The sequence below is a fragment of the Prosopis cineraria genome, unplaced genomic scaffold, assembly GCF_029017545.1.
Source record: "Prosopis cineraria cultivar Desert tree isolate PC_DT_omini unplaced genomic scaffold, ASM2901754v1 PC10, whole genome shotgun sequence".
NCBI classification, from domain to species: domain Eukaryota; kingdom Viridiplantae; phylum Streptophyta; class Magnoliopsida; order Fabales; family Fabaceae; genus Prosopis; species Prosopis cineraria.
Genome location: NW_026555341.1, coordinates 17,901,085 through 17,973,173, shown reverse-complemented (window position 1 = coordinate 17,973,173; position 72,089 = coordinate 17,901,085). Strand labels below are relative to the sequence as shown.

Here is a 72,089-nt window from a genome sequence, read left to right as displayed (position 1 = left end):
TGCCATCAACAAGATTCTCATACCAAAAATAGGATTTGATCCCACAATTTTATAGGTTATGAGCAAAATTCTTATTAATTAGATCAACTTTTATTAATACTATAGTATTATCTTTATCATCCCTTTTGCATGTTCTCATCTTATATAACATGAGCATAATTTGAAGATGCATGGATTAGGTTGTTAATTATATTATGAAGATGGACCTGATACACCATGTTATCTATACTTCATCCAATAAAAATATGATATTTAGATGAGATCAAATATAAGTTGATTATGCAATTAATAATAATAGAGAGAAATAGTGCAAGAAATTAAATAGATATTTTATTCTAAAAATAAAGTTATTAAAATAATAACTCATAAATTTTGTTTAATTGAATTGATGCAATTATATTCGATAGAGGCAAAGAGTATAGATGATGTAGTTTACTGAATCTATGAATTTTCTAAATAAACGTGATGATGATGGCATTGTAATGTAAGAAATCTCAAAAGGGGCACAGAAAAAAGAAGGAAAGAATAGGAATACAAGGCATAGGATTCCGAACTTTTTTTTAAAAAAAAAAACTTTTTCTTTGGAAAGTGAGCGCGTGTGTTGTAGAAAAAGAAGAGGAAAAAAGAAAGTGAAGTGCGAAAATTCAGTCCCTTAAAAAGGTTGCTGTAATCTCTGAAGGATATGGGAATCCCAAGTAGTCCACATAACAAAGCTTATGTAGCATGACAAGACATATATATATATATATATATTTATAATATTATCATGAGCACCAAATTCTGTAATTCCTAGATGTGGGGCCGTTTACTTCTCTCTCACTTTCATTTTTTTCTCACTACAATAAAATTGAAAATTAAGGGTTTTTTAAATATTAATCTTTTAATCATATATAGAAGATAATTTATGTCAATTATCAGTATAATGGATATATATATATATATATATAAAGATCAAATAAGTCTGGCTCTATAAATGAACTTTTAATTAATTTAGTATATCTTATCATTAATATTGTTTTGTTTAATTTCTTAAAAAGCCTCAGTTTGTCTTTTCATTATTCTATCTTCATTAATTCACATATAATAACTATTTTAATATCAAATTGGTTAAGTTGAAAATTTTATATGGTACCTATATTTTATTTTATATATATATATATATATGAAACTTTTTGAGCATAATAAATATATATATATATATATATATGTAGTAGTGAATATAGGTGTTTACTTTAATTTATGGATGAAAATTGAATGAAGCACTAGCATAAGAATTATTTTGATGAACAGAGAGGATTAAATTATAATGTTAACAATATATCTAAAAAAAGAAATTAAAGAACTGAAAAGTCGAAAACAAAGATAGCTAGGCTTAATTATTTTTTACATATGTTATAATTTAAGTATAATATCTAAAATTAATTACTTGAAGCATGCAAAAGTGTACACATTTTTACTCTGTACTTTATTGTGAATTTGTGATCATAAAATAATAAAGTTCATTTGTACTCTTAGTTTTTTAGTTGATGTGCACTTATTGTCATAAATTCAGACTTTACACGCAGAGTTTAAAATTAAAAAACACACTGTTTTCTAGTCTTCTTTTTATTTGGACCATCTTGTCGATCCCTTTATTCATTGATTTGGCAAAAAGGGAATTATGAGAGGGAGCGTTCAACAAAAAACACATAATCTCGTCCTTTTAGAAAGAGAAAAATTTTTTAAAAAAAAAAAAAAGTAAGTAACCATATGATTATTATCTTGTGGTGAATGCATGGCTATTTACATATCGAACTTCAAAAAGAACAAAGCACAAACAACAAGACAATAAAATATATGACATGTACTTAGCAAAAAAATTAAACACAGCTTGAAAAGTTAGTTCACCAAATGAACTTGTCCCCTCCTATCACATTACTTTTACTTGTTCGTCATATGATTTATGAAAATTACATATATGAATTTAATTTATCTAGTCTTATTTAGGATAGAAAGAGATAAAGTTTTTTGATCCTATTTATAAATTAAGTTCTTAAATTTTTATTATAAATTTTTTCTTTTACCTTCCATTGAATATTATGAAGAGAAATATGTTATTAAAATATGTTCATTTAATAGGTTAAAGTTAAAAACTTATTAAATTTTAAGATAGAGTTAATAAGTTTTAAAGTTTTTTTTGATATTAGAAAAATATGTTGGAAGTAACTTACATATAAGATCAGAAGAGTATGTTATACTATTCATAATTAAGATATTTATATAGAGGTAAATGAAAGTTAGCATGCATGCGTGCGTGTGATGTATTTTGTCTAAAGCAATTTTTTCTTAAATGTATTCTTCGTATATTTCCTAGCTTATCAAGCAATCTCCAAGCTAAATAACTTTCTCTAATAAATAAATTTTATTGAGGATAAACTTAAAATTTTAAAAGCATTAATTGATTTAATTTGAATTTCTTAATTTATTTAAAGTTTTAAACAAGTTTTTATTATAAAAAACTAGGCTAGAGTATATGTTTGATTCTCTAATTTTATATAAGATTTCAATTTAGTCTCTTAATTTTATAAAATATTTTTTTAGTCTTCTCATCCTAATAATGTTAGTTTAAAATATTTAATTTTTATACTAATCATCATTATTTTTTAAAAAATAAACTTAATAAGTTAATATTTGATAATATTTTGTCATATTTTGTCAGTATTTAAATATTTAATATGAAAAAATATTGTTAATAAAATTAATGATATTAGGGTTAAAGAATTAAAGTTATATTTTATAAAATTAAAAGACTAAAATAAAATCTTATGTAAAGTAAAAAGACTAAGTGCACACTTTAAATTTAAAAAAAAAAAACCTAAAGTAATTCATGTTCCAGAAGGATTGTTTATGTTCAACTTTTAATTTTGTAACTAATACATATATAAGACATTGTTAAGGGGCATTTTGCAACAAATATATCTGTGTGCACAATTTGAGTCATGAAAATTGCTGTAACCTTGGTGAGCCTTTAATATTTGGATTCAAACTCACCCTTTTTCCCCACAAAAATGCTTTTAGAATAAAGTTAAGATCAAATTTAAGTCTTTTTAGCTTCAACGCGCTTAATTTGTAGTCTTTCTCTGTCAAGCATGATATTGTTTTGATCTCACTCCCTTTTATATTTATCTTTTCCTACTTTATTTCCAATTGTCTTTTGATTTTGTTTTGCTATTAGAAGAGGAATACTAGAAATGATTGCTTAGCCTATTTTAGAGAAGAATATGCACAGATCGATATTCTGAATTATCAACCTCTATCACTTTTCACCTGTGAAAGGGATAATTAATAATGATTTGGTGATATGTATTTGGACATTATTAATGAAAACAAATTGAAGCCAAAGGGGGAAAAAAAAGCAAAGCTTTAATTCATGAGCTCCCGTAAATCAAATTAATTTCAATTTTATGTTTGAAAGGTCAAAAGTTCATCAAAGGGGCGATTCACTTTCACATTTTCAGCCTTGGCACTATTTCATATTAATATCCAAATACATATGCACACACACGTACGTGCTTGCTAAGATTGTGTTCGTATTTTTGTTAAGAGTCAGGTGATGAACACTGAAATCATTTCCATATACTCTCCTGTTAAAAAAATATAATATATTTTTTTAACATTTTAAGGTGTAATTAATATATTTTTTTAAAAAATTCCTTAATAAATAAATCACATTATATCTAGCTATGTTTAAGTGAAATACTCTATTAAATAAAGTTAAATATAAAAAATGGCATTAATTCGGAAACGGTAATTTAATTAAAAATGCCTTGTGTGCGTGCGTGTGTGTCCTTGTGAAATTATAAAAGCTAACCACAATTCAAACCTCTGATGACAGATTTTTGAGTAATTGTGATCATAATAACAAGTAGTGAAAATTCATTATTTTTTAAATAATTAAAAATTTGGATAAATTAAATTATGAGACATAAATCATACTAGAGCCAACAACTAGGACAAAATATGTTAGACTGTCACTGCTATATACTCCCTCTCTTTTATGTTATAAGAGAAACTGTTTTATACTTCCTCTATTTTAAATTATAAAATACTTTTAGACAAAATCTCACATATCAATAAAGCTCATTAAATAATTTACAACTTTAATTTTTCAAGACAAATATATAAATTTTTAAAAATGCCCTTCATTTAATACTATATTAATAAAAGAATATTAAAGAAAGAGAATATATGGTAAGGGTAATATTAAAAAAGTATAATTAATGAAACCTTATTTTTGTCAAAATATCTTATATTTTGAAATGTTAAATCTTTCCTAAAAGTGTTTTATAATTTAGGATGGAGGAAGTATTTCATTTTTTATAAGCAAAATTACAAACTTAAGAAGCATATACTTTGTTGGCCAAAAAAAAAAAGGAAAGCATTTATTATTATTTTTAAATTAACCCTCATAAATTCAAAGTTTATTTTCATAAGACATGTTTCATTAATTACTAGAATAGTTCAGGCTAATTTTTTTTTAAATTTTAGACATAATTATTATATTTAACTAATTTTATTAAAAATTTGCTTATGTTTTAATATAGAGGGAGTATGAAAGAATATTAGATTTAATAAATTGGTGTTAATTAGAGATCACCTGCTCATTGAATTTTTAGATTCTAATCAATGATTCTATTAATTTTCCCTTTTTGTTAAGAATAGAGTTTGGATTGGTTAAAGAAATTAAAAGCCCACACTAATTAAACTTGACGTAAACGATAGAGGCTCCCGTAAATTAATTAAATAAATGGTTGAAAATTTGAATCCCAATATTTATGTATTTTTCAATTTAGATTGGAAAAGATATATCCATTAATTGCTCTTAATACTGCAGGAAAGATATTCTTTAGTACCAGCGAAGTTTACTCATTATTCTTTACCCAAAAAAAAAAAAAGAGTAAAAACCCACGTTTTGTCTATGTTGTTAGTTTGTACGTATAATTGTGTTTTAAGGTTCTTCCCTAATTTATGGCAAAAGGGTTGGGGTCATATGACGCGCCGAAATTGATTCGGTGGCGGAGCGGGTTGACAGCGTAACATAATGACGAAATTTATTTTTCTTTTGTAATTTTTAAGTTATAATTAAAAATGGCCCCCCCAGCATATCTAATCTAACATCAATCAATTAATCTCTTTGGGAACTTGGACCTCCTCCTTCATCAATTAATCTTCTTTAACCTTCATAATTTTGTGTTTGAAATGTTCAGATCATAATTAGGGTCAATCACATTCACATTATAAATAATCTCTCTCTCCTATACACACACATATATACCCCATCCATCCTTATATATAAAATACTTTTAATCAAATCATGCAAACTAATTTAAATAAAATCTGAATATCTTTTTTAAAATAAATTAATGAGAGACTTATTTTTTTTATTTTTCTAATTTAATAAGGATATAATTGTTAATTTATTAAAAAATATACTAACATTCCCATATATTTAGAGACAAATTTTTTTTATAAGACTTCTTATATATAGAGACGAAGAGAATATATATATACAAATGTGTTTTTTTTTTGTAGATATATAAGTGTGATTTTATTATAAAAAAGTATGATTTTATTTTACCTATGATATTTTTCTAGGCTTAATTAAGTAATTACATATCAATTGAATTGCACTGCCTCATCACTCGTGCTTTGAAATTCAAACTTTGGACCTAATATTTATGTTATACTTTTATAAGATATATATATATATATATATATTTTACCTTCACTTTAAAATTTATACTTTAGCTAAAGTATATCTTGGACATCTAATTTCATATTAGGTCTCAATTTAATCTTTTTATTTTACAAAGTATCTTTTCAATCATCTAACTCTAATATTATTAATTTTATATGATTATCTTTTGTTCCATTCATTGTTATTTTTAAAAATAAAATTTAATATGTCAATATTTAAAAATATTTTGTAAATATTTAAAACTTACATATACTTTTTTTTTTGTTGATGAAACTAACCATCTTAAATCGTTATAGGATTGAAAAATATTTATAAAATAAAAAAATTAAAATGAAATATTGTATAAAAACTAAAAGATTAAAAGTGCACTTTAATCTTTATATTTTTATAGTATATAATTTTAACTGAATATCAATTGAATATTTGTGTTATACTTTGGACCAAATATTATATGACACTAAATTATAAAATTATTGATTGTATGTTATACTTTTTATAAGACAACTTGAATAAAAATTGTTAGAGAATAAAATTAGTTGTTAATATTGTAATTAGTTAGATATGGATAAGACTAAATCATCTCCTATAATATTTAGATATTTCTCATATATTCCTTATATGTGTAACATTTGTATTGGTTCTATTGTGCAATTTATAACAATGAAGGGAGCCAGACTCATTTATTTAGTTATTGAGCATTTACGTTTTCCTATGCATGTCTAATTTTCAATCTTGGTATCAGAGCATAGTAAATTCTTTTTGCTTACATTCACCATGTCATCTTCTTCATCTACTAGTGGTGTTAACTCCAATACCACTTCTACCATTATTGTGACCATTGTGTCTAAAACTAACCCCTGTGCAATAGCCAGATAACCTAGATCAAGTTGGAGTAAGGCAATTATCTTTTTTTAGGAATCCATTATACTACCTTTGATTGAAGGGAACAAGTTGGAATTGCACGTGAATGGTGCTGGTTACTCTCCATCTCCTATTATAATGGATGCCACTATTGTATTTACTAAAACTCATGATGATTGGAATGCGGTGGACAGAATGCTTGTCGGCTGGCTCAAAAATGTGATGAGCATGGATGTAGGCACTTAACTTCTTCATTGTCACACAATATAAGAACTCTAGGATGGAGCTAAAGCTCTTACATCTGCCTCTACAAGAAGCCTGTGTTATGGTTTTTAAAGCAGAACTATAGAGGACTTGTAAGAATGGCCTTCGTATAGAGGATTATTTAGCTACGCTACAAACTCTCTTAGACCAATGAGCTATGGCTAGTGACCTAATTTCTACCAATGATCTCATTACTCAAGCTTTAAATGGCTTAAATGCATATTCTAATGTTATTGTTGTGAAACTCATTGATATCCCTAACCTTACCTAGATTGATCTTTAGGCTTCTCTATTAACTTTTGAAAGTAGACTTGAAAAGTTGAACACATTTTCTAGCCTAATGATTTAGCCCTCCATTAATATGGCACAAGGTGATTCTTTGCAGAATTTATGGCATGGCAGCTGAGGCTATCATGGAAATTGTGGTCAAGGATGAAGTTCTTATGGCCGAGGAAGACCTATTTTCTTCTTATGTCAACAACCTGGTCATGTGGTAGCATAGTTCGATCATCGGCATGATAAAAATTTCTCACCATCATTTGATTATGGGTCTCCTCAGGCTTATTATGCTTCTCCTCATAGTGTTAATGACTCGGCATGGTATATGGATAGTAGTGCTAACTATCACATTACACTATTACTGAACACTTGAATAAGTCCTAATCTATGGGTAAGACTCATCTTCTTTCTTGTATAGGTGAGAAAATACCTATTCGTGCTATTGGTTCCTATACTTTTCCTTGTGCTTCTACAGTTAACATCTTAAAAATGTTATTGTTGTTCTAAATGCTACTAAGAATTTGATTAGTATTCATAAATTGATAGAGGACAATATGGTGGATGTTTTATTCATCAATTCTAGGTGTCTTGTGAAGGACGAGGTGATAGGGGGCAGTGCTAATGCACAAGAAACTACGCCAAGGAATGTACCTAATGCTTCATCATTCACCTAAAGTTGCTGTAGCAACACAAGTTGAAGCTCATTTTCCAATTCCTGAAGCTAATGCTAGTTCGATAAATTTTGATTTTCTTAGTTGGCATCATAAATTAGGAAATACAGGTGATCGGATCTTGAAACAATTTTTTACTAATTGTAATTTGAAAATTGCAATTAATGAAAAAAGTATTTGTGAAGCTTGCCAAATAGGAAAATCCAAGCATTTACCATTTATACATTCTTCTCATGTGTTGTCTCCTCTTGGTTTGATTCACACTAATTTATGGGGGCCATCTCCAGTTCAATCCATTCATGGACATAGATTTTATATTCATTTTGTGGATGATTTCAATAGGTATACATGGTTATATCCACTCAAACATAAAAGGGAAGCTGTTATTGCCTTTAAGCATTTTAAAGCACTTATTGAGAATCAATTTAGTTGCGAGATTAAGAATATCCAATGTGATATGGGAACTGAATATAAACCATTCATGTCAATTGCTCAAGAAAGTGGTATTAATATGAGATATCTTTGTCCATACACTTCATAACAAATTGGACGAGCAGAGAGGATGCATATGCATATTGTGAAAATAGGTCTCATGCTTCTTGCACAAGCTCATATGCCTCTTATTAGGTTGAGGCTTTTCACATTGTAGTATTTTAATTAATCAAATGCCAACTCCAGTTTTCTAGAACAAGGCACCTCTATTTAAGCTTTACAAAATAGAGCTTGATTATAAATCTCTTCAACCTTTTGGATGTGCTTGTTATCCATTTTTGAAGCCTTATAATGATCATAAGGTCTGATATCATAGCAAAAAATGTGTCTTTCTCAATTACACTTCACAACAAAAGGGCTATAAATACTTAAGTTCAATTGGGCAAATATATGTCTCTTGGCATGTTGTTTTTGACTCTTCTATTTTCTTTTTGCCATAGGATTCCTTAATAAAAAATATGATTGTTCTGTGGAGTTACTACCTTTTGTGATGTCAAAAAATGTGGAAGAATTGTCACTTGATATACCTTCTAAACATGTGGTCCTATCACCTTTGGGTATTCATCCTTTTGAGTTTTTGGACTTAATAGTCCCTACTATTGTGTCTTCCTAATTTTCCTCGCCATCCACTACTCCAGCCAATATCTCTGCACGTGAGGTCTATAACACTCACCAAATGGTTACTCGAGTTAAGCATGGGATTTTTAAGCCCAAATACCCATTTGTTAGGCTTTTATCTTTAGAAGACCTGATTTCACTTGAAATAGCAGCCGAGCCTCATTCAGTGTAAGAAGCCTTAACAGAATCTCACTGGCAGTGAGATATGGAAGAAGAATTTGAGGTGCTCACACAAAATTAAACCTGGTGCTTGGTTCTACCTTCCCCTTCTAAAAAAGTGATCAATCGCTAGTGGGTTTTCAAAACAAAGTTCAAACCTAACAATTCTGTTCTTAAACATAGGGCAAGATTAGTGGCTAAAGGGTTTCAACAACCCTTGGCTTCAATTATGGTGGAACGTTCAATCCTATCATGAAGACGACAACCATTCACATTGTTCTCATAATAGTTATGACTTTCATATGGGAGGTTGATTAATTAGATATCAATAATGCATATTTGAGCCGATTTATGCAAGAAGTATTTATGAGCCAACCTGATGGATTTATTGATTTAAAACAACCTAACCATATTTGCAAACTCTTTAAAGTGATCTATGGATTGAAATAAACGCCTTGTGCCTAGTATGAAAGATTACAACTCACTTTATTAAATGGGGTTTTTCTTAATTCTCAAAGTGATACCTCCCTATTTATGCTTAGAACTAGTGGTTTGACTATGTTTATTTTGATATATGTTGATTATATATTGGTGATTGGTAACAATTCTGAATACTTGAGATCCTTTGTTCAGAAATTAAACAATCTATTTTCTCTTAAGGATTTGGGTTCTGTTCATTATTTTCTAGGAATAGAAGTGGCTTGAACTAACTCTGAAATTTATTTAAGTCAAGCTAAATATGTTCTTGATCTTCTAAGATATTTTGGTATGCTTGACTTTGCACCAATTGCCACACCAATGGTTATTGGTAGACAATTCTCAATTTCTGATGGAACCCCCTTGAATGATGCCACCACTTATTGACAAGCTATAGATGCTTTGCAATATCTCACTACCATTAGACCAAACATTGCCTTTTCTATTAATAAGTTGAGTCAATTTATGTCAAAACTCACTGATGTTCATTTTCAAGGTGTTAAATGAATCCTAAGATATCTCAAACGTACTTATAGTCTTAGGTTATATATCAAACCTTTTCAAAGAATTGAACTTAATGCATTCACCGATTCTATAAATATAGATGATAGAAAGTCCTTAGCTGGCTTTTGTGTATACTTAGGTGACACTTAGGTCACTTGGGCATCTCGAAAACAAAGAGTAGTGTCTAGGTCCAGTACTAAGTCTAAGTATAGGGCTTTAGTTGATACTATTGCTAAAGTAAATTGGTTATGCTCAATGTTATATGAACTTGGTTGTGCTCCTCAATGTCCACCTACAGTGTGATGTGACAATCTCAGCATAAAAGCTTTAGCAGCTAATCCTGTACAACACACTCGAATGAAACATATTGAGATGGATCTATACTTTGTTAGAGATCAAGTTCTTGCAGGCACTCTTGATGTTTGATACATTCCATCACATAGTCAAGTGGCGGATTGTTTAACCAAAGCTCTTGCTCCTTCATAGTTTATTACTTGTCGTAATAGACTTGGACTTCTCATCACCCCCTCTCATTTGAGGGAGAATGTTAGAGAATAAAATTAGTTGTTAATATTGTAATTATTTAACTATGGATAAGATTGAATCACCTCCTATATTGTATAGATATTTCTCATATATTCCTTGTATATGTGTAACATTTGTATTGGTTCTATTATGCTATTTATATCAATGAAGGGAGCTAGACTCATTTATCTTGTTATTGAGCATTTGTGTTTTCCTGTGTCTGATTTTCAATCTAAAATTATTACATTATTTAAATTTAAATTATATTGTCAATATATTTAAATATAACTATATTTTTATCCCATGCATTTTCAATTTGAATGGAGAAATGTAAACATCATATTTTGTCCGGGCTTCCAGACGTAAATTAAAAATAAATTAAAATCCCAATAGAATTGAGTAAATTAAATAAATACAATAAAAAAGGAAAAATAGGATTTTATAAAAAAATTTAAATAAAATAATATCTTCATAATTTAAAAGGAGTTTCTTTCCTTTTTTGTGGCCTTCAAATCCCCACAATTATGGTCCTATCAAATTAAATGCGATAATTTGAATAAGAAATAATGAAGAAAAGTCAAACTAGGATTTGCCTTGATATGCTTGATTTTGTCTTTAAGAGGAAAAATACTAGTTGGTGTCTATAAAAAGGATAGCAAAAAAGGAGAGAGGAAAAGAAAAAAGTTTTTTGGGGGAGGAGGCACAGATTTGAGGCCATAAGGGAGAGAAAAATTGAAGAAAAAGGCAAATGAGAGATAGGAAAATTGAGTTAAGAAAAGACGCATGAATGAAAAAGTGTGAAGAGTGTGAGTGAAATAAAAAGAGCTACCGTAGGCTATAAAGGGAAGAATGATAAAATCTCACTATTGCTTGCCTCTCACCTAATGCAAAGCCACCCCAAAAATTGCCATTCGAGTCTAACAAATTGTGGGGTGATATTTTTTTATTTGTCTACTTTCATCTTGCGATGTAATGCTTGTGCTTATGTTTATTTTTTTATTTCTTTTTTCCCTTCTCTTTTGCATTTTTTCCTTTCTTCTTTTTTTTTTCTTTTAATGGTTCAATTACATGGCCAACGATTCAAGAAAAAAAATTTACGTAGCCAATGATGATAACATTCTTGCCACTTATTCTCCTTTTCTTTTTCTTTTTTTTCCCTTCCTTCTTTTCATGTTCTTCTTGGCATTTTTTTTATGACAGTAGAGGCATCCCTATATTTGACTGGCCAATAATTAATTATGCTCAAAACACACTGATGGATCTATGGTTGATCTTCCTCAATTTCCTTTATTTTATTCTATAAAACAAAAAATTATTGTTTGTTAGGTTTTCATGGGTGATACTAAATCACTATGGATCTATAAAAGCATTAAACAAAATACCGTGAATGATACTAAGTTATTGTAGGTAAAACATAATAGAATTGTTGGCATATTTTAGGTTATATCATAAGCGATATTAAATCACTGTGGATTTTTAAAAAAATACCAAATGAAATGCCGTAAATGATATTAAGTCATATCAAGTAAAAATAACAAATTTGTTGGTATATTTTAGGTTATGCCATGAGTGATACTAAGGAACCTTGGATCTTTAAAAATGTCTATCCAAATCTCCTTATTAAAATACTTTCTAGAAAATTATTCTTGAAAATTCCTTTTATTCCTTTAGGATTTGCCATGAGTGATACTAAATCACCGTGTGCACTTAGAGTGTCAATCAGGGAACTGTGAGTGATACTAAATCATTGCAAGTTCCAATACTGATTATTTTTCTCTTACCTAAAAGTACTTCCTTGGAACAAATTATTATTTAAAACAAATAAGTATAATAATATAACCCAAAATATTAGTCTTTTCAGTAAATAAACTAATTAAAAGAGTTAAAAATAACAATATTTTGAACTACATGGACTTTGATCCCCATCAAAGGGTACGTAGGCCTTAGGTTTTGATCCTAGGTCAAGTCCTCTCATGTAAATAAATAATTTATTTTCCTCTATTTTTTTATCTTTTTTTCATGTGGAATAAAAGGTAATTAAGATATTATTAAAATGTCAATTAATTTATGCAATCAACTTAGGGTAACCGTTCTTATGAACAAGTGTCGTGAGGTGCCTAACACTTTTTCCACATACAACATACTCCCAAGCCCTTTTCGCAGACTATCTTTTTTCATTATACAGTTTTTCAAGGTTTTCCTTTTTGGTGGTGACTCTCATTTTCCTACATTTATTGACCTTCCCTCATCAGGGAGATCACGATCCAGGTGCGACAAGGAAAATGAAAAAAAAAAACTTTTTAATGAATTTTTAATATGAATAAAATTCAAAGAAAAGAGAAAACAAAATTAATTAAAAATTTTAAACCACAATTCTTCTTATTTTTTTTTAAATTGAACTTATTAAAATCTCTCATGCCCTCCATTCCTCTAATCAATAAGGATAAAATTGATGAGTTAAATATTTAGTAATTATTTATTTGATAATTTTACAATAAATGATAGTGATTATACAATACAAAATAAGATTGTATACATCATTTAGCTAATATCAAGGTAGTATAAGAAGAGAACAAAAAATAAAATTTTATAAGTAACTACAAATCTAAGAGAGTACGTGTCAAATTCTTGGAGCTGAATAAAAAATCTTATAAAATTAAATGTTTAAATGTTGTGTTTTTGATAAAAAAAAATTATTCTTTAATTAAATTAGAAAACCAAATTGCAAATCAAAGTAGTGGTAGTTGTGAATTTTAGAACGTATGGTGTAAATTTGTAAGTTTATAATTTTGTTAAAAGATCAGTTAAAGATCCAAGGGGCTTCCTTTATATTTTGAAATTTGTTGAGACTTTAAGAAAGCACTCTATTTGGTCAGAACCTAGTTTGAAAACCTTCTCTCCCCCTTTACCTACTAGCAATTAGCTCTTATCCCTTGGGATAAATTGTCCCTTTGAGACATAAGTGTCATTCTCCCATACTTATTTTATTGAAAAACATAATATCCTATTACATATTTTAATAAAAATATGATATAAAAATTAAATATTATTGATTTTTTAAAAATAGATATTTTTAATTGCAACATTATTTATATTTGTTGGCTTGTTTTAGGATTCGGGTTTGGAGCATTGTGTCTCTTGAGAGTTTGCTAGGCATGCTGGAGAGCTGCTTAACAATTGTCTTTTACATAATTCTCATGACACTATTACAAAATTGAAGTATTTTGAGGATGAAGATTTCATGAAGCTCTTTGTTGATGATTATATAGGTATTGATGGAAGAAGTAGCTATGGTGGAATATTGCGAGATGCTTGAAACAGTTAGATTTATGGTTTTAGCTCTAAGCATATAGTTGTATTGCTTGTTGTTGTGGAGCTGATTAGCATCATGCAAGGAATGCATCTCTGATGGGAACGTGGCCTTTACATAATTGTTGTGTTCTTTAATTTTCTAGAAGCCATTAATTTAGTTATTGGAGGTTGTGATTGTAATTATCCTTTTACAGACATAGTTGAGGAAGTGAAAAGCTTCCTCCTTAGAGATGGTCATGTCATTTTTAACTATGTTTATCACAAACAAAATATGGATGCAAATTCTTTAGCTAGGTTTTATCACACCATGGAGACAAGTTTTTGCCTCTTTGATCATCATCCGTTTACAAGTTCAAAAGTGGAAGATGATGAAAGAGGATAGTTTTTTGTGTTTTGATGGGTCTTTTGTACCATCTATGTTTCTTTAATGGATTTTTTATTATTATTCAAAAAGTAGATCAAATGATTATGTAGGTTCCCAAAGTTCTTTATGGCAATTTCCTTAGAGTTCCAAAGCTAAACAACAAAATAAGGGTATGTTAAAGAATGTACGAGGATTGATTGCATTACTGAGGAGTAAGTACAATTGATGCTTCGTTAAATAGAGAGAGAAAGCGGTGTAAATAGCCTAGAAAGTCTAAGTTGTGATAAAAGAGAGGGTCGTGCTAGGTGTCTTGGGATGATGTTGAGTCAATTGTCTGAGTTTTTGCACTGGACAAGTTGATTTGAATACATTGAGTTTACAAAGTTGTCGAGAGAGCCTTAATCATATGCTCGTTGCCTTTTATAAAGAAAGGCAATGGCTGACTCTTTTAAATTAAAATTTCAATGCCAAGGCGAGTTGGTAACTATCCATGCTATTAAAGCATTGTGGGTGTGCATCATCGTGGGAGAGTGGTGAGACTTAGTGCTCTACTTTATTCGAGAAGTTAGGAGAGTATTAGGATTGAGTCGCTAAGCCTTTGAAACATAGAATTCCATTTAACTTTCATAAGGCAGATTAGCACAAGGCTTTATCCTATTTTAATCTAATTTAGGCCTTGCCATTTGTGACCTTCAAAGCTCAATGCGCTAAATCTGGTTTCAAACAATTCACCCCTAGTGCATGACGTTTCTGTGCTAAAAGAAGGCAATGTCTATGCATGCTTTTGAGTTATTCATATGTCACAGGCCATGTGCCACGTTTAGGTGTGGGTAATGGTTACTTTGCACACATTCTTGGACCATAATCATCACATCCTCATTGTGTTCCATTTGCTTAGGCTTGCAAGGCTTGATTTAAACCTTGATTACTCCCTTCACTTTACTCTTTACCCAATCCTTGAGCTCTTTACTTTTGAAAAATTTCTTCAACTTCCCCTATTGTCGACTACTATGGCTTCTGCTTCATTTGCCATCAACAAGGTAAGCCGACCCTTCTCTTGTTTACTTAGGGTTTAAGCATCACCTAGGGTTTGTATTGAGTTATGATCCTTCTTCCATTGTGTGATTTCTAGGGTTTGAATGCTCTTTCGCATGTCCACTCTTATGTCTAGTTTGAGTAAGTATCTGTACTCTTGAAAATTTTTGTTTCTCTTATCTTGTTGAGCAAGCCATTAATTCTAGCTATATAAGAGACTTTTGAATTGAATCCCTTAGTACTCTATTTTGTCTAGGTTTGAACCTTATTCTTTTGCCCCAACTAACTTGGGAGGTTTGTTGTACTTGTTCCTACACTCTTCTTCTAAGCTGCCATATCCTTTCCTTTGATTAGGCCAAGGGAGTGTATTTTTGCCAAGACTATAGAAGAGCCCCCTATGTTAGGGAAGATGAAATGCTAGCCTAAAAACAATATTGACAACCATTAGGTTCCCTAGGTGAACTGCCTCCATAAGTGACACTGGTGATTCTTGACTTGATCGAGCTAAGTTGTACCCTAACAATTGAAGATCCTTTACTTATGAAGACTTCAGATTATGGCCTAAGAAACACTCATGCTTTGTCTTTCCTTTTGATATAATGATGATTACCCTTTGGGACATATTTCTCTTAATCAGCTTACCAATCCTGACCCTTCCTACTGTTGGATATAAAATGTGACGACCCAACACTCCCTCACAAGCTTCTACTTAAAAATTAGACATTGGGTACTAGGTCCTTACTTGCACTACTTTAAATAGGACACTGCTCCCACCATCAAGGAACATGTGTATTTCTTATAGGTCTTTGTAAGTAAGTATATTTTTTTGTCCCCTTTGTGGGAGACCTACCACAAATTTATTCCCTTTGGCCTAATCATTATCCATAGGGCTCCCTTTTGCATTGGGCACCATGCTGCTAGGTTCTCTGTATTATGCAATACGGATCATCTCATGAGCCAAGAAGCCTTTTGTTAGGTTACCTAGAGGTTTACGGTTCCTGCAACTGTGGGGCCTAGCATATCTCCTTGAGCTTCTCCCAACACCACCTGCCTATTCGCATGGCTCCGTGGGAAGCATCCTTGCTAGGCTTCCCAGGGATGCCAAAAAGGATCCTTTGACCACAATTCTCTCCCTCATGCACAAAAGTTGCTTGCGGCATACCTTCTTGTTTGTTGAAGGCCGCTTCCTTCTAACACGGTTCTAAAAAGCTCTTGAAGAGCAAGATTTCAAGCAGCTTCGCGCTACTCTATTTCTGACATATACTAACCATTGATGCACAAGGGTCGAAACTTTAAAGCTGACCTCCTATGTAGAGAACTACTTGCCTCAATTTGAAGCTTGGCAGTTAGGGCTTGGAGTTTGCATCCCTAGTAAACATGTCATGGGATATTATAGAGACCATCAATATTGAGCCTTTAATTTGAGGAGGACTTATGACGACACTTGTTATGTGAAGGTGGACTCTCCGAGTGTGTTCTTCTCCGGTTGGTGGCACACAATATTCTGCCATCATCCACGGGTCTTTTAGTAAGTTCCCTCATTGTTTAATCTTCTATTAATGTTAAACTTGGCAGGATTTACTTGGACCGAATAGTATATGACACTGAATTATAAAATTATTGATTGTATGTTATACTTTTATTTGAAAACTTAAATAAAAATTCTTATTATTTTAAGTTTAATTTTGTTACTAACCTGTTTTAATATATTTTTTTTTTTTTGCGAGACTTTTTCCCTCCCTCCCTCCCTCTCTCTATTTTTTTAACCAATTTTTTTTTTACTCTCTTTTTTTCCCTTCTCTACCTGTACCCATCAAGATATACGGAATCATCATATCATAATCATTACATAAAGTACAAAAGAAAAAAAAAATCCCCACATAATAAACAGTGTAATCCACAGTATAATTAAGTTGTCAATCATATTCAAAAGTTAAAAAGATATCAATGCAGAAGTGTACAAGCATTAAACCACAGCGAAAGAAACAAAAACATCAAACAATCAAATTGCCAAAGATTATGATCTATATCAACGCGTCTAAGATCTACTTTTATCATTCCGTAAGCTCCTTATGCATCATAACAAATAGAAAATGGAAAAGAAGAGGACTTAGAGCTTTTAGGGTCAAGACAACTAAAGATGACCTAAATATTAAATCACAAATTCATGGCACCATGCAAGCAACGAATTAGCAAGCTACGATTACTTTTTTTTTAGCTTCTCCTTTTTTGAAATTTAACTGGATATAATATATAATTTTATATACTAAATTACATATAATGAAGAGGCGTGGCCATCATTAGCCATGATCATAAATAATATATACTTCCTTAGTCTCTCTTTATAGAGTGTTTTCTAAAAATTTATTGCATCCTTAAATATAAAAGGTGTCATGATATTTTTGAGTAATTAGATAATTTTGCTCTAATCTTGTCCTAAAAAGGAAGGATATATTAATTGTATGATTAATCCTTCACCAACCATGATATTAATTGCAATATTATTAGTGACAAACTTGGACTATTATTGTGATTTTATGTGATTCCAACAAAATAATAATTTTTTATTAATATGCAATATTCAGTTAAAAATACATTATATAGAGGGACAGAGAGAGTATATTTTTATGAGTCTCACATCATGACCCTCACAATTCACAAATAAAGTGAGGTTTAAAAAGCTAATGTTTTAGGATGATGGGCTTTCCTTTTGAACTTGTATCTTGTGCTCATAACATATATCTTCAAATTAAATATCTTGATATATATATATATATATATATTTATATATACTCCCTCCATTTTTATATAAAAAAAAAATTGTATCATACAGTTTGAAAAAGTTGGTTAACTATAATAATTATGTTTAAAAATAAAATAACTAGTGTTAATCAATATAAGCATACATTAATTATTTTTCATTAATGTAAATTATGAGAGGTAATTTTAAAAATTTATAATAAATTCTTATTAGAATTGGTGATTTTTATTATAAAAAATACAAGTCAAAAGTGATAATTTCTATAACAATAAAAAAATAGAGGGGGTATATGAATAATAGTTGCATTTTTTTATAAAATAAATTATGAAACACCAATTAGAGTGGCATCAAGTGAAGGAGTACTTTAAAATAACTTCAATCTCAATTGCTGGAGGTGTGTATGGAAAAATATTATTTGTAAAAGAACAACCTCTTAAATGAAACTTACATTGCTTGGGGGATTAGTCTCACGGCTACTAACTGTGGGAATATCTTGGACAATATATATATATATATATATATTTGAATATAAATTAGTCAATATAGTTCCACATGGATATCACTACAAATAATAATAATAATAATAATAATAATAATAATAATAATTTGGCCATGCACATTACACCAAAGCTTTTTCATAGGGTTCCACTCCACAGGGTCCGTCTTCTTCTGGGACATCTTCGTCTTTGATGGCTGCTTGAGGGACAAAATAACAACAACCATCCCTCTTTATAATTATGTGTGTGTGTGTGTCTCTCTCTCTCTATATATATATATATATTATATTGTTTTCCTTTAGCAGATTCTGTCTTCAAAAGCATCTCACCACTTCATATATAATACATACCTCATAGAGCTTCTTTGTTTATCATTTTTTCTTTCTCTCTGATCTCTTTACCTCTTCTACTTCACCATATTTAATTTACACAAAGATATGAAGGGGAAAAGACTTATTTTTATGTCTTTATATAGAATAATATATCTCGTCTTATTATTATAACATCGCGTGTTTTTAATCAAATTACACGTTAAAAAAATAGTTAAAATTATTTCATGCTTATAATTTTAAAAAAAGTGTCATAATAACATTTTAAAATTATCCTTCATTGATTTTTTTTAGCGGCCATCCTCAAATTAAATATACCTTTTTTTTCAAATAAGAGAGAGAGATAGTTATAATTATGAAGAGAGTGCATTTGGTAATAAAAAAATTAATAATATTTTATAGATTTTGTACATAGTCTTATATTGTATTAAAGATCTTGAAAAGCTTCTAAAAATGTTTTACAAATAGAATCGAAAATCTATAGCAATTTTTTGGGTTAAGTACCAAGTGAAAAGAACTTTAGAAGATTTGAATGCAGTGGGTGACACAAATATTCTGATTTGATGAGTGTCTCAAATAACACAATAAAAATTTTTAATTTTTTAATTAAATTTCTGTCAAAAAATTTTCTATATGATCTTAGAAAGCACCAAATTTCACCTCTTAGATCATATTGCAATTAGATTTAGCTGTTCTAAATTTTTAGAGAGAATAGCGTACATGAGGAGTGTTACAATCATAAGGTTGTTTTGAATATTTTTTTAAATATATCCTAATAATTTTCAAGCATTAATAAAATTCAACAAATATAATTTATTCACTCATTGAAATAGTGAGTTTATGCCACTTTTTGGATACATATCCCCATGGGGGTGTTGGTGCTTAATTGACTAATAAGGTCTTCTTTGGTGGGAAAATTTGGGGTGAGAAGATAAAAAAGAGCTAGAATAAGATGTGTTCATTACGTAGTTTTCTCTTTCTTTGGTCCTTTTTTTTTTTTTCATGATTAATACTGAAGTAGCTAGATTAGGTGTCGGATCCTTTTTTGGACTTTCTACGTGGCACGTGGTTGTCTCAGGAACCAACTTGGGGAAGATTTAATATAGGTCCCACGCTTATAGCTTGTGACACTGATATAAATTGAATAAATAATATGAAGGCTAATCTACCGCTCCTCATATTATAATATAGTAAGTCATTTTTTAAAAATGTTACTTAATTTAAAATATAGGACGTGAGTAGATATTATATATATTAATCATATATTTTATTAAAAATAATTTAAATAAGTCAAATATTATATTTATTACTGTTAAAGTTACAATTTAAAATAAAGATTTTAACCAAATTTTTTTAAAAACATAAATTAATTAATAATAAATTATATTATAATCCAAATGAAATATTTACTTATATTTTGTACATGATTTTATCTGTTGCAAAGTTTTATTTGAATAACTTTCAAAAGTGCACACATGTGGGTGTAGTGGAACTTTAATTATGACTTGTTTTGGCCACTATGCTCGGGCTTAATTTGGACTATCGTAAGTATTTAATACACAAATATTTAAGGGTAACGAATACACTTTTTTTTTTGGGTTAAATGCCTTTAAATTTGTTGTTTTTAAAACAAACATACACACATTTCCATTGTTTTTATAATCTTTTCAATTAGGTATGCTTTATATATAATAATAATAGTCAATCGAACTCCTAACACATTTGTAATGCTATATTTATATTATAATTAAAATGTACTATTTCCATTATTTTAATTATGTTCCTATATTATATTTATGCTCCCTAATTTTAACTAAAATGTTATTATATATCTTCTCTTGATGAAATATAAGGATTTGCAATTTCCTTTTCTAAAATTTCATTTTTTTTTATGTTTAAATAAAATCCTTCTTTTGTATGCCAAGAGGGTTCCAAGTTCCAACATTCTAAATTTACATGTTATCTATTATTAATCAATATATGCCGCCTTTGTCAAGGTACGATGCCATCATTTGATAATCAAGTCAAGCTAATTTATCAGATTGAAATTCGAATAATTTAAAAAATGTTGTGCATTTAACCTAATTATTATACTAAAAATTCAAAAAATGATTAATTAAATAATTCAATCTTTTTTGTTGAACAAGAATATATTTAATTTTAAAAATATTTTAGAAAATACATGTAAATTAATTTAAACAATTAAAATAATCAACCAAAAGTTTTGTTTTTACTGCTAGTATAAAAATAAATCAAACTCTTCTAACTTATTTCATATCAACTTTATTGTTATATATATATATATATATATACTCTCTCCGTTCAAAAATGTAAGTCATTTTTAATCGAATCGCACTCTCTAATAAATTAGTTAACTACTTTCAAACTAATTCTATATTTTCATATTTATTCCTATTAAACACCCTACAATAAATATAAAGTCATTATCAATAGAGACACTTTTGAAAAAAAAAGCAATTATTACACCTCAAAAAACTAAAAATGCTTTACATTTTTTAACATTTAACTTCTCAAAAAATATATTATATCTTTGAACGGAGGAAGCATATATTAATCTTAATATTTTAAATGTTACTTTATACATCAATTACCAATTAATTAAAATAGTATATAATTTTATTATATACTCTTTCCAATGACAAATAACTAAGTTTCTAAAGTTAAGAAAAGCAGTTACCCCTAAATATACTACAACAAAAATAGTTTTTTTTTTTGCAAAAATATCCCCAATTAAATGTTAGAAATTTTACCTTTTTACCAATTTATTATCTGAAGAGCAGCTTATATTTTTTTTATTTTCTTTTTTTTTTATTTTTGAAACCGTAGATAGGCTATCATCCATAGCTGTTAGCAATATTGCTGTGATACCAAAGCATGCCACTGAGATTATTAATGATTTCAACTTTGTCTACGTTTCTTCACCATCATCATTGATATTCATTACTTATATATATAGAGAATTCCTAATATAAACCTAAGAGCCTTTGTCATTTGGAGTTATGAAATTGTGAGTTTAAGTTCTAAGCTGTCTTTACAGACCACTTCATTCTTCTTTAGCTTATCAAGGCATCTGCAGGTGGGTTATAAATGTGAGCTTTACTCTCCTTATTTTTATATATAAAAGAAAATAATTGTATCAAACAGTTTTAAAAAATTGGTTAACATTAATAATTGTATCTGAAAATTAGAAAAAAGGCTATAATATCCTTGTATTTAATCAAAACAAAACTGCATTAATTGTTTCTTATGAATGAAAATTATGAATTTATAAAGGGTAATTGAAGAAAATTATAATCTACTTATTAAAATATGTGATTTTGTTTATAATTAAAAACAAAACAACTAGTGGTAGTTTTTTTTTTATATATAAAAATGGAGGCAGTATCTCTTTATTTCTCTCCTTTACCTCTACTTGGATGTAAAACTTGGGCATGCATTCTTCTTTTTATTCTTAGGTCGCATTTGGATTGGCAAATTTAGATTTGAATTTAAAATTTAAAATCTTACATTTTAAATTTTACATTTAAAATCTATATATTTATAAATATTTTAATTAATAGGTCTAAGGTCCAATTTTACCCATGTACTTATTTTTTAGGAGTGTTGGGCACACTATACTCTTAAATGAGGTAATTTTATCCTTAAATTATTTTTTTAAGGGGTCAAAAACCCCTCTATTAATGAATGGTCAACTCTGCCATTATATGCTGACGTGGCATATGCATGGGGTCCATGAATAGTAAAAAGTAATACTCAAACCATTTTTTTATATTAATTTTTCCTGAACTCTTTTTTCAAGAGCGTTGAGTACTTCTAAAGTTTTTTTCTAGGAGGAAGGGGTACTTTGAAGTCTTATTAAAGAATTTAATAAATATTACTAAAATATTAAATATTTTTATATTTAATAATTTAAATATTATTATTTATAAATATTCATTCAAAATTTATAAATTACTTTTAAATATTAATAACTCAAACTAGTATTTTATAAATTTATAGATGACTTTTTATTTTTTATATATCAATCTTTGATTTTCTTTTCAAGATAGTGTCCAAATCGTTATGCTTTTTGTGCGTGTCGGAACTTATTTATATTTTTAATATTGGGTAAGTTTTTTAATTTTTTTAGTCAACTAATAGTTTTCTTCTAAAATATTACACTATCCAAATTTAATACTCTTTGTATGTTGCAGTGTTAGGAGTAAATTAAAAATATGACAGTTGAGACCAACAAAATGACAACAAAAATGTTTATTGAAAAGATATCGCTTATTTCATTAATGTAGTATAAAAAAAGTTACTTAACAAGAAAATAAAATGGAGAGATGAGAAGTAAAAAATCTCTTCGTTAATTTGAAGGTTTATTCCCTTCATTTTTAATACAAAATTACAAAATATTAAAAATATTAAAATATTAAATTGGGTGGTGTAATGTTTTAAATAATAATACATAAGTTATTAAATATTAAATTACTTAATATTTTAATAATATTTATTAAATGGGTTAAGGGTCAAAAATATCTTTGAAGTGTATGCAAAAGGTCACAAATGACCCTAAAGTCAATTATGAGTTATTTATATCCCTAAACCTTAAAGATTTTTTGCTCAATTATCCTGCCTCTTTTTCCATCCTTTCTTTTCGTTAGTAGGCCCACATTTGAATTTTTTAATATTTTTATTATTAAATATTACATAGTGGGTTCCACCAATTTTTTTATAATATAAAAAATTCTTCTCTCTCTCCCCTCCACTTTATTTCTCTCTCTCCCTTCTCCCTCCCTTTGGTAGCTTTGTTATAAAAAATCCTTCACCAATTCAAACTTCTTCAAGTGTCACAAACAACACCATCATAGTGAAGGGTCTATCGCATTAGAGTATGGTAGCTTCCCACCTTCCTCTAACTTCATGTTCATTACTCTTGTCTTTAACACGTCTATCGAGTTCACCACTAATTGTAGTTCTAAAGCTTCCATTGTATTTGTTTCAATAATAACCTGTCGGCATGATAACCATAGTCCCAAGCAAGCTTCATAGCATGTCATTCTCAATCTTGTCTCTTCCTCTGTTTCCTCTTTCTCCTCTAACAAGGATCTCCAATAGTCACTAAGTCTAGTTTCACCCTCTCTCTTCTCCTCACTTTCTCTCTCCTCCATTCCCTCTCTTCCACATTGAGCATGCTTGACATTCAAGCCTAACTCCCTTGAACCTTAGCCTATCTCTATTTTTGAAGGAAAAAAATAGGGGAGAACAGAGCACACTGAAAGGGAGAATGATAATGCATGCAGGGTTTGAATGTCAAGCATGCAGGGTCCTTCACGTGTGATGGAAGAAGAAAGTTGGTATAAACATATTATGTGTACTTGGAAGCTTAGGTTGATTTAAGAAGAAGTAAAGATGCTTGACTTGAGTATGTTGAAGTGGATGCTATTATATATAGTCATATGTTTTATGTGAGAGAGAGAGAGAGAGAGAGTGGTATTCTTTGTAACATCCTAAATTTCTTAATCCTGAGATTAGTGGTTAATCGAGAGTAAAGTAATAATTAGTGTGGGATTTAGATGATTACTTGATAATTTGACTCATTGGGATGTTGTGTGACTAGGTACGGGTAAAAGGAGTGTGTTTCAAGTTAAAGCAAGTGCGTATGGTGAGAATAAATCTTACTGTGCCACACATCGCGGCTTGTGCTGCATGCATCACAGTGCATGGACTAGAAAATGCCTTCATAAATTGTGAAATTTTAAAAATTTCTGAAGAGTGAAATTTAGAAACACATGAGAGGAGTAGAGAAGAAGGGTTGAGAAGTTAGAGCAAGCCATTTCAAGTCATTGAAAGGTGCTTCTAATCGATTACTTGTCAGGTAAGCTACGTATAACTCTTACTTTCCATTCTACACAAATTTTTTCTAAAAATGAGTTATAGGAAAATTGAATCGGTGGAATTTGAGAGGTTTGATTCTTGCCTAATAGTAACAAAAAGGTTTTCAAAAGTTAAATTAGAGCTTTGCGGTTGGTTTAAAACTAAAAAGTAGAGCTTTGAACTAGTAGGCTCAATTTGGCCTTTTAAAAGAGAAAATTTAGGGCAAAAATATGGTTTGAGTGAAATGAGACTGGTTAAGGTGATGTAAAGTAGTAATCGAGTAGTAATGGACTTGGAATGAACAAATGAAAAAGAGTTTACAAATGAATATAGCCCTAGGTAGTAAATATGAGTTTTTGGTCAAAATGGACCAAATGACTAAAATGTGCTAAATGTGTTTAGATTGGCATATTTGATGTGTGAGTAGAAAAAGGAAGCTTGTGATAAGCTATAGTGATTGTTGAAATTTACGGGCAACCTTTCTAGTGACAGAAGGGTTGAGGTAACTGAATAACTTTTTTTATTTGACTGTTTATTGTAACCTTGTTTGAATATGCTATGTAGTGCATGAACTTGTTTTGGATTAAGCATGATTTATAGCATTAATTATGTGAATGTTGCATGAAATTGCTTTTGATTAAATAAAAGCATTGAAATAGGTGTTTTTAAATGGTATGTTAATGTATATGCTATATGTGAGAAAATGTGTAAAGTGGTAATGAGGAATCTTAAATGGTTCGGAAAACATGATATAAGGGTGAGAGTTCACCTAAAAGGAAAGGTGGTAATAAGAACATATAGTATATTCTCCTTAGTGCCTGGCAGGGTGCGGTGTTGGAGAAAATACTCCTTAGTGCCTTATAAGATGCGGTGTTAGAGAAGATCTTCTTAATACCTATCGAGGTGCGGTGTTGGAGATGTGAGACTCCTTAGTGTCTATGTGATACAGTGTTGGAGTCAACGACACCCCATTGTGTGTATTAGGAAAAATCATAGTCGGTATATGCGTTAGAACATCTTTGACTAGATGATTCTATCACTATAAGTAAGCTCAAGGCCAATAAGAGTGTACATTAGTCTAAAGCGAGCCTATAGCTTTATGTCAGGGTGATTTGAAGGTTCGTTCGGTAGTGATTATGCTATGAGATGCTATGGAATGTTATATGAAAGTGGTGAAAAGTGGGAAATGAATATATGGTGTATGAATATAAATGGAAATGAGATATGTGATATAAATACTATTTTAATAAGATTTAAATGGTATACTATGCTTTACTTCCATATTGTTACATGTGATAGTCAATAGGAGTGGGTTCTTTTGTTACTGAGATTTTTATCTCACTCCTGTGGTTACATGTTTACAGGACCAAGTAGTGATCAAGGCAAGGGTAGAGAGTCTGGACCGGCTTGAGTTGTAAAGCTGTATATACTTTGAGATTGTGTAATGAACTAATAAACTTGTGTATATATGTGTAAATGAGTTGTTATAGGATTGCATGCATGATTTGAGTAGTTATTTTGTGAAATCTTAGCCCAATTATATGTATATGTGATAGAATGAATCAAGGGGCTCTGATTTGGTTATGCTTATGTTGAAGTTGTTGATTGTTAATGAATCTTAAGCCCAAGTGAGAAATCATGATGAAATGTGTAATTTGAGGCTAAGATTGAGTAATACATGTGTTATGAATGTGAATGTATATCCTTATGTTAGGAAAAAGGCCAAGTAGCCTATGTTGTGCCAATTATAGGTAAAGTGCATAAATATGTTAAATGTAAAAATTAACCGTAGAAGGGTCAAATTTCAATATATGTGTATGATTGTGATATAATATGGTCAATTAGGTGTATTAGATCCTTTTGAACTTGATTCAAGGCCTTGTATGGTCTAATGAAAGAAAAGGATTGATTTGATCACTTGGGTGTGCAATTTTTTTAGAAAAAATGACTTTTTGCACTTGGCTGTCCAAATTTTGATTGGACCATTAGATCGTGTTCAAACCTATCTCATTAGCTATCTTATGAGTTAAGCTTCATGTGGGCATTTAAATCACTCCAATTGGACATTGTATGTGAGAATGGCGCATTTTAGAAATTTGTCATTTTTACTATTAAAATGACAGCAAAAATTTAGACAGGCATGCCACGGTGCATAGTGACACGTGCTGTAGTGCATGACATAGAAAAGTTGAGTCTGTGGCTCTGTGTCACATGCCGCGACGCACGTACTGCACACAATGGTGCATAGACCAGTTCTTAACTTGATTTTGTGATATAAATGCAAGCAATAGAAAGGGGAATGTGTATAAGTTGTGTCCACTACACATTAGACAAACATGTGAATTGCTTTCGCTGTGTATTCTTTGATATGTTATGATTTGGGATGGTTTTTACAAAATAAGTCTTTTGCCAAAACTTTTCAAACAAAATATTTGATTACTGATTATTGTTTTTGAGGTGGTAATTCTATTAATCTTTTCTTGCATCTGAAGAATATAGGGGAGGGTTACATTCTTAACATGCTTAAGTTGGTGTGCTAGTATAGTCACTGAATTACACTTGCTACGGCCATTTCCCTATTAAGAAAGCATATTATGTGCTCATAAATTTGTTTTCCTTATTATATATAGAAAATTAAAACAAATCAAAACAAGTAAATATATAGGACATGAGAATTAATTTATTTGACAGTACTTAAAAGTCTTCAAAAATAGAATTTTTGACGTCAGAGGGAGGGAGGCCATTGGAAGTTGCAAAGAGAAGGGGACGGTAAAGAGAGGAAGAAGAGAGAGAGGGGAATATAAAAAAATTAATGTGAGACTTACAAACAATATTTTATAATAAAAATATTAAAAAAATATAAAGGTGGGACCCACACTAAACCAACGTTAGCCAAGTTAATGTTAGGGTGCTGGAAAATAGAATTTTTTACATTAAGGGATAAAAATGAGCCCAAGTTAAGTTTAGGGTACATGTTGATCTTTTGCATATAGTTGAGGGGTAAAATTAACTCTTAACCTTTATTAAATTTTATTTTAACAAGACTTTAGAGTGTCCAGTGCTTCTAAAAAAATACTTTAGGGAGCTTAGCACTCCAAAAAAAGAGTTCAAGGGTAAATAAACACTAAAGGACATAGTGAGAATCTTAGTATCACTATACATGAGCCTCACTCACATGCCATGCTAGTATATAATGACAGAGTTAAATGTTCATTTATAAAAGGGGTTTTTTGCCTTTTGAAAAATAATTCTGGAGTAAAATTTCCCTACTTAAGAATATAGAATGTCCAGCACTCTTAAAAAATAAGTACAAGGATAAAATTAAACCTTAACCTTAATCTTAATTAATAGATTGTTGAATTGAATAACTTCTACTGAGATAGTGCTTATTGAAGTGGAGAGATTTTTGCCTACTTTTTGGGGTATGAAAAATTTGTATATATGAGCGGAGGGAAAAATTTCTAAACTATATACTCTTTATGTGTTTATTAACATATGAGGCCACACATGTGAATATTAAAATGTGTGACCATTATTATAATTTAGCCAAAATAAAGTGGTCTACTTGAAAAATTTTCAAGGTTTAAGGAGTTTAATTGTCATGAAATTAATGTGTTGAGATTGGAATGATGTTCATAATTTGTTGAGGAGCTAGATTAAAAATATCACAAACTTAAGTTTATGAATAGGAGTGGTGGTCCTGGGTTAGGGATAATAAAAAGCTGGTCCTTTGACTATAAATTCAACCCTTTAGTTAAGTTTTCGCATTTACTTTTATCTCCTGAATTGATATGATGTTTTATTTAAGTTTATAAATTCAGTTGCAATCAATTCTATAGTTTGAATACAAGCCCGATTAATGACAAAAACTAATTTCAACATTTATTTATATCTAACCAGTTAAAGATTTATTTATTCATAGCACTGGTGTGATCAAAATTTTTTATTGTTACATTTGGTTTCATTTTTAATTTTAAGAATAATGCAACGTCACCCATTGTAGCTCCTTTTAATTAGCTGATCTTTCAACTAAAAAAAAATATATATGAATATAATTTTCCCTCTAATTTGTCCTAATTTGAAGGAGATTAATTAATTTATGCTAATGGCGGAGTTGCAGAGAAGATACTCTTGATCCCACAAAAAAAAAAAAAAACATGTATGTCGAATGGCTTGAATTTATCAAATTTAACATATATAAATTTGAAAAAGAACTTAATATGGAATTTTATCTATTGTTTTTGATAAAAGAGCACATTATGAATTGAGATAATGAAATTTTTAGTCTTTTAAATTTGTCTTCATTATCAATTTGAACCCTCTAGCTTTTTCTATTGAATTGGTTCCTTTAAGTTTGTCTCATTTATTCATTTAGCCCCTATTATTTAAAGAGAATGTAAACCTATTAAAATATACTAACTTAATAACATAATATTGATGGTGGCCATATAGATTAATAAAAAATGTAATTATTAAGATAGAAAAAAATAAGACTAAATTTTTTTTAAAATCAATAGAACAAAACTCAGTATAATGGATTAGATTGACAAAAAAAAAAAAACTGATTTGAAGAATAAATTTATTCTCATTTGGTTATATATACATGACAATTCATCAACATACTTTATACACATGATTAATCTGAGAGTTAATTTATATTTTAAAATTAAAAGGACTAAAGTGATAATTTATGAAAAAAAATAAGAGACTAGATTGATAAAAATTAAAATTAAGAAATGACATTGATAGCTGAAATAAATTTAAGGGACTTAAAGTTTCATTATTTCTTATTTATTTTTTTATAACTATCAAGTAATATCCATAACTGCCAACAAATTAAGATTTAAAAAATGTTAAGATCTAAATAGCATGGTATTGAAACTCGGACCGGACTGGCCGGGTCAACCGGAAACTGGTGACCCGATCCCTTGTCCGGTCTGGTTTACTCCTAAACTAGTGACGAAATAAACCGGTGTAACCCGATCAACCCGGTTCAACCCGGTTAACCCGGTGGGTTGATTGGGTTAACCGGGTTATTTTTTTTGAATTTTTTTTATTTTTTATTTTTAGAGTGCTAAATTTAGAAATAAGATAACAAAAAAAAGTAAAACTAAAGTCAAAAAATAAAAAATTAGAGATAGAGCACGCTATGTTCAATTCAGATTTTCAGACAGCATTTATTTCGGCCTTTCATCTGTGTCTCTCCTCTCTCACCCTAACCTAATCAGTGTCTCTTCTCTAGCTTAGTCTCTGTCTCTTCTTCAGGCTCTAGCTCTATCTCCATCTCTTCTCCAGCTATCTCTGTCTTTGCTATCTTCATCTCTTCTCCAACTTAGTCCCTAACTCTTCTCCAATTCTATTTCTATCTCTTCTCTAGACTTTTGAGATTGAAGAGTTGTAAGTGTAATGAATCATGATAGATATTTAAAATATTGTATTTTATTACTGTTAGACTTTTGAGTGGTTGAATTTAGTTGAATATTTTTATAATTAATATTTTTTATTTAAATTATATTATTTTAATCATGACCGGTTTGCCACCGGTTCAACCCCCGGTTCAACCCTAATTGAACCACTAACCCGTGACCCAGTGTCATAACCAGTTCAATGACCGGTCTGGTTTTACGTACCTTGCTAAATAGGGAATAACTCTTCTAGTATGGTTTTCCCTATTCATAAGGCTTCACTTTGAAATCTCTATAGGACCATGAGACTGAATTCTACATCCAGCTGGTGTTTCTCGTGGCTTGCAGGCAACTTCAAATGATCAGTTGATTTTCTGTTGGTTGGATGTCTTGAGTTTCTTGTTATGTTGGGATATAGTTAATTGAAATGTGTAACTTTGATTTCTATTAATGAAAAATAATTATTTCTGGCAAAAAAAAAATCTCATGAATTTCTCTAACAACCCAATTCTATGAGCTCCTAATCACAATATAGAAATTTGGGTCAATCCACTTAATTGAATTAGTAAATCATTAAACCGGTATCTTAATCAGTTTAATAAAATTCTATGATCTCCTAATCACAATATAGAAATTTGGGTCAATCCACTTTTGAATTAGTAAATCATTAAATCGGTATCTTAATCGGTTTAATAAAATGCTTTGTTTATGACCAATTTAATCACGACTTGCTCAATTTTATTATTAATTTTTGAATCAATATTTTGATTAGTTCAATAACTGGTTCGATTTTTATTATCTTACTTCAAACGCCAATGTACTGAAAATTAGATTAATTATTGAATCAGTTTGGATAATGTTTCAAGAGTTAATGGTCAAAATCATAGTTAAAATAGATCAAATTGGTTATAAATAAATTTTTTTATTAAACTAGTCAAAATATGATTTAGTGATTTTCTAGTTTACCTGGGCAGGTTGCTTAGATTTTTGTTCTATGCCTAAAACTAAATATTTTGAAGGACACTAACACATCCCTAATTGATAGTTTGATACCAATAATTTTGAATATCAACCAAGTTCCCAGGATATCATACTAATTAAAATTTTACAAACAGGGAAAAGATATTATACTTTCCCCCCATACAAATACAAAAACGAATTAGCATTAAACTTTTTCACGCACTGGTATGGTGAGTGAGCGTTTGGAGAGTAAAAGAAATTCACGTATGAAGCAAGAAAAAAACCCTACGCCTATTTATCTCCCAAAAAATTCAAATACCGACATTGCTGATGAATGATGATCACAAAGGCTGGGAATCCCATATTTCACACAACAAACCAAATACAAAGAGCTCTCTCTCTCTCTCTCTCTCTCTCTCTCACACACACACAAATTTTTTCAGTCCCACCTTCGTTTGTCTCTGAAACTATAAGCAAAAAGATGAAAAAGATAAATGAATCCCACGAGCAATTAATTATTTCAATGCGAAAACTGGGTTTTGATTGTGAGTCTTAGCTGGTCCGATCACGTACCTCCTTACGCCTCCTTAAAATTCACCAAAATTCAAACAAACCAGCTTCACCTATCCTTCTATCATCTACCTATATATACACACACGCACAGTTGCTAGTTGCTTTTGTTTTATTTATTTGTTCTGATATAATCATAAGGGTGTAGCTTTTCTATTTTGTGGAAACTGCGAAGTGGGCATTAGTCTTCGTCCCCATAATCCATGCCCCAATAAGATATACTATATTTCACTCTGCTGCACACAGTCATGGATTTCAGCGTTATATTCAAACTTCGTTTCATGCCCGCGCACTAACCTAACAATTAGTTGCTTTCAATTATTATTATTATTATTATTATTACTTTTGGTTCGTCTCTTTGCCTGTTTCTCTTTCCAATACTTGAGAGTGTGACCGTTTTAAAAAAGTTACAGTGAGAGAAGTAGAGAGAAGAAAGAGAAAGCAAATTAATAAGATGAGCCAGAGATGAGGAACAAACAGTTTTGCTAGGATTCTCTAAAAAGTGTGGTCTTCGTTCAATCTATCTCTACAGTTGATTTGTGTAGGCTTGCTCTTGCGAACGAGCCATTGAGTCTAACCCAGATAGCAGAATCTCAGACAGCATTCATAGCCGAGGTATTTGTCTGGTTGACAAGTTTGAACTTTCTTTTTTGGATATATTCCCAAGGCATTCATTTCAATCTTTAGATCTACGAAGCTTTTCGGTGTAATCAATTACATACCAATACGACAGCGAAATACTCCTCGGAGCTCTGAAAAATACGATTTTGATCCAACCCCATATCTCCTATTCTGATCCTTTCATGTTTGTTTAAATGCCCATTTAATATCTCTTGAAGTTTGACCATTAGATTGTGTTGTTTTTATTGTGGCTTTGATTACAGAGGACAGTGATTGAGATCAAAGAAGAGAGGTCTGAAAAGTTAGGATCCGAGGCCAATCCTTTGGAAGGTAATGCCTAATAGCGGCATTTTTCACTCAAATAGCTTTTGATAAGGTGGCTTTTGACGATCGAATTTATACTTATTACGGTTCCGTTTTGGAAAAAAAGAAACCAAATACAGTATCGGTGTAAAGGTGAATGAAAGATAAAGAAAAAGAAGGAAGAAGGGGCTCTCCTTTTGTTTTTTGTTTTTTGTTTTTGGTTTTTCCTTTTTTTTTTTGCTCGACAAATCATAAAACTTTAATATTATTATAAAGGGAAGAGGTGGCTTGGCTTTAGCATGCAAGTTGGCTCCTGCAAAAGGAAGGAGCGTCTCACCAGCATTAGAATAGAATAAACTTCTCTCAAAGCACAACATGCAAGATATGAAGCAGAGGCAGCATCAGCAAGACAAAGAAGAATCTAAGAAGAAGGAGCGTCACATTGTCTCTTGGACTCAAGAGGTCCTTCTTTATTATTACTTCTTATGTTATATATATTTCCTGATGAATAGATTAATCTTCCATCTCTTTTGGGTATTTTCTCACTTGGATAATTGAAGCTGCAGGAGGATGATATACTTAGAGAGCAGATTAGCATTCACGGAACAGACAAGTACTGATTCTCTTGCTTGATGATTCTTCTTTTGACTCACTAGTTAGTGGATCATTTTCTTGGATGTGTGGAACTAAGGGATTTTATTTTGATTGAAATAATCATATGCAGTTGGACAATTATTGCATCTAAATTCAAGGATAAAACGACAAGACAGTGCAGGAGAAGGTGGAGTTTTTTTTTTTTTTTTTTGAGTTAATGTGTGTTTTGGTCATGTTTCTTAGCAATGTTCTTCCTGTTTAGTGCCCTATTTTTCTGCTTTGTTGTTATTTTAAATATGATTCCAATGCTGAAGTGATCAATGAAATATCAGGTGGTACACATACTTGAATTCTGATTTCAAGAAAGGAGGGTGGTCACCAGAGGAAGATATGCTATTATGTGAGGTAAATTGGTTGTCCTTCTTTGGTCACAAGTGATGTTTTCATCGCAAAGCTGTTTCTCTCAGAAATCACAAGATAAACCAATTATAGAAATCTATCAAACTTTGAAATATTACTTGCTAATAATAAGAAAAATTTTGTATTTTGCATCAAAGTCTAGCCTACTGACTGGCCTCAGTTTAAACTGACCAATTTCTTTTATATGTGTAGTTCTAGATTACGGTGCTTATAATTCATTCAAACCTTCTTCTCCTTCTTCACTCTCTCTCTCTCTCTTCTCTTTCCTATGTGGGTTTTGTGACCTCATATCTTGCTATTCTCTATAGGCTCAAAAGATTTTTGGCAACAGATGGACAGAAATAGCTAAGGTGGTTTCAGGCAGGTAAATATTCATTCTTTCCTTCATGCAAATGCCGGTTATAGATAGTGCTCTTCTTTCCTTCATGCAAAAGTTACTCTGAATGTACCTATTTCTACACAGAACGGATAATGCTGTGAAAAACCGCTTCTCCACACTATGTAAAAAGAGAGCGAAATATGAAGCCTTGACCAAAGAGAACAGCCCTTCATTCATCAATTCAAATAACAAAAGGATAATTTTTCAACATATTTACAGTACAGATGCTACATCAGAGGCTGCAGAATCAATTAAGAAGATGAGGTATGAGATACTTTTAAGTATCACACTACACCTAGTCTGCAGAAAAGAACAGTGCAATCGTAGTGACATGTTATTTTTAATTGTAATGTAGTAGGGCCCACATCCCTGATGCTGCAGCAAGTATCACTTATGGAGACAGATCACGTAAACTATTTGGAACACCAGTTAGTCAGCAACCTAGAGTGCCATTTGGTATATTATCTAATTTCAATGATAACAGCTTGCCAGACCAACGTCCTGTCTGCAATGTCAAGTTCAGCAGTTATGGTAATGTCCTTGAAGTGAATGTTGTTGGTTATGGAACTTGATCATTTATGATGTGAAATCTGAAATCAACAAAAAGTAAATCAATAGTATATTCAGCGAACAAATGTCTGGTAATTCTTACATTCTAATATGACTCTTGGTTTATCATGTTCTTGCAGCCCAAAATAACAAGACTCAAGGAACATTCCTCAAAAAGGATGATCCAAAGATAAGTGTGTTGATGCAGCAAGCGGAATTATTAAGCTCACTTGCAGTGAAAGTTAACACAGAGAACATGGACCAGAGTCTTGAGAATGCATGGAAGGTGAGGGCTTATAGCTTATGAACTTTCTGTTATTGAGTGCTGAACATATTATGAGCTTCTTTATGAATTACGAGACCAGATAGTGTCAAAGAAAGCCCAAATTATGGAATTTATCTCTAAAACTGCAGCATGCGAAGAAATAAAGAAAATTGGCATGAACAAAACCTATCTATATGAAGATCTTGAAAGTCATTTTAACAGTTTTTACTTGGCCTTGAAAACTCTGAAATGGCTTCATTGGTCTGGTCTGCATTATATTATTGATATAGGGGAATCGAGCTGATTCTGTCAACCCTGTCAAAAGTATCCGAACTAAGATAGCAAAAATCATGATTCATTCATGTTGATGTTGACTTCCAAATCTAAAATAGCTGTGTTTATCAGTTTTCTAATATATAATCAATAAAAAGAAGCTTGACTTAGTTCTACAAAGGCCCCAGGTTAATTTTGCTATGCCAGTCAAGATCTAAAGGACAGAGGAGAAGGCCCTCAATATCTTCAACACACCCTGACACATAAAAGCCTGTCGGACTTTAAAAAGTTTCCTCAGTATAGCTCACTACCCCATGTGGTGAATTTTTATTCAATTAGAGAAATGGAAGCAACACTCTTGACTCCTCATTTTTGATGGCTCTAATAAGATGATTTTATCGGTATACCTCATGTTGTTTATTGACTTCAAATATCTTCTAACACTATGAATAATGATGTTAGGTTCTGCAAGATTTTCTGAACCGAACAAACAAATCAGATCTTTCAAGATATAAGATCACAGATTTACAGCTGGAAAATCTTAAAAATATGGCTGAGGACATAAAGAGTGGTCATGAGGGGAGCCAACCATATCCAAGGTACTTTAAATTTATTAAAATTGTAACTTCTTGCGGTTCAACCACCACATATCTAATACTTTCAGTATATGTTCTAGGCAACCAGAGCTACATGAGGACTCTCCAAGCAGTTCCGAATATAGTACAGGATCAACTATCCTGCCCCGTTCAACTTGTGATGATTTGGAACATTCACTGCATCTAAATGTTAGAACAGAAGGGAAGCCTACAGCAAGTGAAGAGAAAAAAGGAGTTATTAGTTGTGGGAAACAAGTTTTTGCTGCTTCAACTGCAGATCAAGGTGAGATAATCTTGTCTCACAGGCAAACTAAATTCTGTTTTCTATAACATGGTAATATTGTGACATGTTTGTGAAGCAAACTGCTAATAATGCATATCTTTCTACAGCAGATATCTTGCCATCTTGTGAGGAACAGATAGTCGATGATTTCATTGTTTCTGCCTTGTCAAGTGCAGAGTTCAGTTCCCCTATTCAGGTTACTCCTCTGTTCAGATCCTTGGCTGCAGGAATTCCTAGCCCACAGTTTTCAGAAAGTGTAAGTTTCTCAATCAATTTGTTTGCAAACATATTTTAAGTCAATATTACTGGTCATAGCAGTAAATATAAAATCAGCACTGGTATTTGCATTTCTTTTTAGATCAACCTCATTTGTGGTAGAATTTTTAAAATTTCTATTTATGCCTACCCGAGCAGCCTGCTCATTTTGAGCTTTATTATGTGTGGTAGATATTAATATTTGGATAGTGTTCAGCGAATAAACTTCATAAACATTACATATTCTATTGTATCTTTTGTTGATTTTAAGTCAAAAGACTACAGTATTAAACTCAACATTGGAGATGTAGACACAGAGGTAGATTACAGAAGGGTTTATCCACAATCCTTTCACAATAAAATTCAGCTAGGCCTGGCAAAATAGAGTGGGGGAGGGGTCGGGTAGGCATTTGTGTGTAACTGGAAACTGTATTGGTTGCATGATAGAGTTAGTTCAACAATAATGTAAATTTACAAGGTATAATGCACAATAAAACTCACTGGTATACTTCTGTTTGCCAAGTATGCTTGTATATAGGACATCTTTATTGCATCTAGGTGACTCAGGAGGAAAAGTTCCCATTGCATACAGGCAATACATTACAAGGGAAACATTATATAACGCGTTATGTCAATTGAATAGTTAATCCAGTCCAGGTCTCTCGGTCTTGTCTGCTTCTCCTAATCTGTAATGAATAACCCAAAGGAAAAAAGTTGTTTGTTTTTATTTCTGGGAGACAAATCGGTGTGTATAATAAATACACTCTATTTTGTTTGTTGCCTTTCTAGCTTGGGCTGGTACATGTAATTTACTGATTAAAAAAAAAAAAAAACTAACATTAGATTTGTTTTGTAATAAGATTTAGAGCATAAGTTGCTAGCTATTGTCATCTCCCATGTGTTATCCGGGGTATCTAAGGGCCAAATTTAGGGCAAGCAGGATTGCTTTCTGCTTATATCAAAGCTGCTAGTTTGTCTAGCCCTGTTGGACAATGTGAACCGTGTGTCAGTTTACAACATAATTAAAATTTTTTTTTACATGTCAAATAGGAAGCTGATACTGTTCTAACCTCGTAAATTTAGTTCATCTACATATTTCCGGACATTGGAGGTCATTAGTAACAGCAATTTGAATTATTCACATAAAAGCACTGTTTTTCTTGTGGTATATGAGTGGGTTCTTTCTCTATTTATCAGCATTTGACTCAAGATTACTGATGACCATTCTTTGCTTGTAACTCTTATTGTTTTGCAGGAAAGGAACTTTCTGATGAAAACACTAGGAATGGAATCCCCATCACAGAAACAAAGCGCAAAAGCCTCACAACCACCACCTTGCAAAAGAGCCCTATTGCAGAGTCTATAACCAAATGTCATAATACATATAAAGTATAAAAACTCCTATGTATGCCTTTCCCCTTTCTGATTCCTTCCTTCCTACCTTTGGGAATGAAGCATGCTGAGTGCTATATTGCATTGGCGAGAATAGACTCCAAAGATTGCAAGTGCAGCCATATTCAGATCCAAATTTTGCTAGGCATCCCCCTCCAAGAATGTGATGGAACATTCTTGTGATCTTTAGACATATCTAACAGTGCCTTTTACCTCATCCCTGACACTTGCACAAAAAATCAGCATGCTTAATGTGTCATTCTGTGGGTTGTCTTAGTTTGATATGGTGTTCTGCGTTTGTTTTTCTCTAATCCATCTTTTGATCTTTATTTCTATTTTGTACATAGGCTTTAGTAGTTCTGAGTGATGTACACATCGGCATATCGCCTCTCCTACTCTATATATGAACAGAAACAGAGATAGAAGAGATAAAGAGGAAAAAAACTCCCCAAATGTGAGAGGGTGAGAAAGAGTTTGAAGAAGATTAACCAGTGAAATATTGGATTTCTTTTTCGTTATTTTGGGTGTGCATAGGGTATAGAATAATTTTATTTTTCCCTTTTGGAGTCTGATGTAATGGAACTTCATTTTTGGAGTGGAAATGCATATTGGTTTTGGTGTGCAGAAACTGTCTCTCCTCTCTCTTTAGATCGTAACTAAATTTAGAGCTCTCCATGTGAAGGAATGAAATCAGAAGATCAGGATAAGGTTTCCCATCGATCCCGCATAACCTTTTCCCCAGAAATAAAAGAGAAGAAAAACGGAAGCTACTGAACATCACTGAGAATCATACAAGGCAACAGATTGAAACAAGAAATCTGGTAGTTTTTTCAGAAAGCAACAGAAACATGAAGAAAAACGAAGAATTCAAAGTGTCGTACTCACAGAAAAAACTTGTGCTCTGGCATTGAAGACGCATGAAGGAGCCTTGCTCTTGCTCCATTTCTCTGATAGAAACATGGTTCCATGGTGGTGCAGTGAATGAGAGTGTGAATTGTAATGTGACGAAGGAGAATAGTGAAAGAGTAGGGTTCATAATGGAGGTAAGTAGGATGGTGATGAGGTGATGATGATGGTGGAAGACAGAAGGAAGGTAATAATAACAATAATGAGATTTGGCAAAAGCAATTGACAAAAAGAGGGAGGGAGTTACTTACAAACCAAAGACCAGTCATTCTGTTGAAACTTTCTCGTCCAAAAGGCACACTTTGACTCATTTGACCTTCTGATTTCCACTTTTTCAATTTGATTTCAAGAAAAACTTGGGTGTGGTACGATGGAATAGTTTTTTTTATAAAATTGGAATAAAAATTGAAATTAAAATAAAATTAAATTTTAAAAATATATTTGGCATGAATATATAATCTTAATACAGTTTTAATAAATATATGCATTTAAAATAGGAAAATAAAATATCTCTTCCCAAAAAAATTGCTCTCCCCCGTATCCATCTCACGGTTAGCAACTTTTGGAAATATGGGTTGAACCAAAACAATTTGAGTTGAACCAGAAACAGTTTGAAGCATGATTGATAACTAAAAAATCCTTCCCAGGGCACCGTCGAACTTGATGCCATCGTCAATCACCAGCCACCACACAATTGTCCCACCTAGTTTTTATTTTATTTTATTTTTATTTATTTATTTATTTATTTTTGTGATCACATGTCCTTTAGCTGGTTCATGACAGCAACAAAAGCGGCAATGGTGATTGGAGTTCGACAATGAAGTTGTAGGAGGGTGAAGGTGGAACAGATGATGATGGATGAGGGCAGAGGAGACCAACAGTGACGAAGGCTGAAGTGACTTAAAATTTTAACTCCAGAGAATTGAACCGATTCCACTGAGCTTGAGATGGATTGGATTTTGGCTATTTTGTTGGAATTGGGATTCTAAAGAATCCAAAATCTATAATACCAAACATGATTACATCAAGAATCCATTTCTAATTTTATTTTCACACTTCCATCATAGTAAACTGGCCTTAGGAGCTGCTATTAAGTGCTCATTGTGTGTGATAAAAGTATAATACTTTTCTTTTTTGAACAAGTATTTGATAATTTTCCACCAATAACTGAATGAGACACATCCAAGCAAGTCCAAGAAACAAGGAGGAGGAGGAAGAGGTGTAGGATGGAATGTGAGTAGAGGTCAAATGCATAAATTTTCCCAATTTAGAAAAAAAAAAAAAAAGAGGGAGAAAATTGAAGGTATCGTCGAGGGCGTTTGGTTTAATTCACTTTCCCGAAGTACCCGTGAAGCCTCCATTGACAGTAATGATCCTATATAGCAAAGGTTCAGATTAGTTTGGTTTAATACACTTTTTACGGATCCTCTATGCCGTTACTTTCCCTCGGAGTACGATCAAATGTAAACTCCCACATTATACAGCACTTGAAGTCTTCACTTTCTGCCTGAGATTCGCCTCTATTCCTTTTTTTGCCCCCTCGCTAACAATCCTTGCTTTAGATAGTGGGATTTAATCATGAGATCTCAAACTAAGCGAATGGTCTTAAAACAATCAAACTACAACAAATAATTAAATTTGCACAAATCTCGAAACTCCATCTAGAAGAACCTTAAACTTCCATGCGCAGCTGGAAATCAGATTCAGAGTATACAACTTTGGCATCTGATGAACACGATACACAGATGAGATGAATCTAGAAAATCACGAGCGTCTAACAAAATGGGCTCTAAACTTAATCTTTTTACGTTTGAGACCAAACAAAAAAACAATTACATTTACCAATATTTTTCTATCTATAGTCTAAATTTGACTAGTCATTTGGTCTTCTAAGGTAAAATTCTATATATCAAGAGGGTGGATACTTGATAAGGGAACGGGCATAAGAAGGATTGATGATTTAATTAAATACTTTTAGAGGTCTCACTTTAAATGGCTTTCTTCTTCTTCTGCAATCTCTGCAGCTTCTGCCACTTGAGGTATATCTGGTATGACAAGCCAGAGAATACCATAAAAACACATCCCCATTGCTTACTTGATAATGGATTCCCACTCAATAATGAAGACACTACAATACTAACAAACTTGCGAGTGGTGGTGATGGTGGTGTTAGCCAAAGACCCAAATCGACTTATAGTCAAAAAGATGAAATTCTGGCCCACTGCACCGCAACAGCAATAGTAGAAAATATCCCAAGCTGCCTCTGGATGATGTTTGCAGAAGCGAATTGCCTCATATCCAATGCCACCGGGCCAGCCAAACATATATATCATGTTGTATATGGTTCCCCATAAATTCATGCCTAACATAATACCCCAGGCACTTGTTTTTGGATGCCTAAAGAAGAGAGAATCAACAGTTTAGTGTATAATTTAAAACAAGAAAAATATAATTCAAACCACTTTGATTGCCCTCTTTCGATATTGTATTGTATTCACGTTTTGAGTGTTTCCAACTGTCATTAAAACAATCATAAATGTAGTTCATGACTACCAAAAAGCAGGTATTTTGACAAAAGGAAAAACCATTCCAGAAAGTTTTCATTCAGAAATTGCTTTTCCCATGTACTTATCATTGGGTTCTCTTGATTTCTATTCTTCCACAAAGAAACTTTTTCCATTTGTTGGTGAAGAGACTTGATCTAAATTATATATCAATGAAAATATCGTTTATGTGCATGCAACCAACACCAATGACATCTATTATCAGTAAACAATCCAAATAAAGCCACCAAATCCATGAACACTTTGAAGAACTAATCAATTTTAAAAAGGAAAAATTATTGACAGCATGCAGATTTGTCTTGAGTGATAGAAGGGAGGCCATCTAGGAGTGGAAAGAAAGTTGCGGATCATAAATTTCATCATCTGCATGGGAATAAATATATGCGAAATTGAAAACAGGTAGAACTGTATCTTTTACCTGGCTTTTAAGGAATCTTGAGTTGCATTTGTGAATCCATCAAAAGCAAGATTCAGGAAGCAAAGCCCATATCCAAGAGGGGCATTTGGATGCGCCAGCTTGCTGATTGTCTTTGAGCTGGTCTGTAATCAACACCAGGAACAATGAGAAAACCGCAAGTTAAGCCGCATTAAGAATAATCATCGTAAATTCCAACCCAGCCTAGCCTTTTCTTTTCCTTTATTATATATGCTAAAAAGTTTCACTCTGCCTTTCTGAATAGTTCCTGACCTTTAAAAGTGCAAATGTTGATACCCCTCCTGCAACAAGGAATGAACAAAGGTATTCTGGAAAAGAATATCTTATACCGTACACTAAAGTACCCATCAGCATAACTGCAAGTTAAGTGAATCATTTGTTAGATGCTGAAGATGAAAATTTTTAGGAACAGCTTACTGCAGTTGAATTTTAATCAAACTCAGAGAAATAAATAAAGGTAATTACTTTATATCATTTCTCTGCCATCTTTTTCATTACAATGCTTAAATATCATAACTATTTCACATTCCCACAAACATCGCAGCACAGATTATTAATGAGAACTGAGAAATGCAAAAGTTCCAAAGACTATAGGCTGGTAAAGTTCTGAAGAATAAGTTGGCACAACTAACAAGGAATCAAAAATACAAAAGGGATTAAGCACAGATTATACGTTTATAATTCTCTCCTAAATGTGAGGATACTCAGTAAGTTACCAAGAGCGAAATTATTTTTTATTGACATTTTATCAAATGCAAGCTTTTTATGCGCATCAAGATCAATCTACTGACCTGGAATCATTTTTGAGGATTTTGCAAGGACCTGCAAGTAGTGAAAATATCATCAGTCTTTGAAGAGGACATTCACCATGTTACAGAAGAAAAAAATAAAATTAAGTCACATCAGCTCCATGGAAAATTATACATACAATTCCCGACTGTTTCATTTGGGAACACAGGATATTTCGCATGAATCAAAAGAAGCCAATAAAGGATCTTTTCAAAGGACATGCCTGAGCTGGATAACTAATATACTTCAATGCTTCAATTCCCATAGCTGGACCAATTGTATTCGTAATGCCAGCACTCCAGTAAGCCCACCAAGGAGCACCGCCAGAACTGCCACCGGACCATATCCTAATCACTGGATCAGAAGCCAGCAAACAAACATATTCAGGTCAAATCCACAATAGTACTCGTAGACAAACAAAAGAAAGTAGCTATTGTGGGTATCGAGGCTTACTTATATATGACCAGATCAAGCATACTAAATTCTGTGCCAAGTTTAGAAATGCAAGGTGCTCAAACCTCTGACCATCTGGACCAAATCGCTTGGTCGACCTGAATAGAACGAAAAACATTATCACAATGAGATAACACAAAACCATTGCAAAATGTTGGTAGAGTTAAGTATGACACTGATTGCTATCAATTAGCTAAATCATTATCGGATCAAAATAAGCAGATCAAGCATTTGTAAGAAAAATAAAAAATGGATGGACTGAAATTGTTGATGATTCTTAGACAAATTCAAGCCAGTTCAAAATGACAACCATGAGATCGGAAAGATAATTAAAATAATCAAATCGACATTTCTGAAACCGGAAATGAAAACCAGAAAAGGTCAATGATACACTTACAGAGTTTCCTGGAGGAAACCTTGGTAGATATAAGCAGCCCAAATCCCGGCGACACAGAACGCCAAGAGTAACACACGGCGGAGACCGGAACCATGAGCCTCCATGAAAGGACCCAAAATGTGTCGCCGGAACCGCCCTAGATTCGACGATTTCTTCTTCTACTACTGCAATTTCTCCTTCTGGAAACAAACGATGAACACTGATGCAACAAAAATCGAGAAAAATGGAAGATCGGAGACAGAGAAGCAGAGGGAAGTGTAGACGACAACTTGCAACCTCCAAAGCGACAGTGTTTAAAGGAAGACGACGACGTCAAAGCAGGGGCAAGTTACGTGGATTTAACACGTGGAGGTTTTTCATTGGATAAACAACGCTCTTGGCGCATCTCATTGGCTGAGCAAACGCGGATCGCTGCTTTTGCTTCAAACGTTCGGTACAGTCGTTAGAGTGTTAATTGGGGCTCGACCACCCGCTGAATTTATCTAGTCCAATCTTATTCAATTACATTTTTTAGGGGTAGGTGTTAAAAAATATAAAATATTTTTAATTTTTTAAAATATAATTATTATATTTTTTTTAAAGTGTTATTGTTGAATAAATTATTTTTTATTTATTTTAAATTGAAACACTCTATTAAATTAAATAAAAATAAATATAAAAATATAAGATTAATTAAAAATTAAATAATTACTTTTATTAAAGGTGAAATTCGATTAAAAATATTTTATATTTTTTAAAGAAGGGAGTACTCCATTTAATATCTATTACAAGAGTTTCTAGCCAATTTACTAGGATGAGAGGTGGTTGAATAATTATGTTTATATGAAATTTTCAATCCTATTTATATAAACAATTTTCAAATTTGTATTTGTCATGTCCAAAATTTTTACATGCTTATTAATGAAAAATTTAGGAATACTATTTAATTAATGATATTAGCCAAGTATGAGAAATAATTTTTAGAAGATATTGAGAGTGATTATTTGATGAAAAGAAATATTTAAAAAAATTATATTAATATTATTGATTAGGAAATACCCAAAAAAATTAATTATAAGATTTAAATATTAGAGTCTTTTAAGACCATCATTCTTCAGTGCCAATACTCTATAATAATTAATTTGCTAAAACCCATTATGAGTCCATGGACAGAATTTACTTTTTTTCTGTAGCAAATTAGTGTGAGGCTTATGTCTTGAATCAAAAGAATTATTCATGGGCCACGTGAAAGCATTTGTTGAACATATAATAGATGAAAGCTAAAAAGTAAACTTTCATTTTTTTTTTCTTCTCCATTTTTAGAAATAGCAACTTGAGTGGGAGAGAGAAAATTAGTTTAGCTTCCATGAAGTTTTAGAGAGTTTAGAGAGAGAGACTGTAACTCAACCAAATACTATCACTTTTAGTTCAAAATTTACATGCAAAATCAAAATCTGGACCTACTCAACTCAAACTTTCATTTAAACCTAGTAGTTCATGGAGATTTTCAAATTTTAGACGGAACTTAGGGAGATAAAATTTAGAAAATCAAAGCTGTAGAATACTTGGAGTAAGGTAAGTATAAATTTATGAGTTTTTAGATGTCTTGATGAGTTTCAAAAGTTAAAATATGAGATTGAAAAGTATTAGTCAGATATTTATTTTTTTATAGCTTACTTATGGGTATTATAAGATAAAAAAATGATTGGAAGATATTATGTATATATCCACTTAAGATAGGATTAAGAAAATTAAAAATAAGTTTTGCCTTGTTATTTCAATTATTTTTGTTAAATAGAAGAGTCTCACTTATTATGTGTACCGTAGAAAGGAATAATAATTTATTGAAAATTTGAAAAAAGAAAGAAAATATTGTTTTTTCTATGGGTCCAGAGTTTCGTCTGTGGCTAATATTGAAAGTTAACGTATGAGTTATTTCTTGATTTTGGATCCACCAAAAATCATGATGAGTTGTTTCACACTATTATAGGATACTAGTAATATAATAATAGAAAATATGGGTTTTATTGGAAGCATCATTACACGTACATCTTAGAGGCAATTTCTCTTAATAATAATAATAAGAATAATATATGATGTTATAATTAAATTATGAATTTATTTATTTTGTATATATGAAATTATGAATTCATATTAGATTGTGGAAAATGATATAGTGGTGCTGGATAATTTTTCTAGACTTTGATATTTGTGAAAAGCCCAAAGAAGTTCATTTTCAAGAAAAGTTGGGACAAAAAAGTATTTTGATCAAAGGTAGTATTTCTCTAATTTTTATGATAGCAATATTAGTTGATCTAATGTTATAGAAATTTTTATTACCATGAATTATAGAAAATTTATGAGTTAATGAAATGTGTTATTGCTAGTATGATACTTTGGCCATTATATGTCTATACTTGCTAAATTTTATAATTCATGGTTTAAGTTTGTTTATATGAGTGGACCATTATTGCTTTAAAACTTGAAATAGATTAATACTACTGAGATTTTTATAAATCTCATCCCTTATTTTATCTTACAAATAATAGATGCAGGTTCATCATTCAAGAACCATGGCAAGGAGAGAGAGCAATAAAAAATTTATCTTATTCACCTTGCTTTTTAGTTATATTTTGGTATAGTTTGGAATTGTAATATATATATACCTAGCTTTATGATTATATTTTGAGTTGTAACTATAAGAATAGATTACAAATATATTCATAGTTCAATTATAATCATGGATAGATTATATTTTGGTATGTAAATATTTTTTTTATGTGTGGTAAAAGCTATTATGATAAAATATTTATCCAAGGAACAATATTAGTAAGGGTATCGTAGTAGCTACATGGTGATTATTATTTAAAATTTTTAGTCACTTAGAGGACATTTCAAGCTTCAAGTGAAGTCCTAGATCACTAAATTTGGACTTGTATATAATGAGATAAGATTTTTACAAAAAAAGGCAGGAAATTGGAAAATTTTCTGTAAATAACTGTAGCAGTGAGAAACAAAAATTCCTCATTAAATATAGATGGACATTTGAAGTTAGGAATTATTTTTTCCTTATAGAGGACTTCTTAAGCTTAATTTAAAGACTTGAATCACCACAATATGATTTTTTAAAATTAGTTATGAATTTTGTAAGTTGATGATGAATTCTGAAAAAAAAAAATGCATATGTCCTCAAAAATCAGATTGGCATTTTTCTCTTCTTGATGATTATCAAAATTTAAGCAATGATCCTTATAAGTACTTGTTATTAAAAGGAGTAAAAACATATGAGATGTTACAATATTATCATTAAGTGCCTTTTTCTTTATAATGTGGAAAAAACTATCAAGTGTTTTATATTAAAGTGTTTTATGTTAGAGTAAGTATATATATAATATTCATTGATAAATTGATAAACTAAAGAAATTTAATGCAAGATCTTTTAAAATTATTTTTGGATGACATAATTATAAACAACAAATGACTGAATTTTAAATTTATTTACACTGGATAAAAAGCCCTGTCAACCTCTTTGTCTTATTTTGTTGACATATAAAATAGAATAAGTTATTGAATTATTGAATTAATTAAGCTTAATCAGATTTAAAATTTGTCGATGAATTATTTAAAGGATTACGAGAAGTGCTACAAGGATATCTGAAAGTTTGCCCAGCAATATCTGGAATGAGTGATATTTTAATTTTAATATTAATGTAAGATAATAACATTTCGAGTTTGGAGTCAAGTGGAAGCATATTGAGCCAGCAGAACATATTTCAAGCAATATTTTGAATTTGTTAGAAGTCGTAAAAATCAATATAGATAGTATTGATTTTTTTTTTGATACAACGGAAAAATAGATAGTAGAAAATTTGAGTAATATAGATGGTGGCGTTAATATATAAAGAAAATTTGGAATTCAAAAGGGTCAACATTTTGTTTTGAGAGTTTGTAATATATGGTTATGAATGAATCATGATTTTAATCCAAAAAAAAGGGTCAACATTTTGTTTTGAGAGTTTTGACTACAGTTGAATTAAATTTAACAATAGCAAGCTAAGTTATTGAAAAACATTTGGTTGTTTTTTTAGGGACATCCAATAAAATTAGAAGGATACAAAAAATTTGGAAAAAAACATTTGGTCATTTTTTAAAATATTTTTATTGGTTATGGTAGTAAAAGTTTTGGTTTTGACACAATATCAGTGAAAAGTAAGTTACTTTAGAAATTGACATATATGAAAGAGAGAATGGCACTTAGGTGTCCAAATATTAAATTTATGACAATTAGATTTTCAATAAAAAATTTTAAAAAATAAGTTGAGAATATCGATTCAAATAATTATAAATTTAAGAATTTTAATGTTAAATTTAAGTATCAAGCATGTGCTGAATTATGCCCAAGCATAACAAATTATGTTGTAGCATAATTTCTAAAATCAGCTTTCTTTAAAACATAAAAAAAAAGATCTGAAAAAGAGAGAGAAGGCCAGAAGCAAAGGGAGGGCGATGAAGAGAGTAGTTGCTCTGTTAAGACATTAACTTTTGGACATTTTAAAAGTGATTGGAGCTTGATTTCACCTTGGTATGTTTTTCTTATCTCTTATTCTTCTCTCTATACATTTTGGAAGTGAAATTTGAGATTGAGAGATGAGAATTTTTGAACCTAGGCTATTAGTTCGAACCTATTGGTCTAAATTGGATTAATGGGAGTTGTTCAAGTTATCTAAACCTAGATGTAGTAGTTTTATATGTTTATAAGAGTGAGGTCTCAATTATGGATAAATTTGTGCATTAAAGTACCATTAGTGATGAATATTTGGGTTGTTGGAAGCCACTAATAATGGTAGATGGGTTTAATGAAGTTAGTTAGAGTGTATAGGAGTTAATAAACGTAATGTGGTGATTAAACTCAATAGTTGAAAGTTTTGATCGATTAAAGTGTTGAAATTTATGAGTTAAAAGTAACTAATTTGTGACAATGATGATGTTTTTGGATTATTGGATGATACATTAGTAATTATTAAAGTTGTTGAGAACTAAATGAAGTTAATAAACTCATTGGATGTGAGGTTGATCTTGAACTTATTAAAATATAAAATTAGATGTTGGAAGTGGTGATTTTGATGATTATTAGTGACGGATATTAATGTTAATTGTATACTAATCTCGTAAAGTATCAATGAGCTTGAATTTAACTTGAAAAGAAAGTTGTGATTAAGGATTAACTTTTGACCTCTTAAAAGTTTGAGATAATCAAGGAAAATTCAATTTGTGTATTTAATTAATTATTGTTGAAAAGTTTTGATTGATAAACATGTGACATTTGTAAAATTAAGTTTTGATGCAAATGATGGCAAAGTAACAAGTTTTGTGTTATATGCGTAAATGTGGTTGAATTGATGAAAATGATGTATCAATGTATGTGTATATTTTGAGTTGTTGAGTAAGTATGATGAGATGAAAATTGTGAACTGAAATATTGTGTAGATGTGATTGTGTTGGGAAAAATGTTGAGCATGTTATGATGAAAATGGTGTCAATGATTTTTATGATATTAATGAATAAGAATATGCTTACTACGTGTTGTATAGTTTTGAATGACATGATCACATGAGGCAGGAGTTCACCTATAGGGAGAGGAGTAGATATTATAAATTCACATGGTATTAATAGCTTACCATTAGAATTAGAAGTCAGCCGGGCTGCCAACCATTAAAATTGAGAGGTAGCCATTGTCCTATTATTGTTGATGGATTGTCTCACTTGTTTTTTGAGGGACTAATTTCAACCTAATTAGTCTCTACTAATTCATGAGAATGTTAGATTAGGGGTATGACATCCCAGGATTGTTAGTATTAAGGGAAATCATGTCTCACAAGTGAGTGTAGTAGCCTTAGCCGGGCAGCTCCTCACGAGTGGAAGGCTTAGGAAGTTTGAGTTCATGAACATAGCCCACTAAATAGTCATCGGTTTCATGTTAACTGTATTAGGAGGTATAATATTGGCATTGATCATATATACCATATCCCAGCCACTTGGTTGTTATTATTATGGTTTAGCATAATTTGACAGGGGCACATGATTGTTAGTATTATAACTCCATATATATTTTGATGCATATTATTATATGACCACATGGTTATTATTTTTGTGGTCTTGTATGTCTTATAAAGGGCAAATAGTTGCTATTGTTGTGACCCTTGCATGCTAAGTAATCTAATGTCACATGATAATTAGTTTTGTAACTATATGAATTGGGTAGTTTAATATGTGAATATGTTGCATTTGAATATGCCATTTACATCACTATAATTAATTAACATGCATTTATATAGGCTAGATTAGCCTTGGTTACTGAGTGATTGTACTCCCCCTTCTATTTAACATTTTACAAGCACTAGTTCTACGTAGCACAAAGGGAAGTACTAGAAGCTTAGGAACTCAGTTTTCTACTGTAGGCCTCTTGTAATTTTAGTTGCATGTGTATAATTAATTGATATTGCCAATTAGGATGTTCATATTTTGTCATACTTGTACTATTAAATATTAAGTATTGAAATGTATATTTTGAGTCTTAGTGCCTGTGGTATCTTTTTTAGTTGAGATATTTGAGCAAGACTAAAATACTTGTGCAAGTAAGGAATGAGTATATTTGTGAATGTTGGAGATTTAGATGTGAAATTATATATGCTTGGACTCCCTGTTATGTTTTTGTGATCAAGGGATTGAGTGGTAAAAATGTGATGTATGTGTTGTTTGATTGTTGTGGTGTATTGTACGAGTCCATTATAGTCTATTGAGTATAGTTTAAGAGTTGGTGTTGGCTTTTAGTACTTGGATTGAATTTTAGACACCTTAGTTATGTTTTGAAATCATAAATAAGTGAGTTTGCATTTTGGTGTCTAACTTTTGATTGAGAAATTATTTGAATATGAAACTAGTGCTATTAGCTAAAATTTAGAAAAAACATTATGTAGACACTTAGATCACCTCAACTGAACATTAGATGAAAATTTGGAGCTCATTGAAAGTTTGGCAAAAAAATCTATCATGATAGCTTTTGTTATTATGAGTTCTGCATTTTAAGTCACAGTATAAAATTTTATGTTGTAGCATATTTTACCAAAATCTTTATTTTTGCTTTTTTGACCTCAATTTGATATCATCTTGCCTTGTATGATATCCATGCTTCCATATATATATATTTTTGTTTGATTTTAGTTTATGAAATGATTTTGTAGAATTTTAAGTTTTGAAAACTTGAGATCCTATTTATGTAAATTTTACAAATCTGGTAATTTATTTGGGTTAGTTCTGTATTTACCTTGATTTTAGAGTTAAGGGAAATTTGGATTAGTAAGGGCAACCTCACAAAAGATATTGGGTAAGGGCAGTTTGGACACTCCAAACTATCTTGTCTACCATCATGTAGGTGTCACTTGTCGTGGAAGATGGCATAGAGGGAAGGATCCCCTCGCTAAGCATTGCGTTACGATGCATTACTGTTGTCATGATAGTAAACTATTGTGATGATAGTACTCTGAGTCTAACTTTTAGGGCACATTATTTTGCTATTTGATGTCTGATTTGAGTGATTCAAATGTCTACACATAATTTTTTAAGCCATCTATTTATTGGCATTGTTTTCATAACAAAATTATTTACCATTTAAAAGTTGAATACCCAAGGTGCAAAATGACCCTTTTTCCTTTCAAAATTCTCCTAAGGATGTCTAAACCCCCAAATCAATTGCCAATAGACCTAGGATTACTTTAACCAATACAAGTGGACCACAATTCACCTAATTGAATAGTCATACACTAACACATATATTACAAACACAGTTTAGCTTTCTAAACCCTAATTTTATGTAAACAAGGGGCATAGGCACAATTCACTATAACCATACAATATCTATCCATAAACATTCAATCCTCACAACAACAGTACTTATACTAGTATTTTAGTCTCATATTACAATTTTCATATATTACAACATCTTTAGCTGAAATATGACAAAATAACATCATCACATCATGCGAGTACTACATAATTATACATATCTTAAAGTTGGCAATATATATATATATATAAATGTAAAGAAAATAGCTATACACACTAGCTCCTCTGATTTTTGGTAGTGCCCTCATTCCCTTTGCCTATATCAAGCCTTCACATATAAAATATAACTATGGGGGTGAGACAATGTCTTAATAATCTCTAATCTAGTCACAAGTATATCAGAATAGCATATGAGTGTGTAAAGTGATAATATAAAAAAATTTATTGGATACAAAACATTTACATGATTATGAAATTCTACTTCATACAATACATGATTCACACTCTCCGCCTTATATCCTCTTTATTTCTTTTGACTTAATCTTTGGCTTAATAACACAATAAGACTAAGTCCATGTGACTAGATCGGCCCAAACTCATTAATCATGGGAGGCATCATCAGCCAAAAGCACTTTCACCTATGTTTAGACTACAGATTCCCTATTTTCTTGAATATTTAGGGTGGTGTATGCTCAATCTATCACCAAAATAGTATTGGAACTTCTAAACAATAAAGACTGAGCACTAGGGCCTCCATGGTGCTAGTATACTATATGGATTTTATACAATATACTTTTATACTAGGGTGAACTCCCATTCTCTTACAATGGTCATGCTTGTACGATATACACATTGAACTCATTCGAAATGAACATACAATGGCTTCTAGCATTTCAAACTTGTATCTGATTTCACAATTGTCAATCAATGAGTATGAATAGTTTTAAATATAAAGATAATACTATAGTTGAATATTACTTCACATAGATTTCTAAAACAACCAAATATTCATACAATTACTTTACTAGCTTTCACAGGAGGCTATAAATATATAATACTTTCACAAAACTCATAACCACCTAAATGCACAAGTAAAAGGACCAGATTATTCATTTACATAAACCCTTTTGTCATAAAAAGGGGTACCGTGGCAAATTAGCTACTCCTAAAGAGGTCACTAGCCTAACAAAGCTCGATCAATATTTAATCTACAAGATTAAACACTAATAATCAATTTATAACTCTAATTAAACCCTCTTTTTGTCTAAATTCGGGTACCCACAATACCCAAATCTCCTCTTTAACAAATTCCATGCTCCTAACATATTTTATTAGTTTTATTTAACACCCAAACACTTAGATAACATCAAATTTCTACCCACATTGCTCCCAATCTTTAGATTTTCACTTAGGATTTGTCCAAAATCTAACTTAAACTCCAAATCACTATAAAATCCTTAAAATTAGGTTTAGAAGCTTAGTTTAAATCCTTAAGGCTCCATCTAAGCTAATGAGTTCAGTTATAATCCAAGGAGGCAGAAATCAACACCCATTTATATCCAAATACACTAAAATTTTGCATAGGGAAGGGGGAGGAGGAATAGGAAGCTTATCCAAATGTTAAATTAAAGTAGATTGCCTCTAATATGGTTCAAAAGTAAAGCCCTAGTAGCCCAAGAGTTCTCCTTCATTACCTCTCTTGTTTTCTCTTTCTTTAAAATTAAATGCTATTTGCATCTAATTTATCACATAAAAGGGTAGTGTGCCACGGTGTAGGGTGCATGCATCGCAGTATATGGCACAACAAGCCATTATGCTAATTTTAGCCATCCACTCAAGCTCAGTCGACCCAAACCCCATCCCAGACCACTTTTAAGGTTGTCCATTTATCCAATAACCTTGTTAGTATTCCGAAAACACCATTAACTTGAAAATGCTTGATTTTATCATTTTACCCCTTATTTACACTTAGATTCCAAGTTTAAAGTTTGAAGATGTTACTCCAACTTTGTAGATGTTTCACCTTTTAGCTTTTGAAGTTGTTGATCAAAATGCATAGTGTGCGATTCAAAGAATGTCTCAAGCAAATCATTCTTAAGCTTAAATTTGAAGTATAGCCAATTTACAGTTTGAGTGTCAATATAATACCTCTCATCAGTTTTTGCTTGCTGATAAGCCTGAGTAGATGTGCTAGGTTCCTCCTATTTTCTCGTAGAGCCTGAGGTAGGAGCTATTGTTAAGGCTTCACCTTGATACTCAACCATCATAGGAAGTTACACCTTTTTAAGAGTCTTGGTACCCATAATATCACATACTGCATTTGCCTTCCCTTTTAAGTACAAGAACTTGAAATTTTCCAAAATCTTGGAAATAAGTGAGCCATACAATAGATATTGAGGGGCTTTCTGATGCTTTAGCCTCACAATATCCTTTATCTTATTGAAGATGATGTAGGGAACATTGATCTTAAATCCCTTCAATATAGCAATCACGTAGATCAACTTTTATAGAATACTCTAATTTGGGCCTTGTTTGCACATGATAGTTCTTGTGAGAATTATTAAGGCTAGCTTTGTGACGGGACCATCCTTAGGATCCCAGTCAAGAATAAGAGTCTGGTACATGTCAACCTTCTCAAAATTGAAATATGAAGCTTTCTTCAAAGACCTATAAAACATCCTTTACTCAAATACTGAATTTATTTCATTTTAAATAATAACATTATCAAAGAAACCTAATTGTTTTTAACAAAAACTATACCATGGTATTAAAGAGTGAAAGATATTTTTTCTAAACACTACTATAGTAATAAAAAAGCTTACCATAGTAGAAAATAATCTATCATGGCAATTAGAAGATAGAATAATTATTTAAAAAATATACCATAATAAAAAAGAACTTTTCTATAACTAAAATATTTCATAAATATCATAGTAATATTTTTTATAACTATAAAAAAGCTTACTACAGTAGAAAATAATCTATCATGGTAATTAGAAGATAGACTAATTATTTAAAAACTATACCATAATAAAAAGAACTTTTCTATAACTAAAATATTTCATAAATATCAACTATAATGGTAAAAGAGGATCTGCCATGGTAATAAAATAGCTTCACAAATCCAAAAAGATCTATCACAGTATTTAAACATATAACTTAACTAAATAGAGAGTGCCAAAATGAGACTTCATTAAATAAGTCTTTTAAAAAGGATATAAAATATTTAAAACATTTAGAATGATCATAGTTCTCAACAAACTTTAAAATAAACAATCTAAAACTTAAATCTTACAGAGTCTTTTGAATAATCAAATAATAGTCTTTGAAGACCATGAAAGGCAGACAGAAGTCTCATGGCCACCAAAGCAAAATAAAACAAATTAAGTCATAAATTCTAAATGCTCATAATAACCAAAATGTCCTAAGTTGGCATTTATAGACACTACTAAAAAAATACAAATTAGCGAGAAAATTTAGTGAGTGATTGTCTATTCCTCTCTAAAATACCAAATTAGCGAGGAAATTAGCGAGGGATGTTGATTTCATAGCTTGATTTAAAATTAGCGAGGAAATTAGCGAGAAACTATCAATCCCTCTTTAAAATAAGAGAATTAGTGAGGAAAATAATGAGAGACTCTCAATCCCTCTCTAAAATAAGAGAATTAGCGAGAAAAATAGTGACGAACTGTCAATTCCTTTCTAAAATAAGAGAATTAGTGAGGAAAATAGTGAGAAATTGCCAATCCCTCTCTAAAATAAGACAATTAGTGAGGAATTTAGTGAGAAATTTTATCCCTAGCTAATTACTACAAAAAAAAAAACTTTTGACAATGACTTTTAATTATACATTTAATTATTTTCATTTAAAAATAATAATTAAATTCAAAACTTAACTAAAATATTCATAATAAAATTATTTAATATTTTCTTTATTTTAAGTTGATTTTCATTAATAAAATAATATTTTATTAAAAATATAATATAAAGAATAATTTAAATAAAATATAAATATTTTTAACATATTAATAATTGAAAATAAAATTTAATATGTATATGTGTGTATTTTTATAATATATTATTTGATATATTTATATAGTTAAATAATATATATAGATATTTAATTTCTCATATAATGATTGCAAGTGCCTTTTAGTTCAACTGGCAAAGAAGGAGAGTATAAAGCTTGAAAGGTATGAGGTCAAGGGTTCAAATCTTGGCTTTTGCATAAATATGATGAATACATGATATGGTAAGGAGCAAGTAACATGGCGCAAGGTGGACAATGACGTGTCATGAGTTGTCACACATGTGGTGGGTGATAGGGCACAAGATGGTAGGTGACATGGTGGTTAATAAAGCATGAGGTTGTTGATGACATGTCACAAGTTGACATCACACATGGCGGGTGATGTAGCATAGTTAATTTTAAATATAAGCATATTTAGCGAGGGATTAGCAAGGAACTAATTCCTCGCTAAAGTTATTAAATTTTGAATAGTATTAGAGAGGGATTAGTGGGGAATTTAGTCTCTAGCTAATTTTAGCGAGGGATTGAATCTATTTAGTCCCTCTCTAATACTATTCAACTTCACCTATGTTTATAGTCGGTCCTAAGCCTGGGTAAAGGAGGAGGGTTGTGTTAGGCCATCAACAACCAATATAAAACTTTATTGAATCTATCATGAACATGGACAATAGACGTTATAATGTTAATGCTAGGTCATTGCCCCGTAAGTAACGCACTGCATGGCTCGAGTACAGTGATAAGTGAGTTAGAGCCGCTGCATCAGCGCCCGGATGTAGTGTTAAATGAGCAAGGGCTACCACATCATTCTGGACGCACGCAGCTAAAGAAGTTAGTCCATGAGAGAAAAATTAGATTTAGTACTTGGAATGTTGGGACATTGAATTGTAAATCTGTAGAGGTTGTGGGGGTTATGATTCAAAGGAAAATCAATATCCTTTGCCTACAAGAAACAAAATGGCATGGAGAAGAAGCTAAGGATATTCAAGGTTTCAAACTTTGGTATACAGGAAAAGTAAGTGCACGCAATAGAGTAGACATCATTATAGATAAGGAGTGGAAGAAGAACGTTATAGAAGTTAGCAGAATTGGAGACAGAATTATTTCCTTAAAAGTGATAATTGGACGTGAGACTGTTAATATTGTTAGCGCTTATGTGCCGCAAGTCGGGACAGAAGCCAGTCTTAAGGAATTATTTTAGGAGGATCTGGAGGGGTTGATTCGACACATACCACAGAGTGAAAAGATTTTTATTGGAGGAGACTTTAATGGGCATGTCGGGAGGGAAGCTGGTCAGTATGAGAGGGTGTATGGTGGTTTTGGTTTTGTAGAGCTAAACAATGAAGGACAAACTCTTCTTGATTTCTCATTGGCGTATGATTTTAAGATTGCCAACACTTGTTTCAAGAAGAGAGATGAGCATCTCATCACTTACAAAAGTGGAGCCTCAAAGTCACAGATTGATTTTCTTTTGGTTAGGAACACAGATAGAAGACTTTGTAAAAATTGCAAGGTGATCCCTGGAGATGCTGTAACGACACAACATAGGGTCCTAGTCCTTGATGTGTGTATTATGAGTAAAATTCAAAAACATCGATAAGTAGTAGCACTAAGGATTAGGTGGTGGCAATTAAAAGGTGAGAAGCAAGATATTTTCAAGCGAAATCTTTTGGATAAAGGAATTTGGGAATCTCAGGGAAGTGCTAACATCATATGGGAGGATATGGCTTAAAAAGATACGGGAGGTTGCAAAAGTAGTTTTGAAAGAATCAAAAGGATTCTGGTCCGAGAGATAAGGAGTCTTGGTGGTGGAATAATTGTGTACAAGGCAAAATCAAGTATAAGAAGAATTGTTTTAAAGCCATACATTTGTGTAATAATGAGAAAAATTGGGAGAGGTACCGTATGGCTAAGAAGGAAACTAAGAGAGCTGTGGATGAAGCTCGTTCTAAAGCTTTTGAAGAATTTTATAAGAGCCTTGAGACGAAGGAAGGAGAGCGAAATATTTATAAGATTGCCAAGAGTAGGGAAAGAAAATTAAGAGATCTAGAACAGGTAAGGTGTATTAAGGATGAAGAGGAAAGAACTTTAGTTACAGACGATGAAATTAAAAATAGATGGGAGACTTACTTTTCTAAACTTTTCAATGATGGAGAGGGTTCATCTAGTAACTTGGAGGATTTAGTAACTGGTGAAGGTGAACAAAATTTATCATTCTATCGAATAATACGTGATAAGGAGGTAAAGGAAGCTCTTAAGAAAATGGCAAATGGTAGAGCCAACGGACCTGATTGTATATCTATTGAAGCATGGAAATGTTTAGGTGAAGAAGGGGTGAGATGGTTAACTAAGTTATTTAATGTGATTTTACGGTCCAAGAAAATGCCTGATGAGTGGAGGAGAAGTACATTAATTCCTATTTATAAAAATAAAGGAGATATTCAAAATTGTACTAACTATAGAGGGATTAAACTCATAAGCCACACAATGAAATTGTGGGAGAAAGTAATTGAGCACAGGTTGAGATTGGAGACAAGTATTTCTGAGAATCAGTTTGGTTTTATGCCAAGTAGACCAACTACAGAGGCGATTTATCTATTAAGGGAATTAATGGAAAAGTATCGTTGTAAAGATAAAGATCTACACATGGTTTTTATTGATTTGGAAAAACTTATGACTGTATACCAAGAGAAGTGCTTTGGAAAGCGTTAGAAAAAAAAGGGAGTACGGATTGCTTATATTAAAGCCATACAAGATATGTATGAGGGGGTAAAAACTAGTATAAGAACGCCTAGTAGTCAAACAAAGAATTTTCCTATAAAGATTGAACTACATCAAGGATCATCTCTGAGTCCTTATTTGTTCAACTTGATCTTAAATGTTTTAACGGAATATATTCAAGGGGAAATTCTGAAATGTATGCTCTTCGCGGATGATATAGTTCTTATAGCAGAGACAAGAGAAGAGGTTAATTGCAAACTTGAGTTATGGAGGAGGACATTGGAGTCGAAAGGTTTTTATCTGAGTAGAAGTAAGACGGAATATTTATATTGTAAATTTGGTAAAGGACTATTCGACAATAATTTGGAAGTGAAATTGAGAGATCAAATTATACCTCAAGTGGAAAAGTTTAGATATTTGAGAGCCATTATTCAAAATAATGGCGAAATCAGTGGAGATATTTCACATAGAATTCAAGCTGGGTGGTTTAATTGGAGAAAAGCTAAAGGAGTTATTTGCAACCGTAAGGTGCCTAATAAACTTAAAGGAAAGTTTTATCACACTGCTATCAGACCGGCAATGTTATATAGTAGTGAATGTTGGGCTCTAACGGGATAGCAAGAGCATAAAGTTGGAGTAGTAGAGATGAGAATGTTACGATGGATGTGCGGACATACACGTAAAGATAAAATTCGAAATGAGCACACACGCGAAAAAGTGAGGGTGGCACCTATTGAGGAAAAAATGGTAGAAAATCGGTTGAGATGGTTTGGGTATGTACAAAGAAGACCAAGGGAGGCACCAGTGAGAAGAGTGGAATATATAACTTTGAGTCCGATTAAGAGAGGTAGAGGAAGGCCTAAGAGAACACTCTTGAAAGTTATTGAACGCGATCTCTTAATTAATAATATTTCTAAAAGCTTGATAAATGATAGAGCACAATGGCGTCTTACAATCCATGTAGCCGACCCCACCTAGTGGGATAAAGGCTTGTTGTTGTTGTTTATTGAATCTCTCACTAAATTCCTCACTAATTAGTGAGGGAAATACGATTCCTCGCTAAATTTAACAAGCCTGTTTTTAGCTACGAATTTAGCGAGGGATAAAATTCCCAGCTAAAATACAATTTAGCTACGAAAAATGACATTTGGAGAGGGATTCATCCTCGCTAAAATTCATTTTTCTAGTAGTGAGATTATTTCAACCAAAAGAGAGACCACATAGGCCAAGAGTATCAATATAAACCAATTACTCTTCGATACTTCTCCAGCTAGACCCTTTCTTGTAAAAATGATGACCATGCAAAATGAGTGGTAATGGTCCCAATAATCAATTCTAGGATGAAATAAAGCATGTAAAACAATCAAATATATAGATTGCTAAGTGTGAACAAAACAAATTTTTAAAATGGCTTGATATTTAATTTGCAAATATACAGATATGGCATGACAACTCATTGTCTCCTCCATACACCATGTTCGGTACTCTAGTTCATTCAACCAAAAGTGGACTAGTCCAAGCCACACGTGCCACCTAGCTATTGAGCCTAATGAGGGCATTTCATATGATAAGATTTATCCAACATACTACTCCTAAGCATACAACAATATGTCATGCAATTAAGAACAGTTTCAATACATATGAATGCATAACACATTAAAAATCATATTTTGCAAAATACTTTTTAACAAAATATTTTTTTCATAAACAATTAATATCCTATTTGGCAACACATTTTCTCAATAAAATAGAATTTAATCTAACACATGGGTTCTTAACACATATATTTCATAATTCAAAATGCACATAATTAACCATAAAACATGCAATATAACATCAAAAAGTGGTTACCTTTTCCCCCCTTAAGAGCTAAGTAAAAACAATATGTTGTCTCCTCGAGATCACAATAACACAATAAAGTTAATCCACAAAGCCAATAAAAGTATAAGTCACATATACATATATCTCAAAGGGCTAATTTATACTAAATCTTAACTTAAAATTCTCCCAATTATCTCAAGCCTTTATATAAAATAGTTTCATGATCAATATTTATAACTCTAATAATTTTTTTTTAAATCTGAAGTATTATTTTTCATCATATACTTATATCAAATTCTTACTTTAAAGTCTCACATCATACTCTAAGAGTCCTCAAATCCAATAAAAAGTTCATATTTAAAGATTACTCATCTTAAAACCTTAAAAAGATATAAATATATTATTAGAGAAATTTTCTATCAACAAAAGATCCAAAAAATTTGAAATAGGTTATTTTCTATATTTTTCATTCTCAAGAATCTAAAATCTAAGATGATAGAAAGATAGAATGAAAAATTTGGAACATTTATCTAGTCTTGAAAACCTTTAACTAACCTTTGAAATTTTTGAGTAGAATATAAACTCTACAATTTTCACCCGACTCATGCTTACTCTCACTAGATAGCTAGCTCTGTATGCTGTCAAATAAAATTTTAGAACATGTGAATGCATGTGTGTATGGCTAAGAAGAACTGTTTTAAAGTCATTCATTTCTGCAACAATGAGAAAAATTAGGAAAGGTACCGTATGGCTAAGAAAGAAACTAAGAGAGCTGTGAGTGAAGCTCGTTCTAAAGCTTTTGAAGAATTTTATAAGAGCCTTGAGACAAAGGAGGGAGAACGAAACATTCATAAAATTGCTAAGAGTAGGGAAAGAAAATCAAGAGATAGAACAGGTGAGGTGTATAAAGGATGAAAAGGGAAGAATTTTAGTTACAGATGATGAAATTAAAAATAGATGATAGACTTACTTTTTCAAAATTTTCAATGATGGAGAGGGTTCATCTAGTAACTTGGAGGATTTAGTAACTCGTAAAGGAGAATAAAATTTGTTATTCTATCAAATAATACATGATAAGGAGGTAAATGAAGCTCTTAAGAAAATGGTAAATGGTATAGCCAATGGACCTGATTGTATATTTATTAAAGTGTGAAAATGTTTAGGTGAAAAATGGGTGAGATGGTTAACTAAGTTATTTAATGTGATTTTACGATCCAAAAAAATGCTTGATGACTGGAGAAGTACATTAATTCCTATTTATAAAAATAAAGAGAATATTCATAATTGTACTAATTATGGAGGGATTAAACTCATGAGCCACATAATGAAATTGTGGGAGAAAGTAATTGAGCATAGGTTGAGATTGGAGACAAGTATTTTTGAGAATTAGTTTGGTTTTTTGCTAGGTAGATCGACTACAGAGGTGATTTATCTACTAAGGACATTAATGAAAACGTATCATTGTAAAGATAAAGATTTACACATAGTTTTTATTAATTTGAAAAAAAGCTTATGACCGTATATCAAGAGAAGTGCTTTGAAAGCCTTAGAAAAGAAGGGAGTATAGCTTGCTTATATTAAAGTTATACAAGATATGCATGAGGGGGTAAAAACTAATATAAGAATGTCTAGTGGTCAAACAAAGGACTTTCCTATGAAGATTGGACTATATCAGGGATCATCTTTGAGTCCTTATTTGTTTAATTTGGTCCTAAATGTTTTGAAAAAACATATTCAAGGAAAAATTCTCAAATGTATGCTTTTCACATATGATATAGTTCTTATAGTAGAGACAAGAGAAGAAATTAATTGTAAACTTGAGTTATGGAGGAGGGCATTGGAGTCGAAAGGTTTTCGTCTGAGTAGAAGTAAGACATAATATTTATATTGTAAATTTGATAAGAGACTAGTCAATAGTAATTTGGAAATGAAATTGAAAGATCCAATTATACATCAAGTGGAAAGGTTTAGATATTTGAGAGCCATTATTCAAAATGATGGCAATGATGGCAAAATTAGTGGGGATATTTTACATAGGATTCAAGCTAGGTGGTTTAATTGGAGAAAAGCTAAAGAAGTTATTTGTGATCGTAAGGTGCCCAATAAACTTAAAGGAAAGTTTTATCATATTGCTGTCAGATTGCCTATGTTATATAATAGTAAATGCTGGGCTCTAACGGGACAGTAAGAGCATAAAGTTAGAGTAGCAAATATGAGGATGTTACGATGGATGTGCGGACATACACGTAAAGATAAAATTCAAAATGAGCATATACGTGAAAAAGTGGAGGTAGTACCTATTGAGAAAAAATGGTAGGAAATCATTGGGATGGTTTGGGTATGTACAAAGAAGACCGCGGGAGGCACTAGTGAGAAGAATGGAACATATAACTTTAAGCCTTATTAAGAGGGATAGAGAAAAGCCAAAGAGAATACTCTTAGAAGTTGTTAGACATGATCTCTTAATTAATAATATTTCTAAAAGTTTGGTAAATGATAGAGCACAATGGCATCTTGCAATCCATATAGCCGATCTCACCTAATAGGATAAAGGCTTGTTGTTGTTGTTATTGTGAATGCATGTGCGTGTGTTACAGGTAGGTTTATTTAATTTAGATCGGGGAGTGGGCCTTGAACTCACACCCAATTCTTCTTGTTTTTATTTCAATATAAATAATAGATTTTATATGATAAATAAGATTATTATATATATATATATATATATATGATTATTCATTCCACTCATTTTCTCTCCCTTATCTATACATTTATATTATTTATACTATAATTGGAATTAAATTGTTATACTTTATTTTATATTAGAAAAATTATCTTTTTAAAATTGTTTTACTTATTTTCTAATTCTCAATAAATCATAAATAATTTTCTATGCCTAAAAAAGTTCTCTTTCTATGCCTTCAAGTTACCAATAATTAATCTTACTTAATGATTAAAATTTAGAATGTTGTAATTTTCCCCTTCTTTATGAAATTTTGTCTCCAAAATTTAGCACTCAATATATCATATTACCAAATTTTATCCTCCAAGTATATGCATTTCCCCTAAATCTAGAAATTCCTCAACTCTTTATCTAGTTGTTATAGTCATGTTATATCATATGTTGTACTTATTACTCAGCACTTTTTTTATTTGTTCTAGAGATTAACGATCTCAATTTCTAAGTTATCCCAATTCCAAATCCCTCAACATCTTGAGAAACATCATGGTCAACATTTCCTTGTTTGAATAAATCTCCTTTTCAAGTCCTCTAAATCATGAGAACTATTAGCCAATTACAATATTCAAACCTACCCCATGTCACTATCCTATGGGAAACCTCAACTCTATAAATCTCCTATCCTATTTTTAACCAGTTGCTTTGTTGTTAATTTGTTTCTAATGTCTATACGACATAATGGGTATAGGAATTCTATATTTATAAAAAGTCAATAATTTTTTTGGTGCCTAAAGTTTCATACCTTTCTCAAAATATTTCCAAAAACACTCTTCATAACAATTAAGATTCAAATCACCATATAACTTCTTATAAGAGAATCGATAAGTTCATAGTAACATTCATATGGTAACATTTTAAGAGTGTACCATTCAAATTCTCTTTTTTTCCTTACTTCACTTTCATGTTTTTTTTTCAACCCACAACTCTCATAGTTTACTTGCAAGTTGTAACATTTTCGCTATGCTATTCTGATTAATCACAGTTGGAATGATGTCTTATTACATATCTAGGTTTATACCATCCTCATAGTTTGCTTAGAATTTCACTTATGCCCTATGTAATAACTTTACTGGCTCTATTCTTCTATAACACATCTTAGTCTATATAATTATGCCTTCTTCCAGCTTATAATGATTGTTTTCTTATGACATACTTTTGCCCAACAAATCTTTTTGTTTTTTTCCAAACACATGCTCTCACCATTGAAAAGCAAACTCCCCTCTTTAAATCTTATAATTTATAACCTTTATATGAAATTCAATCATCACCACATTGGCATAAAGACTAGTTTGTTGCACCTTAAATTATTTTCATAACAAATCTATAACTACTTCTTTTTGAAATTCACAGGTTATTCTTAGGCTTATATTCTCATTCTTTAGTCAAGATTATAAGAACTTTGAGAAAATATAACTTTGAGTCCCTACACTTTACTTGAGTTTTGCTATAGGTCCTGATGCTTTTTTTCAATATTCTAGATGCCTACACTTTTGTTTTTCAATATTCTAGGCTTCTATAATACTATTTATGGAGGGACTTAGAACACCAAAAAATAAAAGTGTAGAAATCTAAAACACCGAAAATAAAATGTAGGGACTATAGTAAAACTGGAGTAAAGTATAAGAACCCAAAATTATATTTTTCCAAGAACATTTTATGAAAAGTATGCCTCTAGAACTTAACTAATTCAGATCATTATAAAAATTAGTAACAGTATTTCCAAAAGATATATATTCTTAGAATTAAAACATCCTCAGTGTGTTCTTAACCTTTGAACTTCCACTACAAACCTCTCAAATTAGAACAAAAATTACTATAACTTAAAAATGTACGTAGAAAGATTTTTATCCTTAATAAATCTTGATATCATAATTTTTTTTTTGCATCCAACCATCAATATTAATTAATTTATCTTACTTCAATCTTCTCATTTTCATTAAACTAGTCAAAAGATTATAAATCCCATGCCTTTTAAAAAATTTTTCGTAGACAAAAAATTTCAAGCTCACTTATCAAATTTTATTTCATATATAGATCAAAATTCTTTGGCAATTTTTTTTTTAAAATGATAATAAAATCTCTCCAAATTATATAAGTGACAAGATGGTCCCTCAAAATGCCATAATTCCAATGAAGTCCCTAAGGACTTATGTGTTAATAAATTTTAAAGTGAAAAAGATCATTTTGCCCTTACTAAAAATAATAAGTCTTAATCACAACTTTTATTTAAGGAATCATAACTTTTATTTTGTAAATCATAAAGAGTTGAACAAACAATCACAACTTGTCAAGTGTAATTTCTGTTATTAAAAAACAAGTCTCAATCACAACTTTCACTTAATGAATAACAACTTTTTTGTTCTGAGAATAGCAAGAATAGAACAAGAAATTATAATTTATTAAGTGTAATTTTTATTATTAAAAAACAAGTTCTCAAAATAACGAACCCTATTCACAACTTTTGCTTAAAAATCACAACTTTTATTCAAAGAATTGTAAGAATTGAATAAGAAATCACAATTTGTTAGGGGTAAAATGATCTTTTCAATTTAAAATTTATTGACAAAGAGGTACCTAGGGACTTTAGTGAAATTATGGCATTTTAAGGGACCAAATTGTCATTTACATAATTTAAAAGAAGTATTATCATTTTTTCTTTTTTGTTGTACTCTTAATGCTAAAATAGTCATTAAAAGCATCAAGAAAGAAAATATAAAACAATTTGATTTTAAATTTTCGACTAGAAACAAAAACATCAATTTCAAAATCCTTTCTAGTTAGTAACTCATATTCAAAAATATTTTCCTTAATTTGTAATCACAAAGAAAACCCCATTTTCACAAATAATTTTTTTTAAAAAACTTAATGGATAAAAAATTTTCTTTTATTTTTAATTTTTTATCTTTTTTCAAACTTGGCCAAATCATCAAATAAGTTTTCAATAATAACTTAAGTTCATAAGACATGTGAAGAATTAAATGTGCAAGAGAAAGTACTTGCCTACTTAATGCATTGTTTGTAGGGAAAATGACAATTAAGTCCCACAGAGACTAATTAAATCTAGTCAAATTTCAAGTAATTTTAAAAGGCTAATCAAGTCCCATGCCTTTTTTCACAAATCTAAGTTATAGTAGAAATGACTAAAATACCCCTATGATTAAATATAGCATTAATACTCATCACATCAACTCCAAGATTTCCCTCTCTAGCAAACTCCTTCCCGCCATTAATGAGACCTGCATGTAAGTGGAGGAGAGACACATTGAAGAATGCCTAACCAAAAATAGAGTTGCGCATGGAAGACGTGGACTTGCCATAATTATTGGTTCAAGTAAGCTCTTATTCTTTGCATATATGAGTTTATTTAGTTGGTGCGTTCAAATATGTTTTCTTCTTTTTTTTTTTTTTTGCAAATCCCTACAGTTTGAACAAAAAGATTGACTCAAACAAGCTCTAATTCTCTTACAAGATGACACTCATGAACAAAAAGATAGAATAGTGTTTTACAACTGAACATGAAAGGTTTTTTTTTTTATTTCACATTTCTAAAGACTTGTCATAAAGATTCAACATTTTGTAACTAAAAATGTAAGAATTTATTATTGAGTGTTCACATTTTAAGATGGAACGTTTGCCATTGTCTCATTGATGCAAAAATCACTGATGCCAAAAGTAACCTATTTTTGAGTCATATATTATGAAATTTTATTTTTCTTGTTGTAGGTTGATGTTATTGGATGGAAAGTAGTTGTTTAAAGGAAATTTTTTGTTATTTTCATTTTGGTAGAGATATTGTAAAAGATATGCTTAGGATAACGCATTATGATAGGGGGAGTTGTAATGGAAGAATGATTAGAGAAGGAATGTCTCTTGAAGGACTGGTTAGATTAATTTCATCATGTTTGAATTGTGATTTAAATGGAATAGAGTTGAAGCACATAGTAAAGTTTGATTGTAATGTATTTTTAGACCTTAAAGATGATAGAGGGATAAATTAATTAATGAAGTTGAATAATAATTTTGCTCATGCGTACATCATAAGAAAGATACAGTAAAGTACAGAGGAAACAAAAGATCCAGTTGATGGGTAAGTTTTTTTTAATAGTTACTTAAATTTAATTATTATGCTAATATGAATATAACTGACAGTAATAAACATGATTTAAATGGAAATGCAAAGCAAGATGTTCAACTAAGAATTCACATGCTGCATAGGATCTTGTAGTTTTACCATGTGTAATATAAAGTATCCTAACACTAATGCTTGAGCTAAATGCAACAAAATAGAAGAATTTGCTAGTAGGATTTAGGTGGATTTTTTCTAGTGCTGATGATTATAGACAAGCAATTTACAAGTATCGTATTGCACAGAGGTTTGAATATAAATTTGTGAAGAACAAGACAAATAAAATAATTGCAGAATGTATGGCAAAAAGATGTCAATGGAAGATAACAACATATTCATTGAGGAAGTTAATGCCCTTTCTTCATGTAACAACTTTCAAGAATGAGAACTTACATTCTACCTAAAAAGACCTTGAAGTTTCTCACAATATAGGGTGCACATTGATACCGTCTTTAATTGATGACATAGTAAGGTCTAATATGGAAAAAAGACCTAATGAAATCAAAGCTGACATATATAAAGACTATGACATAAGTCTAACTTATCATCAAGGCTTAAGAGAAAAAGAAAGGGCATTAGTAGAAATAAATAGGCTTCCTGACCAATCATATATGTGTGTTCCTTAGTTGTCTAATAGACTAATAGAGACTGATGGTGACACTGTAGCAAAATGGGTGGCTTTTAAGAATAATATATTTGAATGATTATTTATTGTATATGGTTATTCCATGATTCTTGCTTAGGGCTAGATCTATTTTATATGTGGATGGATGTTTCCTCAGTGGTCCTTACCGAGGTATCTTACTGGCAGCTTCAACATACAATGTCAATAATGAGTTGTTTCCATTAGCCTTTGCAATAGTTAACAGTGAAATTCACTTTGATTGGACTTGGTTTCTATAAAATGTTAAAGATATCATTAGTTCACTATAGGTAACTATTGTTTTTGATAGAAACAATGCTATTATTGGTGCTATTAAAGCCATCTTTATGGTGATAGACATGCGTATTGCTATCGACATGTAAAGGAAAATTTTAGCTTTGAGTTTAGCAAAGTCTGTAGGGGAATAGGAAGGAATAGTAAGGAAGAGGAACTACAATTGCCTGATCATATTGCCTATGTAAGGGATAAGCATGAATTTAATATAACTATGGAAAATTTGAGGTTGTTCTCCACAATTAGCAAGCTAGGTTGAAAACAAGGCGATGTTGATCGGTGGGCATTCTTATTCCCATTTCGAAGATGAGATAAGATAACAACTAACTTGGCTAAATCATTCAATGCACAGATTCTTAAGGAAAGGAGGCAAAATATATGTGTTCTTATAAGCAATCATATAGACAAGTTGAGTAAGAAATTTTTTACAAGTAATAAAATAATGAGTAAGTGGAAAAGCATAGTTGGTCTAAATGTCAAAGCAAAGTTGAAGGAAAATATTTTGAGGGAAAAAATTATGATAGTTTAACTGCATGGCTCACATATTGCATTGGTTCAAACATTACATGGAGTTGTATGTGTGAATTTGATACTAAGGGAATGTACATGCAAAGTTTGGCATTCTTGGCTCACATGCTTGTGTAGCCATTAAAGAAGTACATGACAATATGTATAACTATGTTGAGGAATGTTATCTTTACATCTCATGGGAGAAAATATATAATGACACTATGCATCTTATTGAGACCCATGACATGCCAAAGCCAAATGCATTGACAATATCTAAGCTCATGAACCAAACCTTTTTACTGCCTCTTAGAACATCTTGACCAGTTAGTAGACCTCATTGTGTGAGGATTGAGTCTCAGTATTAGCAAAAGAAGGTTTACTACTATTCTTATTGCTATGAAGTAGGTCATATATGGAAAAGGTGTAGAGACCCAAAACTAAGTTGATGTTATTGTAAGTGGGTTATCACATGAACTTGGATTTGGGTGAAATATACTTATGGGTAGTTTTAGGAGATTTATTTGGCATATAACAACCCCTCTTTTGTAAATCCAAGTTGATGTTTCTATAACACAAGATTCGATCAACTTGGATTTGGTTGACATATATAGCTATATGTAAAAATATATATATATATATATATATATATTGGTAGTTTTAGAGGACTTTTTTGCTACATAGCAATCCCTCCTTTGAAAATCAAAGTTTGTGCTTTTATGTTTGTGGACAATTGATATGTGAATATGTATTAGATGAATTAATACATATAGCTTATTTGTACAGTTCAAATCTTCTGTGATCACTAAAAGTGTGTCCTCTTAAAATTTTGAACGGAGGTTGCAGATTATTCGTAAGATAGTTACAAAATTGGCTATATTAGTTGCAAATTACTAGAGTAATATCCTAGAATAATAACTTGATAGCTTTGCAAGTTCAAGAATTTAATAGTTTTTTCATTCAAAATTTTGAGAAGGAGTTGAAAATTATTCATAAGCCAGTTGCAAAATTTAGTATTTCAATTGCAAATTATTAGAGTCATGTCCTAAAATTATAACTTTTTCAAGAATTTAATAGTTTTTCCACTCAAAATTTTGAGAAAGAGTTACAAATTATTCATAAGCTAGTTGCAAAATTTAGTATCTCAATTGCAAATTACTGGAGCTACATCCTAAAATTTGAACTTCTTTAAGAATTCAAATTATGCATAAGCCAGTTGCAAAATTTGTCTCAAGACAGTTGCAAAATTAGGTACCTAAGTTGCTTGACGACGTGATTGATTGGATACAATATATAACCTAATTACTTGGCAACTTACTTGATTTTTCTATTGAAATTGTGAAAAGAAGTTATAAAGTCTCAGAAAGGAAGTTGGGAATTTGGGAATTTAAGTTTGAACATTACAAATATGTTTTCATATTATCGATCAACAATAGAGTTCACAGTTATATTTGGGAAGGACAATTGTACAAGCCATCAAACATTGTAATTACATCATACACACATCATTATAGTTCATTTAGACTTCTTCCCTACCCTCTTTGATCGGTTAACCACTGAAGTAAAGGCAAAAAATTTATTTTTCACTTCATTTCTCATGTGATTAACCAGCCACCATACCACATTCACCCTAAACTATCTCAATCGTTCCTAAACAAACATGAGAAAATTTTAAATTTGACATTGATAATTGAACAAGAAAAAAAGAAAATTATAGATCACATATACATTTGAAAAGTTTTCCATTATGAGTCCTCCTTTTCTTTTTCTACCATCCCATTCTGCATGATACTTTATGACATATATTGCACAGTCATCTCTACAAATATGAGCAGTTAAGGTAAGAAGAAATGTCTATTTGAAGTGAACACATAAAAAGGTATTTGTTTCTATAGTTACTTACATATTACTTTGTTTAGGCCGCTCTTCAAATATCATCTCCATATGAAAATCATCTCCATATGTTTGGGGGTCACATGCTTGTAACAACTCTATTATGCTATTTCTTTATAAAGAGTTCCCAATGTTAGATAACCATTCCATCTAAAAATTTAGATAACCTAAAGTGGTTATGCAAAAGCACTAAAAAATCATACCATAAATCCAGCCATTATCTTCTCTTTATACAACTTCCTAGCCAATAAATTGAGGATGAAAAATTTTTCATTCTTCAAATTAGCACAATAACAAAACCAATGATTGAATACAAGCATGGGCAAGAAGAAGAAATCATAGTTTGCAAAGTTATATCCAAGTTTATCAAGCATAAGAATCTTTGCATCCTCAAAAATAGAACATCTTAAATTTTTATCCCTTAGGGTGGCCATAAATTCTGAATCAAGCATGTACCTTCGCACCAACCCTTCACGAAGTTGCTTACCAACTATCATTTTTGCAGCTATACTCATGACTTATAAAGACTACATCCAATACTCAATGTACCATCTAATTAAACAACTAATTAATTAAAACTTTTAGATATACCATTGTATTTATCCATTTTTTGAGACCAAGACTTTGACGTTTTTCCCTAGTTAGGTAATATTCATACATCTAAACCACATACCTACGAAAAAATTGTTATTATATTAAAGATAACACACCACAATTGTAAAAAGTAATATCATATTACTTACTCATCACCCTTTGCCTCATTGGTTCGCTTGGTGCAATATTCATATATTTTTTATTCCTTAGTAAGTCTCCTTTATATTGGTTCTTTTAGAAAATGTGACCAATTTATCTCAATTCTTTTCTTTTTAGACCTTTGAATCATTAGGCTTTCATATATTCTTCTCCTCTTCTTGCCATCTCATCTTTCTTTACTTTCTTATTCAGGTATAAGTTATGTGGTTTCTTCCTTACTATCAGAGCTTTCAACTTCATCTTCTTCAAATCTAACTCTAGCTTCATCTCCATGTCCACTGTTGTCTTCATCTTCATCTCCATTATCATGTACATCTTTAGCTTCATCTCCACCTCTATCTCTATCTTTATCATCATCTTCAGCTTTATCTCCATCTCTACATTCATCTTCCTTCACTTCTTCTCCATTTGGTTCATCAACCCTCATGATAGCTTTACTATTAGATATTTGAAGCTACTTAAGACTTTATTGGAGCTTTAGTACTTTACTTGCAAAGGTGTTGGCATATTGCAAAAAGTCTTCATATATTTCCCTTACACCATAACCAAGTTTCAATACCAAGTTTATAAGCATATAAAAACTAGTACATACAAAATAAATTATCAAAATATGTATACTAGGTGAGTTATCACTGCAAGTGGCTGTAAAAATTTAAATGCATCATCATTTTGACCTCTATATAAAATGCCATAGATGCTTTCTTTCTCCAACTTGACCTGTTTTTGCACCATGTCTTGGTTCCACAAGTGTATCATAGGCTTTCACTATCTACTGATAGTGCTGGACTTAATAGAAAATGGTGCATATAAAATATCTACATAAGAAAGTTAATTATAATCCAACTAATAGCAAATAAATTGGGACAAAATATAGAAGTATTAGAAATAGTCTATACTAGTAAGAAAACAAGCATCCTTCTATATTCTTCTTCCTCCGTCCACTCTTTAATGCTGTCTTGTAATATAAAATTTCTTAACAAGCTTAGATAACACAAAAGATGACTAGTCATATTCTTGAACATTTTTCTTGCCACTCAAAGTTGTAATGCTCCTCATACTAACTATTGTACTTATTATGGGATAGAAAAATGTTCCAAGAGTAAATAACAAAAATACCATCTCAAAATTTCTTTCCACCTTGCTATATATTATCATATTATTCAACTTAGTGAAGGATTTACTAAGATAGTTCTTCTTCAATACTTCAGATACTTCATTATCGCTGTCTAAAAAATAGCTTTTCCACCATAAGGCATACTTAAGATAGTGCGCACATCTTTTCCAGTAATACTTAATTTCTTCCCTTTAATTCCAAGTGTTGAAATGGTATGTCAAAAGCAGTTAGTACTTGTTCATATAACTTCCTCAGTAGTTTACTAAATTTAAAATCCAAGAGAAATTGGAACTGTATTTTCTTGATCTTGGCACATAACCTCTTATGTTTGCATATATATTCCATAACGTCCTTGAATTGGTTAGGAGAATAACATGTATTAAATGGAACCTACATACAAAGAGGAGAAATATAATACCGTACAATACATAATAATCATATTCAAAAAAGACTCATT

At 31.0% G+C, this 72,089-nt stretch overlaps 2 protein-coding genes and 1 long non-coding RNA gene across 6 annotated transcripts; 1 reads left to right on the top strand and 2 right to left on the bottom strand.

Annotated features, from left to right (window-relative positions):
- Nucleotides 1-31,564: 31,564 nt before the first annotated feature.
- Nucleotides 31,565-38,258, top strand: LOC129321897 (transcription factor MYB124-like). 3 transcript variants are annotated; one of them, XM_054967862.1, is made up of 14 exons: nucleotides 31,565-32,315; nucleotides 32,585-32,651; nucleotides 32,901-33,086; nucleotides 33,191-33,237; nucleotides 33,349-33,405; nucleotides 33,551-33,623; nucleotides 33,947-34,002; nucleotides 34,102-34,281; nucleotides 34,376-34,548; nucleotides 34,707-34,852; nucleotides 35,567-35,703; nucleotides 35,781-35,983; nucleotides 36,091-36,239; nucleotides 37,494-38,258. In XM_054967862.1, the coding sequence occupies exons 3-14, from the start codon at nucleotides 33,000-33,002 to the stop codon at nucleotides 37,602-37,604; spliced, it is 1,419 nt and encodes a 472-aa protein (XP_054823837.1). In that variant the 5' UTR covers nucleotides 31,565-32,315; nucleotides 32,585-32,651; nucleotides 32,901-32,999; the 3' UTR covers nucleotides 37,605-38,258. The 3 variants fall into 3 exon arrangements, with proteins under 3 accessions (XP_054823837.1, XP_054823835.1, XP_054823836.1); XM_054967860.1 differs by having other exon boundaries at nucleotides 31,566-32,315; nucleotides 34,373-34,548; XM_054967861.1 differs by having other exon boundaries at nucleotides 31,570-32,315; nucleotides 34,373-34,548; nucleotides 36,094-36,239.
- On the bottom strand, nucleotides 34,166-39,134 carry LOC129321899 (uncharacterized). Of its 2 annotated transcripts, XR_008596138.1 has the most exons (4): nucleotides 38,516-39,134; nucleotides 36,004-36,216; nucleotides 35,061-35,908; nucleotides 34,166-34,607 (listed from the first exon to the last, which is right to left on the bottom strand). It is a non-coding gene; the product is annotated as an uncharacterized LOC129321899 (long non-coding RNA). The 2 variants fall into 2 exon arrangements; XR_008596137.1 differs by lacking the exons at nucleotides 35,061-35,908; nucleotides 36,004-36,216.
- Nucleotides 39,135-40,173: 1,039 nt separating this feature from the next.
- On the bottom strand, nucleotides 40,174-43,493 carry LOC129321898 (UDP-galactose/UDP-glucose transporter 3). Its single transcript, XM_054967863.1, has 7 exons — nucleotides 43,176-43,493; nucleotides 42,779-42,876; nucleotides 42,549-42,679; nucleotides 42,328-42,358; nucleotides 41,789-41,892; nucleotides 41,519-41,640; nucleotides 40,174-40,933 (listed from the first exon to the last, which is right to left on the bottom strand). The coding sequence occupies exons 1-7, from the start codon at nucleotides 43,277-43,279 to the stop codon at nucleotides 40,525-40,527; spliced, it is 999 nt and encodes a 332-aa protein (XP_054823838.1). The 5' UTR covers nucleotides 43,280-43,493; the 3' UTR covers nucleotides 40,174-40,524.
- Between the last annotated feature and the right edge of the window lie 28,596 nt (nucleotides 43,494-72,089).

Coding starts and splice junctions, on each gene's coding strand:
- LOC129321898 (XM_054967863.1), bottom strand. CDS start 43,279: ATGGAGGCTCATGGTTCCGGTCTCCGCCGTGTGTTACTCTTGGCGTTC. Junction 42,680..42,778: donor CTTGATCTGGTCATATATAA/GTAAGCCTCGAT, acceptor CTTCTGATCCAG/TGATTAGGATATGGTCCGGT. Junction 42,359..42,548: donor ATATTAGTTATCCAGCTCAG/GCATGTCCTTTG, acceptor CACTACTTGCAG/GTCCTTGCAAAATCCTCAAA.
- LOC129321897 (XM_054967860.1), top strand. CDS start 33,000: ATGCAAGATATGAAGCAGAGGCAGCATCAGCAAGACAAAGAAGAATCT. Junction 35,984..36,090: donor TGCTTCAACTGCAGATCAAG/GTGAGATAATCT, acceptor ATCTTTCTACAG/CAGATATCTTGCCATCTTGT. Junction 36,240..37,493: donor GCCCACAGTTTTCAGAAAGT/GTAAGTTTCTCA, acceptor ATTGTTTTGCAG/GAAAGGAACTTTCTGATGAA.